The 66,092-nt window shown below is 40.7% G+C and overlaps 1 protein-coding gene across 1 annotated transcript; it reads right to left on the bottom strand.

Moving 5' to 3' along the window:
* Positions 1–5,705: 5,705 nt before the first annotated feature.
* LOC111861858 lies at positions 5,706–52,961 on the bottom strand. The gene is made up of 5 exons (XM_023846783.2): positions 52,880–52,961; positions 18,298–18,432; positions 17,017–17,139; positions 8,715–8,869; positions 5,706–6,736 (listed from the first exon to the last, which is right to left on the bottom strand). The coding sequence occupies exons 1-5, from the start codon at positions 52,937–52,939 to the stop codon at positions 5,728–5,730; spliced, it is 1,482 nt and encodes a 493-aa protein (XP_023702551.2). The 5' UTR covers positions 52,940–52,961; the 3' UTR covers positions 5,706–5,727.
* Positions 52,962–66,092: the final 13,131 nt, after the last annotated feature.

Here is a 66,092-nt window from a genome sequence, read left to right as displayed (position 1 = left end):
TGAAATGTGTAGATTGCCCATTGAAATACATTGGACAAACGGGGCGAACATTTAACGCTAGATATAAAGATCATCTACATGATATTAGAAATAATAATTGCAATTCCGGGTACTCAAATCACATACTAAATACGGGACATGCATACGGAACAATAACAGACGTAATGGAAGTTGTAACAACGGGAAAAAAGGGTAAATATTTGAATACATTAGAGAAATACCGTATATATAAAATAAGTAAGAAAGGCCTACAAATGAATGACACACACATAGAAACATACAATCCCATATTTCAAACTATATACGAAATCTATACAAGCTAACGGTACCTCCCTCCCCCCACTACCCATTCCCCCTCCAACACTCACGAACATAAAACACAGCACACAGTACACCAGACAGCAAACGTATTAAAGATAAGCAGCGACACACACAGAGAGCGCCTACACTGAGTAAGTACAAATAACAGTATAAACATATAAGAATAACATAACATGACATAACATAAGATAGTAACAGGAATATTTGTATATTACAGACAACACATGAACAACGATAAAAACAAGAAGTGGCCGCTGCAGCACCGTAGATATAGGGCATGTACCCTGAAAAAATTTTAACAAAAAATTTGAAAAAGAAAGAACAGAGATCTTATAGACATTTTAACTTGAATTAAAGTTTTAAAAAGTGCTAATTTTAAAAATCAAATCGACGCGTGTAGATTAACAAAGATTTTATACAATTAGAAAGACTGGTGATTTTAAATTTTAACAAGCAGTGTAACAGCTACGTGAGTGATACACACCTGATGATGGCCATTTAGGGCCGAAACATGTAGTGTGGAGGAGGAAAAAGAAGTAAAAACTACAATAAAGTTGTTGCACTTAAGACGGTATTTGTCCATATATATTGTGTGAGTGTAACAGGATGCTGAAATATAATATTATATTGTTTCACTTTAATATCGTTAATGACATTATTCATGAATTAATTAAATTACCAGTTCAATGTTTTTTTGTCTATTAAGTCGCATGTTTATTCGGTTTCTTATTAATTCAATGTAGTCAGTCAGTGTGTTTTTCTTGAAATATTCGAATGGTGATGATTGATGAGAAACTACATAAACAATAGAAATTGCTACATAACCAAATGAACATTTATTAAACTACTTACATTACTGGTTTGTACTTGAGAACTGGCATCTTTTCCGGGATACAAGAGAGTTAATGTCAGCTACTTGACTCTATGAAGATGCTATTTTTAGGATGGAAAACAAATGTTCTGCTGTTAGTCTTCATCTGTGCGTGGTTTCGTTTGCCTTCACGAGCGAAAATAACTGTTCACAGAGGTAGGTGGAACCAAACATGGCCAGTATTCTCGCAGCAAACTGGCGCATTTTAGAGCACTGGCTTGGCAAATAAAAAAAAATTGAGGGATACAAATTTCATTATATTTGTCTTTCAGTATTGAATCACACTGCATTTCAATTAGTTCCATTTGAATGTTACTATCTGCCTTCTGAACATCGAATGAGAATGGAGCAGTAAACAAAGATAAATCGTTCTCCCACGATTTGAAACCTTTAAAACTGTTTTCAGAGTCATTAATTAAGTCCTTTATTTGGGAAACATAACTGGTAAAATCAGAATTACTGTGGGACTTTTTGAAATCCTGGCAGGTAGGAAAATGAATTAAGTTGCCATTCTTCATCTGTCCTTTCCAAAGTTTGAGCTTTAATTTAAAAGCCTTAATACTGTCATACAATGAAACTACAAGTTCTCTTTTCCCTTGTAGCTTTACATTTAAGTAATTTAAATGACAGATAATGTCCACCATAAAGGCCAAATCCTGAACCCAATTATCGTCACAAAGTTTGTCGGGTGATTCGCCTTTAATTTCCAAAAAAAATCTTAATTTCTTCTCGAAGAAGCCAAAAGCCCTTTAAAACACTATAACATGAAAGCCAGCGAACTTCTGCATAGTACGGTAGACTCTCAAATTCACATCCAGTGCCTCTAAGTAAAGAAGAAAACTGACGTTGATTCAGTCCCCGAGATCGAATAAAATTTACTACTTTCTTCACAAATTGCAACACATGATTCAGTTTTATGATTTCTGAGCACAGACCTTCTTGGTGAATGATGCAGTGAATATGGTGAAACTTACAACTAGGCTAGACTTCTTTCTGCTTGGCCATTAACTTAGCAACAAATCTGTTCTGTTTTCCCCTTCATAGAAGGAGCCCCATCCGTTGCTACACACACAAGTTTCGATAACAGAAGATTGTACTCTTCTAAGAGCCCATACACTTCGTTAAAAATATCCTCACCAGTTGTTGTGTTTTTAAGAGAAATTATGTCTAGTAATTCCTCAGTTATAATTAAGTCAGTATCACAGGCCCGGATAAACACAGCTAATTGTGCCACGCCACTAACATCTGCACTTTCATCAACTGCAATAAGAAAATGCCGTGAAACTTTTAACTTTTGCCAACAACTATTCACTTAAATTAGTCGCAATATCAACTCTTTCGGCAACAGTGTTTCGTGACAAGGAAATGTTTTTGAAAATTTGAACCTTATCGGACATAAATTTCTGCGGTTTTTACAAGACACTCTTTTACAAACTCACTTTCGCTAAAACATTTAGAATTCTTTGCTATACGTTCTGCAATTACATAGCTTGCTTTAACAACGGCTTCATTGTCTCGTTTCACGTTCGTAAACAAACACTGTTGCTTGACGAGTGCAGCCTTAAAATCCCGTAATTTATCTTCCCTCGACTTTTCTTTACACTGGTCGTATTTTTCACGATGGGTTTCTTAATTCCGTCTTATATTGTACTCTTTTAGAACACATATTTTGCCCACAAATCAAACATGTCATTTTACCTTCTATTTCACAACAAAAATAAGCGATATCCAATTTTTCTTGAAAAACACTGCGCTCACTTGCAATAGTTCTTTTTTTGCTACTTGAATTTTTTGAAAGCGACTTTGTTACTGTTTAATTATAACCTTTATACACGTTCATCACAATGTAACATCAGCACCTGTCACTGTGTGAAAATGAACTGAATGACAAAGTTTGCTAGCAGCCCATTAGACAATGGCTGGGGTTTGCTAGCTAGTTTTGAAGGTAGAAATCCCTTGCACTTGTCTGTCAGTTGCCACCCTCTTTGTATTCTTAGTATGCCTCCAAAAGGGATTCTTGGAAATACTTGGGGTGGTGAGGCTGTGCGGATTTTAGTTCATTAACCTTCTGGAATACAGTAGTTTGTCCTTCACGAACTTTACAAACCGTTAGTTGGACAAACCCTTCTGCAATCCTCAGAATCACTTTTCCTGCAGCCTGCTAATTTATGTCTGCGTGAGACTTCTTGTCTTCTGGTCTGTTGGAAAATTGTCTTTACAAAAAATATTTCTACTAACATTTTAATATTGATTTTAATATCAATTAGCTCTAAAAGTTGAAGGGCCGCACTTTGTGGCTATGGGGGCCGCATGTTTGACATGGCTGGTGTAGATGGTGTCAGTGATTCAGAGTAACGTACTAGCACCATCTCCAGAGTAGAATCTAGACTACACCGTGTCATAAGCCAGAAGAGTTGACTGCATTCTGAAGATTACTGACAGGAAGGACATTACCGGAAAATATACCTTTCAGGGATAGCACAAACAAGGTATTCTCAAATAGACCGAATACAACGTATGGTCAGAACGAGTTCCTGTGACCCTAGGGTAAATGTCTTACAAACCCTAGGTCGGGGAGAAAACTACATATTAATTAGAAAATAAATGTCAATATTGTCACGTATTTTGGGGTTTGCGTGACTTATAGACGGGTGTTGGATGGATGACTGGCTTTACTGCACACGTATACAATCTCTTACTACGCTTCACAAACCACTATTTGAAACACTATGTCTTCTATTTTCCACCATCTTTAACTGCTGTCTCATAGTCAAATTCGCATTGCGACTGACAGTCAGTCTTGGTGTCGAGCCCAATCTGGGGCTTATGCCAGGATATTTATTACTGTTTGACAGCTTTAGTCTTGTTTCTGTGGGGCGCCTTCTCTGACGAGTGGAGTCAGAGTCATTGTCTGCAGCAGTAAGTCATTTGTCATAATGTAAAGGTTATTTACATTTTACACGTTAATAAATGTAAGTGTATAAGTATATAAAATGTATACAGGGTCTCTGTCAGTCCGGGATCAGTACAGCAGATTGTTCCTTATTTTTAGTAACTTCCACTACAACGGCAGTCTAGTCACTTGAACTGTCGTATGCTTGACTGCCGCCAAGTTTAACCCTCTTATCCTTTCTATGCCGGGCTAAGAAACTCTCTTATTTTTATCTCGTCATATAGCCTCTGGGAGGCCCCAAGAGAAAACACTCTTTCCTAATAATTGCTCTATGGTTATTGAGGTGTTGCATAGAAACGGTAGTTTTTCTATTTTTTAGTGCGTGTTCATTTCCTCAGGAAACTATTTACCTAGTCGTTGCCAAGCAATGACCGTCCACTCTGGCTCCGCTATTCCAAATTTCAGGCATCATGTTACAACATTATCAATATTCGTTCTGTGTGTTTTTTTCTCAAGGTAGGTATGCTGTCTCTCTGTCGGCTCCCATTTTCTTCTCCAGTTCTTTTTGGTGTACTACAGTCGCTACTTTACATGAAATAAGATCTACAGTAATTCGATGGCTATTATGGGCATCTTTATGGCAAGTTCTTAAAGAAATACAGGGGAGTCTTCAGAACCGCTATGTGGCAACCGCTGTGTGGAAGCATTTCCTTCAATGAACCCTGATATCAAAATAATACAGCAATAACTAGGTCTACAACTTCTATCTTAATAAAATTTAAGAATAAAACAATATTTTACTCGCCGATCTAATATGATAAAGCTTATTTAAAATTAATTGCAATCCTTGGGATTTATGTTTCACAAGTTTTGTCACGTATTTTACATATATTTATAATTAAACTATAACAGAAAAGAAATATCCAATAATACTAAAAGTAACGTAGGTTGCCGTAGCCATTTAGAGCTTGCTAGGTGAGCCTCCCAGGCAAACAAAATTAACTATCCTACGGCTTTCGTGAATATAGAAAACTTAAGTACACTACGAACTAGAAATGAGGTTTAATTTAATATGGTAACTGAAACATTTTTATATTGGAATATATCATAATACCGTTTCGGAATGTTCCCGGATTGACTGTTACTGACCACGAAAGAGCCTCCGAATATTCCGTTATCTGGTCATGAATTTTGCCGCATGCATAGATGTACCAGAGAAAACAGCTCTAACATATCTTCCTTTACGTCATCCCTTTTCCTCATTTCTCTTCTGTCCCTTTACACCCCTTTGATTTCTCCGGCTTGTTGACATTCTCACCCCCTTCATGCACCCATTTTTATGTCAGATGATAAGTGCTGTTCGCGAAAAAGCCAATGAAACATTCATTTCAATTTGACAGCCGTGCTACTTACTTGGTTATTTCAACATTTTCCCAAGGTCGGGGTTCTCTATGAGCGCAAGCAAATCAACAGTGCTAGAAGAAATATATAAGAGATTGGCTTCTTTTGTCTGATCCTGTGCTGAGATGAGAAACCAAAATCATAACTTGCTGCAATTATAAACAATACTACAATACTAAAAGAGAATTCACAAAGGTTCCTCGATGTGAACACAATCGCTTTTTCAAATGAGGCATAAGTTTCAACTTACCCCTCCCCAATCGACAACAGGCTCCACGATACCAAAACTGGCATTTTGGTGCGGAGTCAACGGATTTCGTTCTGTAGCCTCCAAGGAGATACTTCTCTTTAACCTTATAGTTACTGTTTCCTCAGCCAGAAGGACATCGTCTTCATTAAAATTACTGGTCCTGCTTGTTGAAAAAAGCGGAGTCATTTCAGATGTTGTTGAGTCCATGACAATGGAGGCTATACTCTGGTGATCTCCTGTTTCATATACTTCTCCTTCTGTGTAACTATGAGCGTCCTGCATTAATTCAACGTTATTGTGAACAGAAGAAGCAGAGTTCGGTTGCAGATGTGAATTACTGGCGTTCTGTGAAGATTCTGTCAGTGCGAACTGCTTGTGGTCTGGGGCCAAAGTAGTTACTGAAGTTTCTTTTTGTTCAAAATCATTTGCACCTATTGTGAATGTTTGAATACTTTCAGAATCAGTCACAGTAAGTTTGGAGTCAAGCCGTACATTTGCGTTTCTATCATATTCTCTGACTGTTTCTTGTGTACTCTTACTCACAATTTGACCGTACGGGAAATTGTCTTCGAAATCTGCGGCTTCACTTGGTGTCACTGCGATGTGCTGGGTACTTAGCGTGTCAGTGTGAGTGGTATGGTCCTCCAGAACATCTCCAAAAAATATATCCGTGTCTGTAGTGGAGCCATCAATCAAAATTCCGGGAGGACTTGTCTCCTTGAGTGCATTCAGGTTTGACAGTAATGTCGGCTGCGTTGTGTCAACAGGCACCTGCCGCAACCTCTCGATGCTGATAAGCGACGATGGAACAAGAAGGGGAGGCTGTGACGTCATGTGATGAGTTGCTATTGGCGGTGTGTCTGTCGCATTAAGAGTAGTGATACTAATGACGGTAAGAAACAGCAACTGTTGAACTATATTAAATGGAACGGTGAGGTAGGGTAAGGGAAACCGACATAGGGATCCTAGAATGTTGCCCAAGGCCGATTCCACGTAAACACTGAAAGAAAAGATAAATTGTGTCAGAAAAACTTAGAAATACATTCCATATAATTAAGATATTAAAAGTGCCAGTCCTGCGATTGCTTAGTCATATCGAAATTAATCGGTATCACCGTTCTTTCAATGTAAACTACAGGACATCACAGGGTGCTCTGAACAAGGTAGAGGGAGTGGTCCACATCACAAGAAGGAGAGACCAGAATCTGTCTGGATGTCCTGGCGAACAGCAAGACCCCCTGGAAACTGAAGTCAGCAGCCAGTTGCTTCATTGACTGAATTATGCAGGCGTATATTCATCATCCTAACTGTGGCTACTACTGTGCCCTTGCTTGGCTTGGACGAAGCACGTTTCACCAAAATATCAGTGAAATTATGTCAGACTTCATGACGCACATCACAGAAGAGAGGACTCTCTGTAGTCATCATTATGAGAACCTCACATGCAGCTTGGTTTCGCTTGGAACACTGTCAACCCAATCTGTATCTGTTTCCGTCTTCAGGTGAGGAAGGAAGACACTTACTCAGTTGGACCCCTTAGAAAGAGCTAATCTCAATCACTGGACTGGATTAGCTCTTTCTAAGGGTCCAACTGAGTAGGTGTCTTCCTTTCTCACCTGAAGAAGGAAACGCATCCAGTTTCCGAAACGTCGTGTTTTCTATTTCCTAGAATCCCGGACGATGGAAGAAGTGCAAAACCCCAGTAATTCTGTGTGTTTTCCACCATCGTTAGAACCCTTTAGAATCTCTAATATAAGTTGTTTGTATCTTAGATGACATACTGAGCATTTCTCATCTCTTGCCCAGTATACGTCACATATTTTCAGAGTTCGTTACTTCCAAGCAAAACTAATAGAGGTACTTAAAAATGAATCTTAAGTCTGCGCAACGAAAGAGTTTTCAACGGTAAATTTTTTCTTTTATGTGTCAAATAAATTGTGAGAGGATCAGGAACTGCAGAATGTACGGTAATAAATAAACCCTCAAATCACCAACTTTATACTGAAAAATAACTGCTTTAATTGTAGTAACACCTAACTAAAGTTTACTTCAACAAAAGCGGTAAAAAGTAATTCCCTATTCATGAATTGTTTCATTTCAAGCCAATTAGGATAATCTTAGATAGACATGTATTGTAGGCTTGAATGTAGCTCCAATATCTTAACATATCTGCATACAGTGACAATTTTCCTGAAAAAAATACTGTTTTTAATAGGCCTAATAAATTCCTGTTCTGATCAGGTTTAATTACCACACACGTTTCACTTTCTGCCTCTTTCCTAAAAGCGCATAATGCACTTGAGCCTGTCCTGAGCAGTTCACTGCATGATCTCTTCATGTAGTCCTCCCTGTAGTCCCTGTAGGCCTTCAGGTTTACCACCTAAATTTCTTATATCACCATTCCTGCTATATTTGCACTCTTCCCATTTTCTCTGGTCTGTTTATCTCAATATACCAATTGTGTGGTTAAAAGTAGGCTCCCCATTATGCGGGTTTCTTCGACATCCTCTATTTCTCTTCATTACGTCAAAATGATCCCAACATTTGTTTTCAGACACCTTAATTTCCTTCTATGAGTGCGTATGTAAGCACATATGTAAGAAAGTGAAGGTAAGCTTGTAACAGACCGTGGAGGCCCATAGGGTTGTGAGATGTTGAGGTTCCCACATTTTATAGACAATCGGCTCAAAGATGGCGGCAAGACTGCCAGCCCTACTCGCCGGCCGTCCTTTACCCCAAAGAATATTCCAAGAATATTCCTGGTACTCATTTCTGTTAGAGACTGAGTCCATCCCAGGACCATAGTGCGGCTGGAAAAATTAGGTTAATTGAAAAAATCCAATTACCTCATCGGGATTTCAGCCGACGACCTTCCGGCTTGTAGCATAGTGCCTCAATCAACTACGCTACCGCGTGCCCCCCAAGCATTTATGCAGGTATGTATGTTATATAGTTTCAGTTGCAGCACCATTAGTTACCTCGTGGTGGCTGCGATGATCATGGAGAACCAGTGCCAGGTCTCGAGGGTTAGACCGTAGTGTGTCGGCAGTGTCCCTGTCGTTATCAGTCCAATAAGTAAGGAATTGAACACGGTGACACCTTGGCTGAGTATCTCCGGTGGCTGAGGGAGTATCTGGGAACAAAGGATCTCATTAGTGATTAGTAAAAATACTTATGCCTTCTGGACCCGTTGCTACGACTATACGTAAACTCCACGGGTACCGAAATCATGATATGTTACCTGTGTAAATTAGTTAAAGAAACTGCTGTTCGCTTCATTGCGGTCAGTGAACAAATACAAAACTCATACAAAGTGATGAGAAAAACCTGAAAGGTGAAATCAAGTATGTATTTTTCTACTGCATACGGCCCATTGTAAGTTTATGTATGATTTGAGTATGATTGTGGTCTTCTTGTTTGTGGTGCTGTGCAGTCTTGAATGTGAACATCAACGTTTCGGAGGAATATTCTGCCTCTATTTTTAGTCTTGAAGAACCACGTATAAAACTTATATAAATTCAATTTCATCGGTGTTCTCAAACAAGGCTACACTCCTACGTGGTTTCACAAAGATTTTCATTCATCACCGGTTGAACTTAAGGACAAAATGGTGACTACTAAGCTCGACCGAGATACAACAGTGTTTCTCGAGCACGAATTGATGACTAATAAGTCAATTACGTGATTTTTCAAGCAACAGAAGTTCCAGAAAGACTTGGAAAATCTGAGTTCAAATCATGAAAGAGTTAAGAATAAATTAAAGCACCTGGAACCAGGAGCGTATTTAGTCATAACTTCGTAGTTCCTAATAATGTATTGCATAGTTCTATATAGACTGAAAGAAAGAGCTTGGACGAGGGGAGTTAATTATTGTTTTGACCATAAGGATCACTTCTTTAACAAAGAAAACGCCATCATTGTTACTACACTTTGCCTATCTTACAGACCCTGGTTCTTATATTACCGAAAGCTAACATAATATTAGATCTAATAGACATAGTATTACCCACGCCAGCAACCGATGCTAGTTGTTGACCCAACTAACGAAACCATTATCACGACTAAAGTGCTGTCGTTTTAATACTTTGTGGTCAAATGTCGTGGTTACAGTATTATGATTCTTATTTCAAAAGTATAGTATGCGCCAAAAAATTTGGACTGAAATGAAAGACGTCCTGTTGATACCACTGCCTATTCATGTGAAGGCCACTTGCACTACAGAACCTTCTCAAATGCTGAAGAAACAGTCCAATCACCATGTCCCTGTAGAGTTCTTGGGTGGCGGTAAGAGCATTGCCTTCCTCATCCTCAGTGAAATAGGGGCCTAATATACCGTGTGCTGAGACGGCACACCATATCGTCACACGTGTACTATGTGGCTGTTTCTGGACGGTAACATCTGTCCGCTCAAAACCAAGGAAGCGAGTTGTCTGGCGACTACTTCCATATGAGCGGAAATAATACTCAAATATGAATACTTTTCCTCCGTCGAAAGACCCATTTCCAACAACACTGCACAACATAACTTCCTTTTCACTACTGGGAACACGTGCGGCTGGAGCTATGCCCCGTCGACAAAGGCACATGCGGGTTTGAGATGCGCGAATATCAGTACTGTATTTGGCGCATACTGTATTTTCAGAGTTTAAATAAGTCTTGGTTTAAATCGATTCTTTAGAAAAATGTGTTTACTTATAATTCATATAGGCCTATAGTGTATGTAGTAAGAAGTCAAAATTTCGAAGTGTAATGAAGAGTTATCATACGTTCCATTTACTAGCTACGAATACAATGACACCAAAGAAGCGATATGTGTATTCAAAACTTATCACATAAGCTATGTAATTGGCCGCGCCATAGCTCAAGCGGTTAGTCGCTGGCTTCCCATGCGGCGGCCCGGGTTCGATCCCGGGTCTGGTCAAGTGGGATTCGTGGTGGACAACGTGGAGCTGGGGCAGGTTTACTCCGAGTACTTCTGTTTCCCCTGCCAATCTTCATTCCACCAATTTCTCCACAGTCACCCTCACCTATCATTTGGGGCTGGTACAATAGGCCAGAAGTGGCCGCAGTTCAAGGGACTTAGTCCCAACCCACTAGCAATAAAAGAAACCTATGTAATTCGAGGAAGTAACTTGCCAATCACACTGGCCGGCCCCACGGTCTAAGCCATGAACTGTCTTCGCTCGTTCGAACGCTGGAACGTTCGATTCTCACTCGAGGCAAGGATATCTGTGTGCATTTATTCTCTCTTTGTGTTGTCCTGTGTATAGGTAGCAGCCTTGGACGGGCTGATACCCCGTCCAACGAGTCATACCGACTCTCTATAGGATTAAGAAACTGATAAACTGGCCAAGGTTCAAAGGGCTGTACGGGAGCAGTAACTCTGGGATGGCGAGACTCGAGGGCGCTTCAACTATTTAACTGCGAATGAATAATTCTTGTTTACAATTAGATCCGTAATAACTTATGTTGTCTCGCCTGGGAATTCGCGACAGACACTCATCTAGTGAAATTGCAGCGCCTGCAAAACAAGGTTCTCCGCACCATTGGCGCACATCGATCCGCGATTTGCATATGGCATTTAAAATCCCTTACGTATATGACTATATAACAAAATTATGCAGGAAACAAGCAGAAGTCATATAAAATCATGTCAGTGAGAATGTTCGCAACATTGGTCAAGGCGAAGCCCGCCATAGAAAGTATAAGAGGCTTAAACTTGGCGGCGGTCAGGCATACGATCGATCAAGTGACTAGACTGCCGTGGTAGCGAATAGTACTAGAAATAGGGCATAATCTGCTGTATTGAACATAGAAATAGGAATTAAGGCTGAGATTAAATTGTAAATGTATTGTAACGTGTTTCAATACTGAAGACGCCGTACGGATTGTTAATTGGTTTATTCAACAATCTACAAGAAACGGCTACAATTAATTATAACACAGTTGCGGGTTTCCACACTTTACAAACCCTACAACCAAAGTCTTCACGTACTAATAACGCGGGAGCTATACAAATCTCCCTGAATTACACATTCCAAACATAACTGTACTACAACACTCACTAAGTCTCGAAAGCACACAATAAGTCTTCCGCTCGCTGACTTCTTAGTTATCGCACACTCGCAGGCTACTACCTTGAGAACTGTTGATAACACACAGACTCTCGCTTGCTGCTCAGCCGGCTTTTATTCCGTTCGCTGTTGCTAGGTAGTGACGTGGCGTATAGCCTAGCAACGCTATTACCCCTTGGTGACGTCACCGCTGTTGACTCGCGTTGCATAGCTACAAGGTTGCGGGGACTCAGCTAACTTCGGCTCCGCTCGTGATGTCACCGCGGGGAGAGTGGCGGGGTGATGACTTGCCTATTACGCGAGCGCTACGTTACCGCCACGTGACGCTGGGGAGGTAGGGGTCCTCGGTAGCGCAACATGTCACAGTATGTAAATACTGACATTGGACTTACTAATACAGAGCATGACTGACAAATGACAGACCCGACCTCTCGTTAGAGAGGGCGCCCAAAATGAACAGGACAGTAACTTTTATAGAAGAAGAAAACATCTGATTCGACACCAAGACAGACAGACTGACCGACCGTCAGTCGCACTGTGACTTTGACTTAACTTGTTTACAAAGGCACGTAGACCCGAAAAAAAGGACCGCTTTTAAGACCTTGTGTTAAATTTCTTGTATTCCCTTCAGGCAGATGTCCAGAATGTAGGAAAGCACTTTGTATCGTATAATAAATGAAAAATAATAAATTTCATAGTTACTCTAAGTTCACTTTTCGTTTCTCTAATCAGTTGTTCTTGCATGTGAAATTAAAGGAGTAGGACCAGAATAAAACTGTTTAAAGCACAGTTACTTTTATGTAATTGCTTATTTGTGCCACCGTAATATACTTAACTATACACTCAGTAACTAAATCTATAGGCTAAGGTCGAAATGAAAGGAGGGCCAGCAAATAACAAACCCGAAAGGGTATGGTAGTGGATTAATCTAAGTTACTATCATGAAATTTTGAAGAGACTGAGGAGAAGCAAGAAAATTCACAGTCTTCGGGCGGAAATTTAAATCCTGGTACTCACGATTGGGAAGCAGCGTGCCATCAGCTCGGTCGGAATGTTCGGAAATATTGTCCTATCTTTGTAACTTAACTTCCGAGTCTCTTTTTTGAAGTCGAAATCATTCTTCTTTTACGTACTCGGGATTTCCAATAAACGTGATAAAATCTGCAGCAATCACTCTTTAAATCTGCTTAGCACGGCTCAGAGGTGAGTTAGAAGCTTGTCACGATGGTGCCACCTGACTTTTGCATGTTGCATGCCTTCAGACGAAGTTTATATATTAATTAATTAGTTTAACCCTATTTAAAAATATCACGATACATATTGCATGGACAGACCTTTCATAAGACAGGAGCCACGTATTCTTCAGCCAGTGAAGTAATGTGTTCCTGAATATTGGTTTGAAGGAGGCTCCATGGCCCTGGTACTGCCTCTGTCACTGCATCATCACCATTCGTGCGTAATTCGAAATATTATTGTCCTGCTACACTTTTCTCGCGCCAAAAATTTACCTGGGCGTTGAAAGTACTCGTATATTCCGATGCACTTTAATGACTGATGAAAGAACATCAAGTATTTGATTGGCAGCGTTTATAAGCATCTAAATACGGTTATCTTGACTGCTTCATTGTGGAAGTCATTAACATTTTAAAAATACGTTACCTAATCTAACCTCAAGGAGCTGAAATCTTTCTTGAGAAGCAGCCAGTTGTGCAGCTACTCAAGAACTTATCAGCATTTTGTAGAACTCGCAGTTTCATTGCCATGTTCAAAAGAGCCCTCCACTGGTCCCTATCCTGAGCCAGATCAATCCATTCCATACCACCCCATCTCTCTTCTCTGAGATCCCGTTTAATATTATTCACCCAACTATATCTTGGATTTCCTAGTGGTTTGTTTCCTTCTGGCTTTCCCTCCAATATCCTATATGGACTACTCTCTCATTCGTGCTACATCAACTGTCATCTCTGCCTCCTTGACTTCATAATTCTAATTATACTTGTCAAATACAGTACAAGTCAGGAAGCTCCTCTTTATGCAGTTTCCTTCAACCTCCTGTCACTTCATCTATCTTCAGTCGAAATAGTCTCCTCATCACCCTGTTTTCAAACAATCTATCAATGTTCGTATCTTAATATCAGAGACCAAGCTTCACAACTCTAACCGCTCATTTCGTTGGGCTCTTTACGTTGGTCTCCACTTATCCTGGACCTCTCCTTCCTTGTGTTGCGATTCACCTGCACCTCTTTCTAGACATCCCCACTGGAGTTACTGCCCTCCTCCTTCTTCTCGTGGATGGCTAGGAGTTGGGTGAGAAGGGAGGAGAATTGTGGTTGTTGATGCTGGTAGGCGAGAGTTCTGTTTCGGTACTACCATTAAGTGTCTTCCAAGTAGGTAAAGATGGAAGCATCTGGGTTCTGTTCTGTAATTGGTATAGATGAGTTCTTATCCCGGGGTCTTATACGGGTGTGGCTCGGGCAGGGCAGGAAGAATCTTTCCTTGCAATCACACTCATCACTTCAGACTTTTGCACTTAGTAATTATTTAATTCACTCCAGCTTACTGAATACAAAGGAAACTATTAGTAACACTTATTTAGAAATTTACTTATAATACTTTTATTGAAGGGACGTATTTGTAATTTGTGTCAGACTTTGCCGAAAGTTGTATGAAGAATCCCTGAGGTGGAATGCACTCTCTCTTAATCCTGAGGTCCACGAACCACAGACTCCAAGAGAAATCCACCCCTCCACTTTGCCATTGGTTACGTTTTCAAACTAGGAGTTTCCCTAAATTTGTGAATTTCCAATCATGTTGCTTTGCTATGTGACTCTGGCAGTTGCTGACCTGACGCTAAGGTTGACAGCGACTTGATGCATTACGATCAGGGGATGAGGCTCCGGCCCTCCCACTTCTAAGTTATAGCTGTTCCAAGCTGTCAGCTCTCAAATTCTCAAAGACTTTCCGACTTTGCTGAAACTGCCAGAATTCCAGGAAAGTACCAGATGCTACTTCCTGTCCACATAGCAAACCTTGAACTATGTCCCTTCTGCCTGATCTCTTTGTATTTACTTGATATTAACTTAATATAGATTTAATTAATACAAAATAGTCCACCAAATTCTGATGAACGGTAACACAACCATACAAAACCACAGGCTATATTATAGTTTTGCATTCTAATTTTTACGTTTCTAGTCAGCAGACGAGAGGACAAAAGGTTCTGGACTAAATGGTAGCAAGCATTACCCGAATTCAATTTCCTCTTAATTTCCTCCTGGATCAAATTTTGATTTGTTATAGTCTTTACCATATATTTTAAATGTGCCACATTTTCAAAAATCTGTTACCTCTCTTTCTATTATGATTTTGCCCTGCATTTTGGTGACGAGATAGCAACATATACTTAGTTTTCTTTGTGTTTACTTCTAGACCAACAACCTTACTTGCGTCAATTAAAGTTTGTGTGTTTTTCTTTATGGTATCTTATTATCACCCAGTGGATTCACGTCATAAGCATAGACCAACAGCTGATATGTCCCATTTAATTTCAGTCTCAACTGGTTTTCTTCGACCTTCCTAATGGTATATTCCAAAGCAAAGCTGAAAAGCATCTCCTTGTTTTAGACCATTCTGGATAGGAAAATTATCAAACAAATGTTTACTTAGACGGACTTCACTATATTTCTTTCAAACACATTTTATTTGTCCGAAATACCTGTAGTTCCATGGGCACCTCAATCTCTATGAGGATATTGCAAAATAACTCCCATCTAACTGAATCATATACTTTCGTTAAATCTACGAATAGCTGATGTACTGCCTCATTGTAATTCCATTTTTTCCTCAGTATTTGACGGAAGCAAAACTATGGAACAGTAGAAGAAACCTCGAGAAGCTTCGAGAATGATCGGGAAAGAGAAGGTTCTGGACGTTACGTCACCCCACGGTATTTAAGGATTGATCCGGGATGTCGAAGACAGATAAGAGACACCAGGCTGGGAGATTGACATATATCTTCTACTGTACTGTAACGTTGTGTTATGAATCTTGAAGTAGTGTACAGTGAGTCCAAAAGTGCAACTGTCATTACAAGTGACTGCTGCTTGTAACTGTCCAGTGCTCTTGTTAATAAAGAAGTGTATTATTAATATCGAGTTGTGATCCGAAGACTTCTTCACCAGGAAGACCTCTCGTCGGAGCAAGGCCCGTTAAACCCTGAGGAGGGAATCTCATTGCTCAACCCAGAATATTGTGACATGTTGCGCAAAGCCGAGCCCCCCCCACACCAGCAGTGACGCGGCGGGTGAGTCAGCGCTCCCCTCCCACCCCTCAGCGGTAACGTAACGCTCGCGTAATAGGCGAGTAATCACCCCGCATCCTGGCAGCTATGCGCGGTGACGTCACGAGCGGAGCCGAAGAGAGCCGAGCGGAGCCGAAGATAGCCGAGCCCCGTAACCGGGTAACTATGCAAGGCGAATCAACAGCGGTGACGTAACAGGATGACGTGGCACTCATTACGCAACAAGCAAGCACTGCAGCTATATAAGTGAGCTGCAGTGCTGGTACGAGTTCAGTTCCAGTGTGGCTACCGCCTAGTCGAGTTATACCGTGGCCATCGCCGAAGACATTTCCGAGTTATAAAGTAGCAGTCGAGCGAGTGTGTTATCAACAGTTCTCCAGTCAGCCGACTACAGTTGAAACATAGCAGCCTGCGAGTGTGCGATAACTAAGAAGTCAGCGAGCGGAAGACTTATTGTGTGCTTTCCAGACATAGTGATTGCTGTAGTACAGTTATACTCGGAGTGTGTATTTCAGGGAGACTTGTATAGCTCCCACGTTATTAGTACGTGAAGACAAGTGAAGACAGTGTTAAGAGATTTGTTGTAGGGTTTGTAAAGTGTGGAAACCCGTGATATTGTGATAATTAATTGTAGCCGTTATTTGTAGATTGTTAAATAAACCAATTAACCATCTCTACGGCGTCTTCAGTAACGAAACACGTTACAATATTGTCCTCTTTCTACCCCAAGCACCTCGACGTGGTTCCCAGACCACACAACGGCACCCTATCAACTACGAAGGTGCAAATGGACGGCTAACGTGGTGATTACCCAAAGCCCCCAATAAAGAACAGTTACACTATCCCACAGGAATCTAAGCGAACATCTATCTACAGTTTTCGGGGTCAAATGACGTTTGCACTTACCACGATGGAGCCTAAGAGACCAACAGATGCTGTGAGGAGTCCTGCAGCCGACACTAGAGGGTCTGCCACTGTCAGGGATATGAAGATCAGAACTCCGCTTATTGGGTTGTTCGCAAACACCACCTGCAAGAACGGCATTTAAGGACATGTTTACTTACGTCTCAAATAATAGTGTCTTTGTGGCTCGTCATGAAACTGAATATGAATTGTTAGTTTTAATATTCATTCTGGAAAAAGTAGGAGTTCATTTATTAGAGGTAACTTTCTGTCCTTAACGTTTTTTACTTTATAACCGAGGGCGAATTTTTATATTATCTTCTCTGCAGCTCTTTTAAAAAAGGCGAGAGAAGGATTAAGTTTTTTGCTTTATATACAGAAGCACTGTTTCAAATTATAATTATGCAGTCAATTTACTCTAGCAATGAAGCTCGTGTGGGCCCGTTTTTATATCTTCAAACAAAAGTTCCCTATGTATCGGTAGCTTTTCAGAACACACAGATAACAAATGAGTAACGAATGATGCTGACAAAGAATACGCTTCATACAGCGGAATTGTTCTTCAGAATATGATACTCAGTTGGCCAGAAGATCCTGCAGCGGAGAGAACATTACGAGTATATGGATTAAAATGTGATCGGAAATTAAATAAATAACATAAAATATGCATATCTTGCATGAAACTCGAAGACTCACTGCCATATTCAAAAAGGCAGCCACTGGTACCTACAGGGAGTTACATAAATCAAGTGCACAACTCTACGCCATATTCTTAGGATCATACCAGATACGTCACACACTGCGTGCGTGGCTGTAACAAAACATGGGCCTACTGCGCAGCATCTGCCGTAATTCGAGGAAGAAATCACACAAAGAAATGCCGTATTAATGCACCATTTCTCTTGCGATGACGTTATATGGAGGGTTGAGACCACTACACTGAACATATGGGCCTGATTCTGTGATTCGTGGTATTTAGAGTCGCATATAAAACACAGAGCTGATATGACAATGTATTAAAGAATATGGAAGACTTTAAGAAAATAGATTGCTTGAGCGAATACTGGGTAATTGAATGGACAATATCAAAGTAATTTATGTGGGTGTATTTGGAGAGTTGGAGAATACACAACACGATGCTGTCCAGTGGAGTAAATCTGTGGACACGGTGGTGAAACTTGCTTTCTGTAAGAGCAGGAGATTCCTAGACTAGTTAAATAACTGCCAACTTTTGGAGAGAGGCCCTGTGCAGTGCGTTAACTTACTTGATATCTTACTTCATACCTGACCATAACCTCGGAAGAGAGCGTCCACAAATTTTAATGGCGCCCAGCCGGACCCGTAGCTTCGAGAGGCAAGGTACTTTCTCAGAGGTGCACAGTCCCCAGCGAATGAGAGCCATTGCCTCGGTATAGACACCTGTTTACGAAAACAACATTGAAATAAAATCAGTGTTCGTTCAATTTATTTGCACACGATGTGTTATATGAATTTCTTAGCTCGCGATTCGCTGTTCCTAGCAAATTCCTCCCTCCTCTGAGCGCGTGGGCCTCTTGTTTCCACTTCTTTCAAGCTTACAGGATCGTGTTCTATTGGGACTGTAATACAGAGCGAATTTTCTGTAATAGCCTCGCTTCTCTAACCTGTAGCAATGTGAGCATGAGGTACTTCAGAGTGCCACAATATGTATATTCACCGCCAGCAAAACCTCAAACCACCTATGGGATGCCTAGCCCCACAACACTGTCGATGAAAAACTGCATGCGTTGAGGTACATGTTATACAACAACTGCAAGCACAGCAGTGCCACGTTCCTCTTAACGGCAAGAGACACTAGGTTATTCCCGAATTTATGTGGATTACTCGTTAGGCTGTGAATTGAAAAGAATTAGAAAGGGCGTAGCCTTGTCTAATTGAGGTACCAACCTGGGATTGGACTGAGGCAAATTGTGAATACTGTGATAGTCCAAACCTTTTACAACTCTTCAATGGACGCTATTGTCTTCTTTAGCAATTTCAATAGAGTGACTGATTTATTGGGGAGACCGATCCATTAGCAAGTTATGATTTGCTTTTCTCATCTGGACAGAAATAACTGCCTTATTTTGATACCTGCAGCTTGGGTGACCGGAAAGGGACGAGGCCACCACAGGAGACAAGTCTGTAGTTTGCCGAAGATGTAAATCTTATTTTGCTAATAGGGTAGCTGTTATAAAAGTGTCTTCGGAAGGGTGTAATTGAACCCTAAACTAAGAAATAACCGCTTTCACATGTGGGGTTCCGGGTTCAATAACTTTGGATATCTTTATTCTCAAAGTTCGTTATGTGATTGTCTAGTGCTGATGGTATGATGGATTTGGCAGTTAAAATCAGCCAATAGGAAACTATTCTTGTCTGGGAGAAAGGCCGTCGGTTCAAATACTATACAGGGGATGAAGCGACGCTCCCGCAGGATAGAGTGGGCAGAAGGACTTGGGGTTTTGAATTCATCAGAGGCAGACGTCATTGGGCTGAACTCTCCAAGTTTATCTAAATTTATCAGTTTTTATTTGTTTCGATTAATCTTTGATAATAATAAAAAGGGCACATTACTCCGTACTTGCTAATAAAGCTATAGTGTTTGCTTCTGAAATAAACAATTTGTGGAGAGCAGAAATAGTGTACAATATTATATTTCAGCATCCTGTTACACTCACACAATATATATGGACAAATACCGTCTTAAGTGCAACACGTATTAAAGATAAGCAGCGACACACACAGAGAGCGCCTACACTGAACAACACATGAACGGCGATAAAAACAAGAAGTGGCCGCTGCAGCACCGTAGATATAGGGCATGTACCCTGAAAAACTTTAATTGAAAAATTTGAAAAAGAAAGAGAACAAAGATCTTATAGACATTTTAACTTGAATTGGGGTTTAAAAAGTGCTAATTTAAAGATCAAATTGACGCGTGTAGATTGACAAAGATTTTATACCATTGGAAAGACTGGTGTTTTTAAATTTTTAACAAGCAGTGTAACAGTTGCGTGAGTGATACACACCTGATGATGGCCATTTAGGGCCGAAACATGTAGTGTGGAGGAGGAAAAAGAAGTAAAAACTACAATAAAATTGTTGCACTTAAGACGGTATTTGTCCATATATACAGAAATAGTGTCTTTGATTTCTAGCAGTGGACTGGTTTTAAATGTGCACTTTCGCCGTTGCTTCAGTTATTACCGTGACACGATCATGAGAAGAGTCAAGTGATCTACCGAAGCCGGCAAATAAATACAAAGATAGAAAGGGGACGGTTACAATACCCAAGTCAGGATACTCAGTCTCCGGGCCTAAAATTGATCCGGGATCTCCTGAATAAGAAGCAGGAATGTCAGTCACTCTACCACGATATTTCAAAGATATCAGAAGATACACGTTTACTCTGCTTGCTGCTTGTTTGTTATTTGCTTCTGAGCTGGAATCGTCGGTCAATTTCTACCAGACTAAATGGCCTTATTTCTCAAAGAGAGTATTTTTAAACAATCCGCGGTGAGAATCTCAGATANGGCAGCCATGCGCGGTGACGTCACGAGCGGAGCCGAAGAGAGCCGAGCGGAGCCGAAGATAGCCGAGCCCCGTAACCTGGTAACTATGCAAGGCGAATCAACAGCGGTGACGTAACCGGACAGCGTGGCTACAAGGGTGCCTATTACGTGGCCGTTTTCCCGTATTGTCCGATCGAGGCTACATAGGGAGAAGCGAAGGCTATTCACAGTCAGTTCTAGTGTGGCTACCGCAGAGTTGTACTGAGCAGTCGGCGAGTCGAGACGTAGAGTCAGCCAGTCAGTTGTATTGTGGCATTTGGAGTGTACTAATTGTGATACTGCAGGTAGCAGTGATCGTCAGATTGTAATTTGGGTGATTGTATGAGCGAATGTGAAATAAAACTCGCTACACCGAATACATCGAGAATTTATTTGTCGCGATATACCCCGCGATACGCTACAATATATATACGGATCAATTAGGACCAAAAGGGAAGTGATCCTGGAACTGAGTTATGTACAATGGATCTGTATTCTATTGAAATCTGGGGGGCAGGCAAATTTTCAGTCTCCCTGAAAACCCAGTATATTACTGGGATTATTGTTCATCCCCAGAATTACTCGAGCTGTTAAAGACACTCGATTTTAACTACAACGAAAACCCCCAGTTTGAGGACCTCATAATATTCATCGGCTGTACCCATGCGGATTCAGTTCTGTAATCGAGTCGAGTTTTGGCATAATGTTCCCCTCTTAGTCTGCTGACAGTCAAGTATCTAATCCACCCGCTGTCATTCACCGACAAGTACAACTCAGACCTTTGCCCTGGTCCAACCCGAATCCACAACCGAACTCTGCCAAGCACTTGGTGTCTATAAGGACTCTTGTTCCTTATATACATGCAACAGAAATACTGTAAAACTGTCATCGCAGCCTGTCAAATATTAATTTTATTTATGCCTTTAAGTGAAGTATTTCTTATAATGGAAGAATCTACACCAGTACGGAGGGACAGAAATTTGTGTAGTCTTAGACTCGAACCGAGTTTGAACTAAACCACTTTTCTATCGGTAAGAAGGATGTCAGTAAGTGGTTTCGGAATGTTTTTTCGAAGAACTCTTAAAAATATACTTCCTGAATCAATGATCTACTCACTAGGCTGAAGATGTGCTCGTAATCAAGTTAAGCGGTGTCTTACTCCATTAACTGGAAGGCTTGTAGGCACTAACTTACTGACTGACTGACCTAATGACATGTTCATTGAGTGATGTGTTTACTTAGTGGCCGCCTGGATATTTCACAGATGTTCCTTTCCTGCCTAGCTGTTTGATTTATCGATATATCACTGTCTACCAAATGAACATATTTCGTGCCCAGCAAACTGATTGATGGGTTGATTGAAGAAATATTTTTCCATGAATTTCACAACTCATGGTTTCTCTTTTTTCCATTATAGCAGTAAACGCTTCATAACACCCACCAAGATCACAATAACTTCACTGCATATAGGTTATGTAATTATACACTTTGTCTATAAATATCAGATTAAGATTATAACATCTCAACTAAACCGAGTTTTAATATCCCTTCATCTTATGGTCATTAACTGTAGTTCTGTGGCCCTTCTGTTCCGAATTACACGTAATTTTGCGTGTAACTATTGCAGGACATTTGAAAATGAACTCATTGCTCAGTTCTGCTTCCGAAAGCAAGGTGTTCGTACCACGAAAAGGAAATTCGTTCGCATTAATACAAGTGAGACGCAGGTTCCGCTCCACGTAGAAGTAGCTTATCCTCTTCAAGATCGCTGAATCTGTTCCTGGGTGTACTCATTTAAGCAGTTTTGAAATGTACGAGCGTTTAGTTTCGACTCTACGTCCCAATTTATTTGTGTGAACGCCGGCAATTTTTACAAAGATTCTGTCAAAATTGCAGATTTACTACAGAAATCATAACGTGTTCCTGGAGTTTAATGTAAGGCTAAATGTAGGAGGAGACTGGAATAACCCAGTTGCTCACAGTCTTCTCGCCTAACGTTTCGGGTCACCTAAAACCACGGTCAGCTTCTTCACATCCTAATTGATGCTTACAAGTATTTCGACTTTTTCTTGTGCTGTCTTGTGTTCGCCCTTAGAAAGGACTCATAGCATCTCTCAATGCTGTCCTTGGTTACAGAATTCGGCGTTATGGCATCGATAATTCTTGACAGTGGCAGTGGATTACTTGGTACGTAGCATAACGGAGTCACTGAGGAGAGGGTGAGACTGTTTAAAAGTGAAGACAGAGCACTAATATTGATTAAACTTCTGTTACTACGGTGGCAACAGTTGTTATTATCTGTAACGTCTCATTTAACATTCAAGAAATCAAGACGTGTTTATGGGGTTTGTATGATTCTAAAAATAAACAGCTGTTATTTTCTTACGCAACTTTAACCGGCTGGGTTTTCGAATGGAGATGCAGGGTCTTTACTTGCTAGGTGTGAACTGAGTTTCTAAACGTTATTTAGTTCAAAGAGATAAGTTGCAATAGAAGGTGAACCAACTTTGAATAATCCATCAGTTATATACTGCGAGCTATTTCTTTCAGTGCTCCAGTGTACTCGTATCTTGCAAGAGTTGAGTGCACTTGGTAGAGGTTTTCCATGGAAACACAGTCCGTATCTTGCATTAACCGTTTCCTTCCTTCGCCCTATCTGGTTGCTGCTAGGTGCTCATACAGTGCTTTAGCTGATCCGTATCAATTTCTATTTTGTCATTATGCAACGATGTACGGTAAGGGGTAAGGCCGTGTCATAGCCCAAGCGGTTAGTCGCTGGCTTCCCATCGCGGCGGCCCGGGTTCGATCCCGGGTCTGGTCAAGTGGGATTTGTGGTGGTCAAAGTGGCGCTGGGGCAGGTTTTCTCCGAGTACTTCGGTTTCTTTATTCCACCAATTGCTCCACAATCACCCTCACCTATCATCTGGGGCTGGTACAATAGGGCCGCAGTACAAGGGACTTAGTCACATCCCACTAGCAATAAAGAAAGGGGGTAAAGTTGTACCTGTGTTTAATTAGTTAAATGCCATGAAGGCATATGAGTGAGTGGAGCTATAGTTCCACCTTTCTTGGCCTCGGCACTAGAGTGAGGCGAGTGTTCAGCTTCAACGCCCTGCCGCTTTACCCCCCCCCGGGAAAAGAGCCCACAGTACTATTGCGGGCCCCAGACTCTCCCTTGACGCTGTGGAAAAAAGATAATTTGGCACTGTCAGGAATCGAACCCGAGTCGTCCAGCAGCGATATACGGTTCTTCCATAAAACTATCTATTTTGTATATTAAAGTTTTGACACCACGCTAGGTCACATCTAGATTTTTCTGTGTTAATTAAGAGATTAGGTTATCCTGTTATTTTCACATTGCTTAAGAAATGTATTGAAGATGTATAAGACTGATCACAGACTCACTCACGGAGCTGTGCGCATCTTGAGAAGCCGCCAATTGTGCAGCCAATCAAGCATTTTCCCAGTATATTTTGGAATCCGCAGTTTCATTATAGCGTTTACAAGATCCCTCCAATGGTCCCTATCCTGAGCCAGATCAATCCAATTCACACCACCCCCTCCCGTCTCTCTAAGCTCCATTTTAATATTATTCACCCACCTACGTCTTGGGCATCCTAGTGATCTCTTTTGTTCTGGCTTTCCCACCAATATCTGATATTCATTCTTCTCCCCCATTCGTGCTACATGCTCTGCCCATTTCATCCTCTTTGAGTTCATCATTCTAACTATACTTGGAGAAGAGCACAAGTTACAAAGTTCCTCATTATACAGTTTTTCACTTCAATTCACTTCGGTCCAAATATTCTCCTCAACACCCTGTTCTCAAAAACACTCAGTCTATGTTCCTCCCTTAATGTCACAGACCAAGTTTCACACACACTCAGAACCACATGAAAAATTATAATTTTGTATATTCTAATTTTTATGTTTTGGGACAGCAGACGAGAAGACAGAATGTTCTGGATTGAATGCTAGAAAGCATAACCCGAGTTCAATTTCCTCCTATTTCCTCCTGAATCATATTTTGGTTTCTTTTAGTCTTTCCCAAATACTGGAACTTTGCCACATTTTCAAAACATCTGTTACTTATCTTTATGTCATGATATTGCCTTGTATTCTGGTGACGAGACAGCAACATATACTTAGTTTTCTCTGTGTTTTCTTCTAGACCAACTTCCTTACTAGCAACAATTAAAGTTTGTGTGTTTTTCTTTGTGGTATTTATATTACCACCCAATAGATTCTTTTCATTAGCATAGACCAAGAGCTGATGTGTACCATTTAGTATCATTCCCACCTGGTTTTCCTGGACCTTCCTAGTGGCATATTCTAAAGCAAAGTTGAAAAACAATGGCGTTACAGCATCTCCTTGTCTTAGACCGTTTTGGATAGGAAGATTGACAGACTAAGTTTACTTACATGGATTTCAATATATATGTTTCGTTTAAACACATTTTAATCAGCCTAAACTGTTTCAAGGGCACCCCATGTCGTGAAACAAGACCTCGAGTAGTGTATTCTTGAGACGTCACTTTTTACTCAACGCCGTAACTATAATTCAACGTAACTACAAGACAAAATATTATACAAGTCGTTTCACAGTAGCTCCTTTCGTATTAACAACTCTCACTATACTGTAGAACTGTCCGTCTCTCCGTGTTGGCTAACCACTGGGTTATCTCAACATACACTGCCTTCTGTCGGTGCACACTGCACACTCAACACAACTGCCACGCTCTGTCCTCAGCTGGCTTCTTATACTGCTGCCTGTTGCTCTAGTAGCAGAGGCGTCCGCTGTTACGTCACAGCGGGGAACTGCTGCCTAACAGAGCTCCTCTGCGGTTGCGTCACCGCAGGGCAAAGTTACTGGCAACGCGTGCGTTATCGTGTCGCGCCCAGTTCACGATTCCCAACATTCCAAAACCCTAAGAGAATATTCTACAATATATCCCTACTAACTGAAACATGGTTTTACCGCCCTTCCTTCGCCTCTTGCCGTTGTCGCCGCCGCCGTCGTTGGTCGTTGGGCTCGCTTATGGGTCGGTCTTTACTTGGCTCCATCGCTTCTCCGACTCCACCACTTCTCTTCACTATGGGAATGGGTATCAGGTCCGGGACTTGACTTGGCTTGTCTATGGGCGCCAGTAACTGTGGATACAGATGCGAAGTGAAGGGAAAAGGTGGACGGGTTGGGGAGCTGATGGTGATCGGGTTAGTCGTGGGTAGAGTGAGACTCTGCCTCAGGTCGTTCTCGGGCCTTACTCCGAAGGGAAGAAAAGAACACTCTGGAAACACAAGCACTTGGCACCACTCCCTTTATTGTTGTTGTAAGCTGGGAGTCACTGGGGTACCACTGAGATTGTTACTTTACCACTCTCGGTACGGGAGAGCTCGGATTCAACAATATGAGCGGGTTGTTTGTTACTTGGTTATACGCCCCTGCAAGCCTTGTCACAATGCACCGTTCACACTATTACGTAGCACTTGGGGAATTGTATGGATTACCGCTGCCACGGCGTGTGAGGGGTCTAAGAGGGTCACTAGTTCGCAATCACTCCCGTTTCTTTTTCAATATTAATTTTCCTGATTTAACTTTCGAATACACAGACATTTCTTCACTTAACAGTCGATCGAGAGGGCTAACTCCGCGTCCGGCGAGTTTAACTGTTGTGGCGAGACTCCCGAAAAAAAACTCTCCATTTTGAAGATTCAGGGGTCCTGTGAAATTTGGGAACGCCTCTTTGGCCTCATACAAATTCCCATGTTGGCTGGATTTAGACAACAGGGGGAGGGGTTCGATCGAGTTTATCATTCCTCCAATTGCTAGCTGAATCGAGTTGAAAGTTGGGTTCTCGTGCTTTCACGATCTTTCTGACACGGGGTTTATCGATGGGGTTCAATCTCACGGTCTTATAAGGGTAGATCTGTGACGAATTTGAGGCCTAAATTGTCACATTCGTTAAGCTCTAGAGAAAAAAGTTATTGTATGTTATTTTAGAACTTGAATGAAGGTAATTCGCTAAAGGATATTCAGAATTACAAAGACAAAAGAACTTCGTCCAGTGTGACTATTGAAGTTTTTACTACTTGAAAATTTAACACCCTTACATGTTTCGGTCCCTATAGACCATCATCAGAGGGACATCAATACTTTTTGGAAACTACTATCACAATGGTGTTTTGAGTGTTAAAATACATATACATACAATGTTTGTAATGCACAATATTGTGACGTGGATGGCGCAACGGGAAGTGGGGGTCACCTGAACTCTGCGTTTCCTCGAGTGACGTCACATACCCCCACTCCTTCCACCAGTGCGCAACGCTCGGTAAATACCCCCTCCCCCGCGGTGACGTAACAGAGTCGCAGCTGTGCCAGGCAACCATTGCCGCGGTGTTGTCACCAAGGGATACCGTGGTTACTACCTAGCCGTAAACAACTCCCGACAGCATTGCTAGCAACACCTGTAAATATGGCGTCAGGCAACAGCGGTACTTATCAAGTAACTGTTTTCTGTGTTGTCCGTGCCGAGGCTAAATAAGGAGCAGCGAACACTATTCAGTAGTGAGTGATTAGTTAGTGAGTAGTGAGGATTGAGCCAGTTACGAGTTTGTGAGTTACAAGAGAGAGAGTAACCAGTCAGTTACAATCTAGCACTCTTCGGAGTGAATGGAAACAAGAGAAGTATTTGTGATAGTGCCGATGGCAGTAATTGTGAGATTGTAAATTGTGTGACTGTAAGAGCGAATGTGCAATAATTCGCTATGTCAAATACGGCGTGAAGTTACTTGTCGCGTGCAATATACAAAGCACGTGACAATATATAAAAAATCCAACTTTTCTACAACTACAGCAGCTTTCTTGGTATATTAAAAGTTTTATAACTTTGTTATTTAAGTTAAAATTTATAAACCAAATAGGTTCGTGTCCCTTCTCCTGTCCTCTTTCTTGATGGGTGCTGAACTTGTGCCGCCCATTTTTCTTGAGAAGGAGATTCTTGGTATCGTCCTGTGCTGTGTTGTTATTACTGTAAAAAGTACTCAGAAGGTCTTACATTTCTTTCTCCACTACAAGATAGCGGGTAATATTTGGATTCCTAAAACATTTGACTTCCGGGTCTAATCGGGCGTTGAAAAGTGGTCCTGTTCCTCGACTATTGAAACAGTTCGCAGCTCCATTTTAAAAGAAATTTGTAACAGTTCGAGAGTTATGACCGGTCAGAGGGCCATCTCTGTAAGTGACAATAGGTTCTCTCCAGCGTATTTTTGGACAGATTTCTCTTTTATTAGAGCTGAGGACTCGTAAAAGTAAGAAGAGCGTCTGGCTGGTTTTGTTTAAGTCCTGGGATTGTGACCCGTCATGAACTTTACCTTCTCGGAATTGCGTAAACAAATTTTCAAGCTGTTGCTTCTTTAGAAATTTGTAGCTCATCCCAAAATACCTTCCTCTTTTTGTGTCAACTGTGCTTCTCTCTTTCTATTTCGAAATTACAGAGAACGCTCGGGTAGGGGGGAGGCCTGACGTCCCTTTGTGCCAATTGGGTTCGGGTCCCTCTGGTTTGAGTGGGGTGTGAGGTATTACATCTGCTTGTATGTAGTGACAAGTACTGACACAAGCAAACAAAACAGTGTGATCTTTTGCATTGTACGGTTACAATAGACTTTCTTGAAGTCCACGAATAGTTGATGTACTGTCTCCTTGTACTCCCATTTCTTCTCCAGTATCTGACGGATGCAAAAGATCTAATCAGTAGTTGCTCTGTTACGTCGAAACCCACACTGACGATCCAAATTTCATCTCTATATGCAGTTAAATTTGAGAGAATATTATGGGATAACATTTTGTATGAAGTTGATAGCAGTGATATCCCCCGATAATTACTACAGTCAGCTTTATCACCCTTCTTGTGAACTGGTACAATAATAGACTCCTTCCACTGATCAGGCAATTTTTCCTTATGAGTCATTCCAAGTGAAGTCATCCAGAGAGGTCACTCACCATTTTTTAAAAAATTCAAATTTTGTACACTTATTTCTACATATTTTCACACATCAAAAATATTTAAAAAAAAATTGTAGTCCGATCGGTTCTCCCGGTACAGCAGTTTTTATAATGCGAAAAAACAAGTTTTCGTCTCAAATGGAGGTTTGTGTTATCCTCTGTATCTCGATAATTATTGCAGCTAGAGATTATAATGAAAACTCGGTTTGTTCCTCATGATATGGACAACAATCATATCATTACAAGGTTTCACTCAACTCACTTTCTCTAGGTGTAATTAAGTTTGAAACTTACCTATTGATTTTGGGAAAAACGCTATTTTTTACCTTCAGAAACCAATGGGAGGGGGAAAGTATCAGATCTGTGGTCTCTACCTTTTGTTTTTTCTTACATGAAGAACATAATCACATAGTTTTGAACATCGTATCTATTTTTAAAAAATTTCCAGGAGCTTCCAAACTTTGCTCTGGGCCCAAAATCGTCCATTTTTAACGTCTCATATCTCCGGTGGGGAAGCTCCGAGAAATTTTAAACTCATAGCAAATAATGCTCAATTCCAGAGTAACATGGAGTTAAAGTGAAAACTTTGATATTTAACTAATAGCGAAGTTCTTATAATGCAAAAAAGCGTTTTCGCCTGAAATGGAGGTTTGCGTTATCTCCAATATCTCGATAGCTATTGAAGCTAGAGACTCCAATAAGAAACCACTTTGTTCCTCGTGATATGGTCTATAAATCATATTATTATAAGGTTTCACTCAACTCAATTTCTCTAGGTCTAACTAAGCTCGAAACTTACCTATCGATTTTGGGAAAAACGCTAATTTTCACTTTCAAAAACCAATGGGAGGGGGAAAGTATCAGATCTGTGGTTTGCACCCTTTATTTTTTGTCCTATATGGAGAATATAACACGTAGTTTTGAACACCGTATCTATTTTCCAAAATTTTCCAGGACCTTCCGAACTTTGCTCTGGGCCCAAAATCGGCCTTTTTAACATCTCATATCTCCAGTGGAGAAACTCCGAAAAATTTGAAATTCATAGTAAATAATGCACTATTCTAGAGTAATTTGAAGTTAAAATTACAACTTTTATATTCAAATAATAGCGAAGTTGTGGGCACTTTGAATTTACCAAAAAAAAAATCAATACCTCAATAACTGGCTTACCTGCATCCAATGGTATTAGTTCTTTGTGTACTCCGATGAATATTTTCCAGTTTGTAATGAACATTACAACGCTCGCAGCCAAAAAGGAAGGACACATCACAGACACAGTACACACAGAAACGACTCCCATAGTGGACGAACCATTCTATACGCGAGCTTGAATTGAGACATGTAGATGAATATCTTAACAAGTTTTAGTATATACACATTTTATTATAGTTGACGGATAATGTACTTTCTAAATAATTTTGTGAAAAACACAAGATGGCAAACAATGTAATAGCTTAGTGTATATAACAAACCTGAAGATGGCACTATGTTGCCGAAACATGTAGTAAGAAGAGACTTATGAAATTGAGTGCACTACAAGACGGCCATTACATATGTATCATGGATGAAAATCAGTGCAACAGGACGCTAAAATACAACACAAAGAAGACACTACTGCATCAACATCTGCTTTTATTATGTTTATTAGAAACGCAACATGTTTCGACCCTTTAACGGGTCATCATCAGGCGTACAATACACGAGTCTAAGCTGTTAAGTTGCAATCAATTGTCATTTTATTCATCGAATACGGATCCTTATTGTATCTTGAAACTAAATTCAAATGTAAATGTGTAACAAATTCTGGGCGAAATTTAAAGCTAAAACCCTTAGATAAATATTGTATTTAAAATTACAGAAGTAAAGATAAGAAATTAAAACATTGAAACAAGAGAACAAAGTTTAAGGCATGAAAATTAAAAGAGTGTTTTGTTGGTTACACGCTGCGACCGATATGTGTAGGTCTGGATTTAGCCAGAAGAAGCGATTACAGTGTGGGGGACCCACGAAACGGAATCTTCTCAGTAGGATGGGTCGAGAGCTTATGCTCAATATACGGTAAGTGATCTGTGACAATTTAATTATTATCAGCTGGAGAACTTGTAAGTGTAATGTTATTAACCATGCTGTTATGGTAATGTTATATGGTAATGTACTTACATATATTAGATTGTACTTATGAAAGTACCTTGGGGTGCCCTTGCCTTGAAGCTGTCGCTATAATGTAGAGATACGGTCTGAAGCACTTGCTTGTGTAGGCTTGTTTGCGAAGAGTCGATTGGAAAAGGGTGGTGGAAGAGGATACTGTGAGTGTTGGAGAGAAGGGGAAGGGGTGGGGTGATTTGAAGAGTGTGTTTTTACTAGAATATCAAATATGGGAATATAGTGTAAAACGTGGATGTGGCAAAAGTAATATCCTCCGTCTTGAACTGAAGAGCTGACCCCAAGGCCAACTAAGAGTAGCATGCTATACACATATTCGTGTTTCCTTCAAAAGTTTGCGAGGGCTGTCGATATTACTTCTTCTTCTTGGTCGTAAGCGGGGAAAGAGTTTTGGTCATTTCTATTCTAAAATCCCATTTATACGAATTTTCCGCTCTTCTCCTTGTTCATTTAGTCTGTTCTTTATTGAGGATACATGAGAAGCTTCTACAATAATATCGTTCTTCATACAACCTGAAATTGTATTACAGCAGGTTACATTTTGATTTCGCGTTACATCAACACTAAATACGTTTCCTTTTCTTGCTTTACTCTTCATTATCCTGTTAACTCTTCCGCAGAATATGTCGTCACAATAGGTGTAAATCTCATTGTTTGAATCGTATTTAACCAAGTTTCCTAATTGGATGTAATTTGTTCATAATTTATGCTTATGTTTGCTTAGGAGTGGAGGCATGACATTCGTTTGTTTATTTTTATTTTAAATCATACTCTTGATTTTAGCCGTACAATTTGATTATTATTTACGTAGAGCGGTCGTTTTCATTCTGAGCTTCTAGTCTCATCTAGTTCCTAGTTCTCTTTGTTTGATGCTTAGCGGGCAGCAAGGGCAATGCGAGTTTGGTAACACGACGCAGTCACCAGAGAACGAGATAGAAGACAGACATGGAGCCTGTTTTCACTGCTTCATCAAGGTCCTCCTTATTGTCATTTTAATATCAGGCAAGATGGTTTAAACCCCTTTGGAACTGTATTAGTTTTGTCTTAAAAACAAATTGAAGGCAGAGATCTCTGCTTTCTGGTTGCTGTCACGGATTATTCTTCGATCCTGAAGATGCAGACAAGATGTCTCTCCGAAAAGTCGGTAAAGTTCTACCAGACCACACGTCATAACAGTCCATGAAATGATGGTCTTCATAGTTCCCACTGTTAGAACCTATAGCAACTATGCTTAAGGATTTGAGGTTATCTCGGCAGTGGTTAAGAAGAGTTCTATCATTTCGGATATAACAACACGTAGTTTGTTAAAAACCAACCGACGTTTCGGAGCAGGCCTGCTTACGACCTCTTTCTTGCTTACTTCTTACTTTGGTTAATCTTCGATACTGAACATGGAGGCGATAGGTACATCCGAAACATCGGATGACTTAAAACGGGCTACACGGCGTTCTATCCCAGAAGTTAGAACTCTTCAGAGCCCTGCTGTGTTTTATGTGGATTATTTCCCTTTATATCTTCTGTCATTGTTCCTTTCTTTCTCATTTCTTCCGCTTCCCCTTTTCAGAATCTTCTTTCTCCCTACTTCTTACATCTTTCATTCTTTTATTTTCTCTACGAACACCATATAGCTCTACTGTTATGGCAACAACAAAAGGACTTCAGCGGCTTAACGAATGGGTTCAGGCTGGATTGAATTCTCTGCAATTTTTGTAATAGACCTCTTATAGACATTTAAATATTTTTGACTTCTGTTATGCTTCTGCTGCAGAATAGTAGTGCATTTAATCACTTGAACTGCAAGGTTAAATTTCAATCTGTAAATGTCCTGCGTTGTAATGATTTCTTGTGTTCGATCTCCCCACCCCCAGTTCAATTAAATTTCAAGAGAACTTTAATCTGGACACCGAAAACGTGCCCGTACGGAAAGTGAATAAGAGTGATTGAACAGCGGCGCATAATTCACATCCACAAGTCCATACGGAGCGCTGACTGGTGGCATTATTGAGAGTAGCATACTGTTTGTAAGTTGATCCAGGGAGCTGCCATGTAGCCCGGTATAATTTCACCGGCTCTTTTGCTTCCATCTTCGGTGTCAGAAAATGGTGACCATGTAACAAGCAATCATCAATCTGAGCGTAGTTTCTACCCTGAAGTTTGAGCCAGTACGTTCCTGGAAAAGCCGGTAAACTTTTACCAGACTAGGAGGCATCACGTGACCGCCTCTGTGGTTTGGTGGTCAGACTTCCTGCCTACAGTTCCAAAGGTCCCGGGTTCGATTTCCAGCGCTACCAGATTTTCTGAGAAGTAGTGTGTCTGAAACGGGGTCCACTCATCCTAGTGTGTATAACTGAGGAGCTATTTCACGTAAATAGCGGCTCCGGTCTAGAAAACCAATATTAATGGCCGTGGGTATCCGTTACGCTGACCACGTGACATCTTTTATCCACAAAAGTTGGCAATAACTTCGCCGATAAGCGGCGGTCGCTCGGTCGGTATAGTTCGCTTGCGGACTACAGGCCACGGAGGTCTGTTTTGTGTTTGTTTAGGAGACTTCACGTTTTAGAAGATATTGCACTTCAAAGTAGATAATGTTTCGGGAAATAACAAATTAATTTCAGAATATACTGACTTACCATTGCAGTTCAGCTAAGTAAGAATGCCAGGATACTTTGATGGAATGACCTGCTAACATACACTCTTCTTCATTCGGAATTACCTGACTCTGTTTTCAAGTATTAAAGTTTAACTAATGTACACAAACAAAAAATCTGCAGGTTAAGAAGTAGACAATAACACGTTCCACGCTTGCCTTACAGAATTTCCATAGAGTAAAAACTGAATATTGTGAAACCTTGAAAACAAAACGATCGTGTGATTTGCTGCTGCTCTTATATTGTGTCGCTGGAATTGCTCTGCTCTTAGCGAACGTTCACTTTCTGCGGGGGCGGGGGGAGTCTCGTTCTGTATTAACACAGAGACAACGGGAGAAGGCGGGCTAACAGATAAGCAGCAGTATATACACGGCCGTAAGCGGGGTAACGTTCCCACCTCGTGACTCAAGGTACGCGGGTTCAAACAGGGCGGAGGTCGTGGAAATTTTAAGGGCGGAAAAATTCAGGGAACAAGTCCTCTGGGAGGGACTTTAAGTCGTGGGTCCCGTGTCGTAGCTTCACCGCACGTAAAAGAACCTCATGTCTGCAAAGGAGGCCACTGAGCAAAATTCAGAACATTTCCCGCCCAACAGTAGTCTCTAACGCCTCTGGTAGATGGGGGAAGCATTAAAGATACCGCTAAGCCAGTAGAGGCTGAACTCGCTGGCTCGGTCGGAACTGATGGTACGCACCAGTATCGGTAGGGTATAGAGACTGGTAGAATATCATAGAGGGATCACAATGGACCAAACTGGTCTAAGTTCATGGGGAAACGCACCCTCTCCAATAACTAACTAACTAACTACACGGCCGTACGACAAACCATTTATGAATATTACTAGTAATTACATAAATTTGGCCGCCTCTGTGGACTAGTGTTCAGAGTTCCTTGCTACAGATCCAGAGGTTCCTGGTTCGATTCCCGGCGCTAGCAGATTTTCTGAGAAGTAGTGAGACTGGAACGGTGTCCACTCAGCCTCGCGAGGATAATTGAGAAGCTACTTGAATGGAAAAGTAGCGGTTCCGGTCTAGAAAACCGAGATTAACGGCCGTGGGAAATCGTGGCGCTGACCACACGACACACTCTATCTACAAAAATTTGACATTACATCGTAACTTCGTCGACAAGCAGCGGTCGCTCGGTCGGTATAGTTCGCTTGCGGACTAAAAGCCACCTAGTTTGTTTTTATTATATAAACTTAAATATATCGATACCCAAAGATTTAACATAATACGTGGTTCTATAAAAAAATTCCCGAAATTTGAATTTTTCGCGCGAATGGTTATGAGTACATCAAAATACCGCTAAGTGTCTCCACACATCCTTCTTGAATCAGTGTGGCAAACGGCGTCGAGTTGAGTGGTTGGGCTTATTGTTGATGAACATATTTCCATTGTTGTGTTTCCGTGAGTTTGCGGTTTTGCGATGGCTACTGAGAGAACATCGTGTCTGCATAAAATTTTGTTTTAAACTTGGGAAAACCGCAGAAACGTACCAAATATGGAAGCAGGCTTTTGGTGACAACAGTTTAGGCCAGACACAAATTTACGACTGGTAATGAAACCTAGATTCGATAGTTTCGGACATGAATACATACCTTAGGACATGAAAAGAGAACCCATATTACAAATTAGGTCTGACAAAATAATACTGAGACATGTATATGACAAACACTTCACAGTCAGAATTCCTGACAGAAGTGAATAGGAAGACGGGTTCTATATGTAATAATACAAATGCCGTTGTGAATGCAACAATATATTTGGTTGTAGATCTTTGTCCTTTCTTCCTCTACACTACATGTTTCCGCAGTAATTGGCCATCATCAGGTGTATGTTGCAACTTCCATTATGTCTGTTATTGTTCCGTATTTAGTATGTGATTTGAGTATCCGCAATTGCTATTATTATTTCTAATAACACGTATATGTTCCTTATATCTGGTGTTAAATATTCGGCCCGTTTGTCCAATCTACTTCAATTGGCAATCCGCACATTTCATTTGGTATATGCCACTTTTATTGTACACTGATATGTTGGGATTTTGGACTTTATCCATCGTCCTGGTTTTTAAGATAACAAATAAAAACACGACGTTTCGGAAGGAAAACACCTATTCAGTTGGGTCCCTTAGAAAGAGCTAGCCTCAATCACTGGACAAACCAATGTCACAAAACATGAAGATTATAAACACCTGAGACCAGGCTAAGTCCATGAGAGCTAATAAGAAAAATATTCATAACAAATTGTAGCAAACACTTACAAGCGTGGAACCAGGATAGATAGATCTGTAGAAATTTATGCCACGAAACTAAACTCATAACCAGGTCCATGACCCCACGGCATGGAATAGAAAGAAGAACTAGTAACAAAAAACTAATAGTGTTTAACCAGCGTCAGCAATGGAGTAAATCACGTCTATCTAATTAAGAACTTAATAAAAATAAATAAAAGCATATATCACATCATACAGATCTTCTATGTGAATTGGTGACTTCATTGCTGATAATGGGGATCCAAATGGGAGAAAAGTCCAAACTGGGTTGGCTAATTNTTTAAAAACATCATAACTAAAGATTTTTAAAGTGCTACTACAAGAATATCAAATTTGACGTGTGCAACATAATCTACATACCAGACACATATCAACGATGTAGATGTTGATAATACGAAGAATGTGACATTGTGTTTTTAAATGTTAAATTTTAGACCGGGTTCAGTGTGGCAGCAACGTTAAGAGTATACACCTGATGATGGCCGATAGAGGCCGAAACATGTAGTGTAGAAAGAACAAGATCAAAGACATATAATATATATTGTTTGCACTTGGGACGGAATTTGTGTCATTTATCGTATTAAAAACAATATCTGAACAAAATTATTTCCAAATTAACCAGGAATACTACAAACAAACAGAAGGACTAGCAATGGGAGCCCCAATATCAGCAATAATAGCAGAAACATATATATAATATATGGGACATACACAAATATATCCCATTCTAGTAAAACAACAAATAGTGGCTTACTTTAGATATGTCGATGACATAATAATATATGATGAAAAGATAACGAACACAGAACATACTCTCAATGAAATTAGCGAATTGCAACCAACTATAAACTTCATCATTGGGAAAGAACAACAAAAATCTATTAATTTTCTAGGTATAACAATACATCGTAAGGAAGATAGGTTGCAATTTGAAATATATAGAAAACCCACACAAACAGACATCATAATACCTAACAGTTCGTGTCATCCATTCGAGCACAAATTGTCAGGTATTAATTATCTAATAAATAGATTCTACACATACCCAATAACAGAAAATGAAAATCAGATAGAGAAGAACACCATTAAAAACATACTACATAACAACGGATAAGACACAAACATAATTAACAGATCAAATCAGACAAGACGAAAACAGAACCCAAACACACGTGACGACAAACAACACCAAAAACAAAACTGACCATATTTACTTATAGTACAAAAGAAGTACGAAAAAATCACGAAACTTTTCAAAGACACACGGATAAAAGTAGCATTTCGCACACGGACCACAATTGAAAATATGCTCAAACATAAACCACAATTGGATAAATACAATAAAATTGGCATGTACCAAATGAAATGTGCGGATTGCCGATTGAAGTAGATTGGACAAACGGGCCGAATATTTAACACCAGATATAAGGAACATATACGTGTTATTAGAAATAATAATAGCAATTGCGGATACTCAAATCACATACTAAATACGGAACAATAACAGACATAATGGAAGTTGTAACAACGGGAAAGAAGGGTAGACATTTGAATACACTAGAGAAATACCATATATACAAAGTAAGTAAGACCTACACATGAAAGACACACACACATAGAAACACACAATCCCATATTTCAGACAATATGCGAGATCTATACAGACTAACGGTATCCCACCCTCTCCACTACCCCTTTCTCTCCTACACTCAGTAACATAAAAACACAGCACACAAAACACCAGACGGCAAAAGTATTAAAGATGAGCAGCGACACACACACAAGGAGCCTGCACAGAGTAAGTACACACAACAGTATGAAACATATAAGAATATCGTAGGAACAGAGGATAGTAATACGAAGATAATATATGAACGGTGCTGAGAACTAGAAATAGCCGCTGCAGCACATGTAGACAAGAGCAGGTGTCCCTGGTATTTAAAACTTTAAAATTTAGAAATTTTAAATTTTAAACTGGAATTCTAAAATCAAATTGACGAGCGTGTGTTAGCGAGATTTTAAACAAAACTGACAGGCTGAGGTTTTAGATTTTGGACTGTGTGCAGAGTGACAGCTACATAGTGAAAAATACACCTGATGATGGCCAATTACGGCGGAAACACGTAGTGTAGAGGAAGAAAAGACAAAGATCTACAACCAAATATATTGTTGTAGTCACGACGGCATTTGTATTATTACATATAGAAGTGTATAGTGCAACAGGATGCTTAAATATAATATAGGAAGACGGGTTTCGGGCCGATAGAAAAGGTGGACTGATCTGGTATACAGATGGTTCCAAGATAAATAAGGGCACTGGAGCTGGTGTGTACTGCTATGGCACGAGGCGGAAACTTAATGTCGCGTATCGGGGGTATGACGCGACAAATAAATTCTCGATGTATTCGATGTAGCGAATTTTATTCACATTCGCACTTACAATCATCCAAATTACAGATTTACGGTGACTGCTATCTGCAGTATCACAATTAGTACACTCCAAATGCCAGAATACAACTGACTGGCTGACTGACTCGGCGGTAGCTCCAGGACTCACTGACTGACTCAGTACAACTCAAGTCGCCGACTGCTACAGTAGAACTCGCTGGTAGCCACATTAGAACTAACTGGTACCAGCTGTGCAACTCACTTATATAGCTGCAGTGCTTGCCGGTTGCGTAATGAGTGCCACGTCATCCTGTTACGTCACCGCTGTTGATTCGCCTTGCATAGTTACCCGGTTACGGGGCTCGGCTATCTTCGGCTCCGCTCGGCTCTCTTCGGCTCCGCTCGTGACGTCACCGCGCGTTGCGCATTGCGGGGTGATTACTCGCCTATTACGCGAGCGCTGAGTTACCGCTACGTGCAGCTGGGGAGGTAGGGGTCAACATGTCACATTAATTTCAGCCTTGGGCAGTACATGACAGTATTCCAGGCAGAAGTATATGCCATTAAGGCATGTATTATGGAGAATTTAAATGGGAACAACAGAAATACGAACATCTACATTCCATCTGACAGCCAGGCTGCACTTAAAGCGCTTGACAAACACCAGATCAACTAAAATTTGGTCTGGGATTGCCACCAAACCCTCATGGAACTTGCCAAACATAACAGGGTACAACTGATATGGGTTCCGGTGCATGAGGGTATTGCTGGAAATGAAACAGCAGACCAATTGACTAAGATTGGAGCTGAATATCCGTTCATAGGACCTGAACAAGCCTGTGCCATCTCTATAGGAGGTGCCAGACAGGCAATCAGGGACTGGACAAATATGAAACACAAGAAATACTGGGGATCCTTGACTGGACTCAGCCAAGCAAAGGGACTCATACGAGGACCCTCTACTAAAATAGTGAAGGAACTGTTGAAGTTACGCAGGAACCAGCTACAATGGGTGGTAGGACACTGTCACCTCAAGAGACACTTCTTCAAATTGGTACTAAGTAAGAGTCCAACTTGTGAGAGGTGTCAAGAAGAAAATGAAACAGCCACACATCCTGTGCGAATGTGAGGCCTTAGCTGATTTAAGATTACGTCACTTGGGACAATACTTTATGGAACAAAGTTACTATTTCGACGCCCCCACATACAAAATTCTCCCCTTCATTCGAAGCGCAGAATTGCTGAGGGGATAATCAAAAGGAGAAGCACAATAGACCACTGTAGGTCGCGGTGCAAGGGCCGAGGAGGCCCACCCTTTACACATTAATTCATTATTATAAGCGTTTCAAAAATGGCCGAACATAGACTGATGATGACGATCGTTCGCGAAGGCGGTCACCTGGCACCACACCAGAAAATATCGCGAAAGTTAGGGATTTGATTCTGCACGATCGTAGACTGACAATCCAAGACCTCTGTAACACCTTGGGACTAAGTTATGGTACTTGTCAACTAATTTTGCCAGAGGAACTGAACATGAGGAGGATTGCGGCGAAATTTGTGCCACAACTGCTGCAAAATGAACAGAAACAGCATCGCTTGGAAGTCTGCAGGGAATTTCAACAACAGCTTCAAGAGTATCCAAACTTTCTTTCGGAGGTTGTCACTGGCGACGAAAGTTGGGTTTATGGCTGCGAACCTGAAAGTAAGCAGCACTCGTCACAATGGGAGAGCCCTTCTTCACCTCGGCCAAAAAACTCGACAAGTCAAGAGCAACATTAAGTCCATGTTGATCTGGTTTATTGATATTGACGGGATTGTTCATAAGGAGTTCGTCCGTCCTGGTCAGACAGTCAATAAAAAGTTCTATCGCGATGTTCTAAGGCGTTTGAGGGAGGACATGGGGAGAAAACGTCCAGAGAAGTGGCGCACGAACGACTGGGTACTCCACCATGACAACGCACGACCGCATACGGCTTACATTGTGCAGGAATCTTTGGCTAAAAACAAGATGGCAGTTGTTCCCTACTCACCGTATTCGCCGGACTTAGCTCCATGCGACTTCTTTCTCTTCCCCAAGATGAAAATCAAGTTGAAGGGGCGAAGATTTGATACAATTGAGGAACTTCAAGAGGAAACGCAGACGGTACTAAACACCCTAACAAACAAACACTTCCAGGATGAATTTGAAAAGTGGGAGAAACGCTGGGATCGGTGTATGCGCTTCCAAGGGGACTACTTTGAAGGTGACGGTGCAGAATAAGATCTAGGTAAGATGTCATAGTTTTTATTAATATATTTCGGGAACTTTTGATAGCACCGTGCATTTATATTAAGAGTGACACATGACCAGTTCTTGCTATAACGGCTCTCAGATTTTTTAACGGGGAACCTTTAGGTAAGAATCATGTAACCCGAGACCATCCCATGATAACTTGTGCGGTGTATGTGGCAGTTACCGAGCCAGGCTTAAGGAAGCAATAATCTGTTAGGAGGTTCTGGAAGTATCTTAATTAAATATGCGAGTTCTGTTGGTTGTGCAAACTAACTTTGTGGGTAGCCAATCAAAGACGAATTACGAGAGGAGTTTACGACATTTGAAATAGGCCCCTGTTAATATAGACAGTCGTCAAGTAACCTTCACGCTCTAGAAGAAAAAAAAATCCGCACATTCCGCTAACCAATTAAGGACACTTACCCTTATCGTCGAAGATGCGAATCTATTAGTGAACTTAAGAGTAATATGTGTGTAATACATGTGGGCTTAAGTGTGGACAATTAAAGTCTAAAAAGAAGTTCCATTGTTGCTTAGTATTCCCGTTAAGCCCTGAGACATTTCTCATTTACTTCTGTTAACATCGATGAAGTAACCTCGTAAATCCTCGTAACCCACATGTAACGTATAGCTACATGACGTCCAGTTGTTCCGTCGCCACCTTGAACCTTCCCTTTATACAGGAATGCGGGGGGGACAATGCAGAGGCGAGGGGAACTGAAGTGCAGCATGCACAGCCTTGAAAGGGTTGAATCGATTCGCATTAGAGCAGTATTTCTTAAGTTTCTCCATTAGGCTAAGGTTAAAAGTAACAAGAAGCCACTGTTAATATTGTCAGAATGGTCTTGTAGTGCAGGATGAAATGCGATGGACCGAGAATGGGAGATGTGAAAAACTATACAAAATTATAGTCGTAAATCTTAAACAAATTATCAGAACCAGGAATCTAACCAAGGTCACCCAGACCGTAGCCACCTCAGTGGCTGTGTTTCCACGTTGCATGGTGTTTGAAAAGGAAATACACCACGAACCCGCCAAACTTATTCATTATATAATTTTAAATAACATAGCCAAATTCATATTGCACGGGTAGTCCAACAATAGAAACAAAACACCACGACCCTGAACAATATTTTCAGCCAGCTCAGTCGAAACATTTATCTCCAATTTAATATAATTTTGTTATGTTTATAATTGTCTTTCATGTTGTCTCCGTTCATGAAGTTTCCTTCCAAAATCCTGTAAGTGTTCTTTCCAACTACAGCTACATGCTCAACCCATCCTAATGCCTTTCATATAACTATCTCAAAGACACTACTTCATTTTCTACAATTCTCACGCGTTAACAGTTTAAAACACAGCGGTTACGAGATGTGCGATACGCTTCAACATTAACAAACCCTGTATTCTACCCATAGAGTTTCGTATATTTCCCAAAATAAACGGCGATTATGTTGATAAACGGGATTAATCGTCTACTCTTAGTGTTTGCGGCCGACTGTGCCTTCTGTTAGGTTTGAACTGAGTTTTTGAATGTTACTTATCTTGTGTAATACGTTAAGAGTTAAATTGGAGTTTTAAACTCAGTATTATTGCAGTCTCCATAAGACTCATCGCACTTATTGATTGAAGGCTCCATGTAGGTATATCTGAGGTGGCGTTGGTTATGCGTGTACCAGGTGTCTCACAATCGATTCCACGCACGGGCAGTAGAATGATAATTACAACAGCAACCAAAACTGAATTCCAAGCATGCAACTATTGCAGTTCCTGAACCATGCCGATATTGTAAGCCAGGAGCCGACTCCCACTTGAGCCATTAATACATGCGTTGCTCTGTGAAAGCAAACGTTATGTGAAGTGCTGATCCGCCATCCAGGAGTCCTAAACTGTGAAACGCGCCCCTGGAGGGTATGGAGGGGCAGAGTACGCTGCAGCACAATCAGTTTTGTCTCAAATACTGCTCTTATTTTAAGCGATGTCAGTTCGTTATAAATTTGGTCTATGCTCACGATTGTGTGTTGTCTGTTGAAAATCAAAATAAAATAATAACAATAAATAAAATTGTCACTGTTCTTAATTAATAAACCCCACATCGTAAAGGGTATGGGGGAATGGAGGTACAGCTCCACCATTCTTTGCTAGGCACTAGGTGAGAGTTACCAGGTTGATGCCCTGACCGCCTTACCATCGGGAGATAGCCCCGGTACACAGAGGTTAGGAGGCTGGGCGGGCCTCAGAGCCAATCTGGACTATATGAAGAAGAGAAAATCTCTTGGCCTTTCCAGTAATCGAAATCCGACCCTCCAGCCCATAACCCGTCGTTATATCACCTGAGGTATACTGGCTCTAAAAATCAATGTAACAGAGATTATACCTCACTGAACAAATTCACACAGTCGAACTCAGCTCCTGCCCACGGGTATTAAAAGCGACTTTTACCATGCCTTGTTTCAAATAGTTCCGTTGACTTTTACAGCACGACACCCGGCCTGCAGATTACATCCCAACATTCCACGTGTGCTGCTTGCCTCCTAAGCATTATCTCAATGGCGTAGGTTAACGAGGCTACGAAACCACGACTATAGCGAGGATAATCAAATTCAGTGTATTCACATTCAAATTAACCTTGTTAGGCGAACGAACGTCGTCATGGGGAACAGAAGTCCCTGATGTGTTGGCCCAAAGTTTACAAAGCGGTACTTCTAGTACGTGACACCAGGAAATCTGATGGACATTCACTGACGTACTGCGTCCATCTCGGCTTAATCTTCGAAACATCGATATACTTCCATCCGACTACACCGCGCCATATCCCAGAAGGTAATACTTTTCAAACAACTGGGCACTTCTATGTTTTAGCCGTTTCAGCAGTTCTTTCAAAGGCCCAAAATGATAACAAATGTAACTTTACTTTCTTTATTCAGGAGAACTATGTGGAAAACACATTCAGTGTTCCAAACACAAAGTCTCGGCAACTTCATTTCTGATGCCACTGCCTTCAGTTTCCTGGGCCAATGTGTGCATCTCAGTTCCCTACTACAATATCGGAACCATCTGTCATCGGATATTGCGTTATGGCAATCCCACATTAGAAAATTTACTTTCACAAGTAATCTGATCACCCATATCTTAATGGAGATTATACGACAGCAAAATGGCTCCCGAACGTCTGCTTTCGCGAATAAAGTGATGAACATGTCTCGTGGGAGACAGCACTACTGAATTCTGTACTGGAATATGTGCTTCCGCGAACAGTGTGAGGGACCCAAATATATCCGTTACCTAGCAATGGGTATATATGAACCCACACAGAAACATCCCTTGCGACACCGGTTTTGTTGCGTGCATGTATTGATGGCGCGGTCTAGAAATTGGTCTACTCTATTGTTGATTACATATTTTTTGCGGGCTTGTTTATAGAGTCGTTCCCTAGCAATGGGTCTACATGACACACTGCTCCCTCCTTAAGGCTGCTCGTCCCTAATAGCCTACAGGTTTACCGTCATTTACCCTTTTATGAGAGCTGCGCTTTCAACGTCTGTATTCGGTCCCACCGTCCTCATGGCTCTAGTTTCTTCTCTAAACTCTCCCGCTGCTCCTGCCCGTCCAGGTGTATCATCATCATCCAAAGTTTTCTTCTTTTTCCAACCGGTGAGGAAAACCTGCCCACAGTGGCCGGTGTTCTTCGGGATCTCCAGCTCGATGGCTTACCCGAAGATTCTCCCAAGAGTCCTGCCGCTTCATAGATATCGTTGCTTCTTCAGGCATTTGAACCTTATTCCCTTGATTCTTTCCGGTTTCAGCCGACATTTCTTCCCGAAAGTCCGTCCTTTAGAGGTTCCTCTTCTTACATTGTCCTGGCCTTGTCCCAGACGACAGCGTCCACTGCAACGTGCCACTACTGCATTGAGACACCATTGGCTCCTATTTTAGCCTTCCTTTCCCTTCGACTGGAGCCTAGCTTGGTGTCCATCTTGGCCAACAGGCGTTCCATCATTTGTTCCACTTTTACAGGCTGTCAGGCTGACTCTGGAGCCACCTGCTAACGCCAGTTTCTCGTTCGCGGATTTTTCTACTCTGAAGATGAAGGCGATATGTTCTTCCGAAACGTCGGTTCACATAAGACGTACAAGGAGACGCATCATAGAAAACGGCATTGTTCATAGTCACGGCCTTGAAAACCTCAAATCTTACATAAGTTAGGATTTATTTAACAAGGGATGTCGTGGCACGAGGTCACGCACTCTTGACGTATAAATTGATTTGAGACCCTCACAGCGGCGAATATCAAGGTTGCTATACTTTGCGTATATGACGCTGTGTAATTTGGTATAAATGTACCAACGCTTAGGAAAAATGAGTACCTTCTACCACGAAGATGGAAACTGGAGGTTCATCCAAATTGTTTGTACCTTTCTATCAGATTATACAGCATGACATCGCAGAAGACAGCAAAGTTCTAATGTACTGCTTATGAATAACATTACGAGCATATTCCCTGTTATTTGTACGTTTCTTCACACACACACAAATTGCTATTTTGGACGTTGTCCGACTGTTGGAGTAGTGTGGAGAAGGAAAGAATTGCTGCAGCACACCTGCTGTGTGGCCATTATCATAGTTAGCATCAAGGCTGCTTGTGTTAGCGACGAGTCTTCAACAGAATGAAGTACCGCACGTGGTTTATTCGTGTTTCATTGCTAACAAGGAAGCACTGAATAAAAACACATGTCTGCAAAAAATATTTTTTTTTTCAGCTGCACGGAATATTTTTGGTAAACTTTATGTTTTCTAGGATGCTGAATCCAAACATGACCTCAATTTCTCCCTATCAAGTACGGTTTTTTGGAAAATAATTTGGGTTTACAATAAAAAATCACAACAGCGATGAAAAAATCGCTAATTTTATTACATTGAACTAAACATATTATTTCTCATAATTAAACAAACAATTCCTTCATGATATATTTAACATTATGTGTTCAGTCTTTTTGCCGGTCAAACCTTTTCTTCTTCTCTTTGATGCTTCTCCGAACGCGCTTTCGCTTTCCATTTTCCGTTTCCCGCTTGATCACCCAGCAGCAGTCAGCTAGCATATTCGCATTCCATCTTCCTTGGTAGCGTCTTTCGATATCACGGACATCCTGGTGAAATCGTTCACCCTGCTCTTCACTACAGGCTCCCAAGTTTTCGGGAAAAGAGTCGACATGGGAGTGTAAGAAATGAACTTTTAAGGTCATCTTGCAGCCTGGAGCTTTATATGCAGCCAACATGCGTTGTACATTGGTTTTTTTAGAGAGGGTCTTTACTGTTCCCCCGAAACTTGTGCACTACATCTTTGAAGGAGTCCTATGCTTCTTTTTTTTCTCCTATCGTTTCTGAAAAGAGGGGATCGGTTAACAGTTTTCGTATGTCGGGACCAGTAAAACCTCCTTCTTTCAACTTGGCTTCAGACAGTTTTGGGAACTTGGAACACAAATATGTGAAACATTCTCCATCTTTTGGCAGTGATTCTACAAACTGCTTCATGAGCCCTAATTTAATATGAAGAGGTGGTAATAAAACCTTTTCAGTTGGAACCAAGGTCGTATTAACTACTTTTTTTTCACCGGGGATTAAGGCATCTCGAAATGTCCAGTCAGATTTTGTCCAATGGAGTTCTCTGGCTCGACAGTCCCACAGGCATAAGAAGCAGGGATGTTTTTTATAACCTGCCTGCTGGACCAACAACATGGTTAATATTTTGAAGTCTCCACAAACCATTCATTGATGTTCTTGATAGTTGACTTTCTCAAGAATCACAGCCAAATCCTTATAGTTTTCTTCCAAATGCACCGAGTGTCCCATAGGACTTGATGCAAATGTTTCTCCATTAAGCAGCAAGCCTACTTTGAGGCTTATTTTAGACGAATCAATGAAATTACGCCACTCAGATGGATCATATTCTATTTCAAAGCATTTCATGAGCTCTTGATCGTCATTTCCCTCTTTGGAGAAAAACTGAGTGAATTCCTTGTCTCGGTGCCTGTACCACGAGAATGATGTTCCAGGTGACAGCAAGTTTTTATTTTTTAGTCTTGTCCCTAGCAATTCGGCTGCATCTTTGGAAAGGCATAAATCTCTAACTAAGTCATTGAGCTCACTCTGAGAAAAAGGTTGGGGTCCCTCATCAACAGAAATATCTGAGCTGGATTCATCCTGGGGTGGTAATATAGTTCTGTCCTCCGAATCACTCTGTATATCAGCCAAACTGGAAGGTTGGAGGGGAACTGATATTTCAGAGCTATGAGGCACTGGGCGAATAGCTGAATTAAGTTTTGGGTAAGATATTTTCTTTTTATTTTTTGTATTAAAGCCTTTCACATCTACCGAACAAAAATAACAATCCACCGTGTGATTTTTCTGTTCATGCCACATCATAGGAATGCCAAAACGAAATGAGTTTTTCTTACCCTTAAACCACAAACGAAGATCTTCCTCGCACCTTCTGCACACCTTGTGAGGAGCCCAAGGCTTGTCTGGATCCCCAAGTTTCAATTTGAAATAAGCAAACTACACTTTCTTCACAAAATCACTTATGTTCCTTTGTTGACTTTTAACTATGTATTCACCACAAATAAAACAAAAGTTGTCCCGAGAAATAACACAACCTCTTTGAGCCATAACACAGAGCTAAAACACAAGCACAGTCACGTTTGAATGCAGGATGTAAACTGAGTGGCTTATACATCAACCAAGATCCTGAACTTATTTAGCATGTTGAGACATGCTCAAATATGACAGCAGGCTTGTTTATACTCATTCCTATTGTCCCAAAGAACATGTCTAAATATGCTCAACCTCACCTTTCTCTACAAACAAAGTAAACGTGTTGGGACATGATCGCCTGAGCTCCTCACACCGCCAAACCCACCCTACCAACCCCTTCCACTGCCTCCCCCCAATCCCTCCCATTTTCTATTTGTATTATTTTTTAGATTCACTCTTATAAATATTATTTTAAAGTAAGAAATAATTATTGGATATGCTTTTTAGAATCAACAATAGGATACCAGATTTCATATTGAAGAGAAATTTCACGCAAAATAAAATTAAAAATATGAGTTTTGCAAAAAAAATTGACGTNAAAAAAAATATGTATTTAATAAAACTCAGTGGCCTGTAGTTCGCAAGCGAACTATACCGACCGCCTCTGTAGTCTAGTGGGCAGAGTCCCTGGCGACAGATCTAGAGGTCACGGGTTGCATTCCCGGCACTATCAGATTGAGAAATAGTGGGTGTGGAACGGGGTCCACTCAGCCTTGTGAGGATAATTGAGGATCTATTTCAAGGAAATAGCCGCTCCGGTCTAGAAAGCCGACCTTAACGGCCTAGGGGTTCCGTTGAGCAAACCACACGACACCCTCTATCCGCAAAAGTTGGCACTGACATCACCGACAAGCGGCTGTTGCTCGGTCGGTATTGTGTCAACTTAATATGTACTGTCAATTTAACTTTCCTCGGAAATTCAACAGTGTCCTGACAAAGAGCGTTTACGCCAATGAACAAGCAGCGGAAACAGTAATGAATGAGGTACCAACATTGGGTAAGAAAAAATCTCTGATATTTCTAGAGGAAACAAGTAAACCAACAGTTCCCAAAAGATAGGAACCAAGCTTTGACTAGCATCTAAGCAGCGGATTCTAGTACACAAATATGAAACTACAGGTCATCTAAGCCACTAGCACTGTTAGATTGAAGATAGTGTAAAAACAGTTGTAACAAAGTGCTACAAATTTGTATTGAATTCATTCAGCTTTGTCCATGTCTGTTAGATTATTTACTGGAATTCCTTACAACAGAGATATATTCAGTTTTATACCTAACTCTACTGAAATATGATATCAAAAGATTCTTTAAAGCGAAGGAAAATTTAACGGTGAGAACTAAATGCAACAACTTAATGGTCTGAGAAATATGTTGAAAATAAAGTTCGAATTAGCTGACTGATTGAAGGACTGACTGCCCAGCTATGTAGTTCTCAGCATTTTATGGAACACGAAGCCTCGTTACCATATTCACAACAGCATGCCACTTGCCCCTACTCTGAACTAGATTAATCCAGTCCATAGCCTCCTTCTGCAGCACTTTATGATCCACATTAATATTGTCACGTGTATGATGAAATGACGAGTTCTAATTGGGATGATTGGATTTATTAGCAGCTTAGTCATAACCTCTTTAGTTGTACTTAGATACAGGTAATACAGCGCTGTCCCTGAACTACATACTTTCCAACTCACCGTTGCACACGCACTAGGATTCTCAGTCTTCCTCTAGTCGTCTCCTAGCAACGGATCTCTATAGAGAAACTGTAACTTCAAATCACAGGAACTAGAACTTCAGATCACTCCAAGAATCACATATAATTAAAGTCTTCCAATCGCACGCCAAGTTTTCATATGACGAAATTCCAATGGCTGTCACTGTCCCTTAAACACTTATGCACTCTCAAGCACCCCCCAAATACTGAAATCTGTTCTGTATGTTACTGTCGTTATATAGCTTCCGCACTGACCACGCAGAGCACAGCCTATATTGTTAGAACGTGTTTACCGAGCAATTGCATAGCAACGGTAGCAGCACTCCATAGAATGCCATCTACTTGATAGCTACCACTGTTGCGGTGTGACGTCATTGCGCCTGCGGGGAAGGCTGTTTACTGAACCACTGCCTAGAAGTGTGTTGCATAAGCTCATTGTTTCACTGTTGTCAGCCTGTTTCGCGTATGCTTACCGTTCCCTTACCCAGCTACGCTCTGGCCATCCACGTTACAATATTATCCTTCCTTCGCTGCCAAAACATACACATTTCTCTTTTGTCCCATGTGCGCTACACGTCCCACCCATCTCATTCTTCTTGATTTGACCATACTACTGAGTAAAGCGCGGCCGGCTCGTAAGGCTGACAATCTTACCGCTGTCTTTGAGCCGATTTTCTAGATAATTTGGGACCCTCAACATCTCACAATCCTATGGGCCTTCACGGCCTGTTATAGGAATAGCTTTTCTTTACTTACCGATACCTGACTACTAGTGAAGCTCCTCGTTATGCAGGTTTCTCCAGCCTCCTGTTGCTTAATCCCTTTGCGATCTAAATATTGTCCTCAACGGGCTGTTCTCACACATCTTTAGATTATGTTTTTCCCCTCATGTGACAGACCGAGTCTCAAATCCATTAAGAACAGATGAAAATACACTTTTGTATGTTACACAGGAGATGGGAAGACAAGAAATGGTCAGAGGCGTTCCCCGAATACAATCTGCCCCTCACATCCTCATGTAGCGTCAGTCCTAAATATTGGCACTTTGCCACACTTTTCAATAAATGTGTTGGCTATATACAGTGTGTCCAGATTCTGTTAGGACTGTGTTCGTTAAAAATACAAGACTTAAATTATTTTCAAAATTTCAATCTTTTTATTCAAAATAGTCTCCTTCTGAATCAATACATAGCTGGAATCGATTGAAAAGTTTTCGAAAACAGTCACTGTACTCCATTTGCGGAATAGCATTTAAAACTACGGTAGATTCCCTTTGGGTGTCCTGGATAGTGTCGTGACGGTCTCCTTTCATCGCCAACTTAACTTTTGGGAACAACCAGAAATCTGCTGGAGCCAAATCTGGCGAATACGGAGGATGATCAAGGACTTTTATCCCTTTTCTGGCCAAATAATCACGCACGATCTTCGATTTGTGGGGTGGCGCATTGTCGTGGAGGAGCGTCCAGGAACCTTGCTCTGGATATTCAGGTCGAATTCGAAAAATTCTCGCCAACAAAAGATTGAGGACTCCGAGATAATACTCAGTATTCACTGTCTGAGCTTCTGGCAGACATTCCTTGTGAATGATTCCTTTGGAATCGAAGAAAACGGTCAGCAGTGTCCTCAGTTACAATTTGATGCACAGTACTTTTTGCTATTCCCAAAAGCTCCTCGATGAGTCTTGCAGAAACACATCTGTCTGATGCAAGGATTTCGGTCACTTCTTTCACATTTTCTTCAGTGCGACTTGTTCTCGGCTGTGATGCACGTGGAGCGTCTTCAATGTCCTCCCTGCCGTCACGAAATACAGCATACCACCGAAAAATGTTCGAGCGACTCAAACAATGACTACCGTACACACTTTTCATCATTTCGTACGTCTCTCCGTCTGTTTTGCATAACTTCAAACAAAATTTAATGTTGGCTCTCTGTTCAACCGCCATTTTCCGAAGAGCGTCAGAACAGTACTGTTACATTCAAAGTAAGAACACATGATGAAGCCATGCTTGCGCTTGAAAACATAGACAGCTACAGCTGAAACTTGAAAAATCTTAACGCCACAACTCGCCAACAGATGGCATTGCAGGGTAAAATAAAAAAAAATGATTCCTAACGGATCCTGGACACACCGTGTATTTGTGCTACAGGTCTGTTTCACACTCTAGTGACGAGAGTTTACTCAGTCTCATGTTCTTCATTATGTCCTTCATAGTATCCCCAAATAAATTAATATCGACAGCGGAGACCAGCAGTTGATGTGTCCTATTCAGTTTTAGTCTCTCGTGGTTGGAGCTTTCTCCCAGATTGCATATTCTACAGCAAAGACGAAAATATAATGGTCATAAAGCATCTCTTTACTTCTAACCATTTTGAATATGAAACATAACAGTTAAATATTTAGCTTGCATTTCTTATTTTGAAAAAATAAAAGTAGGCTCATTCCATCATTATTCTCTGTGTCTGCGTACCCCCCTTATCAACTTCGGAATGGCTCAACCAATCTGTATTAAACTTTGTATGTATATCATGGCACTTGACTCCATCTCAATGGCGTACTTCATAAATCCCTCCCGACAGTGTGTGTCGGTATGCGTATTCCCCTATCCTTTTTGGGCAAAGGCTCCGTAGGAACGTTACCGCGGCAAAGAATACACATGAAACAATAGAAAAATTGTTGGATATGTCATTTTCTATGGGGTCCGTGTAATATCAAAGGAGATTAGGCTATTAGTACTTCCCAGTACTTACTATTACCTACATGGACTTTATGACTTCATTTAAACATTGAATGTAGCCGAAATATTTTCGTGCCATACTCTAGAGCAGAATTGTGTAATACTTCCCTACTGAATAAATCATACGCTTTCTTGAAGTCTGATGTACCAAGCCATTACACTACCATTCTTTCTCCAATATGAAACGAACACAGAAAATCAGATCAATATTTGAACTGCTATGTCGATATTCATACTGATGGCCCTCAACATACTTCGCCTACTAATGAATTTAAACTTTACATAAGTATGCTGCATAAAGTCCCCTGTGAAGTTGATAAGAGTGAAAGTCATTGTTAATACCTATCAATGGCTTTACAGTCCTTTCTTGGACCTTGGCCGCTTTTTCAGTTTCTTGCTCATTCACACAGTCGGTAGGACTCGTCGGACGAGTGATCAGCCCGTCGCAAGGCCGCTACCTCCACACAGGGCAGAACAAACACAGAATAAATATCCATGCCTCAAGTCGGTTTCGAACCCACGATCCCAATGTTTGAGCGGTAGAAAACATTTCTTGCATTAGACCGCGCTCACTGTGATCGGCACTCTCGTTAATAACTACAGTCAGTTTAGGACCCGTCTTGTCTCCTTACTCTGGTGAGATGACACCTCCTGCTTCCGAGCAGAATTAAAATGTTTCTCGATCTCAGGACGTAATATTTACGCCCTGCTTGGATCAATTCTCCTGGAATTTTAAAAACACCTGGTGTCTAATAACTTTCCAACTTCTGGATAGCAGGCTGAACCTCAAAAGTTTCAGGCAGAGATACCAAAGGTTCAGCCTGTCCCGCATCATTAAGCCGACACGAACCTCCAAGGTCAGCCTTCCCATCACTTGCCGATATAGTTCTAACTTTGTTAATTTCATTTCTACTCCTCTAAAAGTCTCTGCTAGTCTGTTTCAGGTTCATTAATTTTGCATTAAATACATCACCCCCGTTTCCGTTAATGTCCCTTCTCTGTTTCTGGCCGTTCCACAGGAGCCGGCTAGATCCGAAGCACTGTGTAACGTGTAACATGTTGGATTTTTACCGTGATGGGTTATTAGCCCTCATCCAAAATCCAAAGCTGGAGGAACGCCCCTTGCCTGCTGCCACGACTCCTTATTCAGTGAGTAGCCCTAGTGACTAAAGAGACGTGCGAACATATGTATACACACTCTCTTTGCACCGAATAAAGCCCAGCTTATCCGAGAAATCTTCGTTGCTTTGTAATTTACTCTCTTGTTTGCAGATCACGTTAACTGTCCAGGGGAACATAGTTGTAAGACTGGAAGCCGGTTACAATTTGAAACAAACATACCTGAAGGATAAAATAGGAACTGTGGGTGTAAACATCTAAAAATGGACATTTGGCTTGCGTCAACGCAGGAGGTATGCACAATAGAAAGCGTATAAAATAAATAAATAAATATGGATAGATTCTTTGCCAAGCTGAGCCATGTCACAGAATCACACCAACCTTGTCTCCGAACCTCCGATTGTTCGCGCTCGGGTTGGAGCTCGAACCGATGTTACTCATGCTGGTTCACCTTGTTCAAACAACAGGCACTATATCACTGGACGGACATCAGGTTTTGTCTTCATGGTGTAAAGGCTATCCCCTCCACCAACTAACACAAGGGTATCGCAGAATAATAAGCGTGTTACGTCACAGCTGTTACACTGTCCATAGGTTGACCAATGTACAGACAGTTACAGACAAGCACTGAAAGAAGGTAAGGTACAGGAAATACAAGATACAGCAGTGCCATGGAAACGAGGTGAAACCCATGCACACAATGAGGATAGGTCACAGGCCTACATTACGGAACGATATAATCCTGAGGGTGTATTTTGTGGTTTTCCGCAGTCCTTCCAAACAAATTCCGGGAGAGTACTTCCGTCAGTCCCTGATCGCTTCCTTCCAAATCCATTCCAATTCATCATTCTTGAGTTATCCTGTCACTGGCCTCTATATAGGTGTCCCAGGAGCAAAGGATAGTATTCTGGGAGGTCATACTATTGGTCATTGTAAGCAAAACAATGTATGTGTCCTATTCCGAACGGTTTGCGAGATAGAGTTATTTCACTGTACACACGAGCAACACGCCAAGTGCATTGATGCTGACGGTGTAATTATCCAAAATGTATTATACTAGGTAAACTGCACTAACTTTGTCACTTGAACATTAAATACCGGTATCAGAAACTGAACATAATATATCTTTCTTATCAACAGTTTTGGAACTGTACATTGAAATAGATCTTTCTTAGAACCCTTTCGGAATAGCACACGTACACGTTTGCTTAGAACGGCCAATGCTATGACTTCCTGGGACACTCTGTATAGTCTCGATGCTGAAAGAGTAGTTAAATGACACAGTTATAGACCCAAATTACGTGAGTGGTCACTAAGAGAAAGAAAATGTCAGCTAGCGAAACAATTTCTTTTTAATTGTAGCGTTCCTGCAAATTAATTACCAGCTGCTGAACTGCCTGTGCACATTGAAGGTCTCTCATTGTCCTTGTAAGTATCAGTAACCTAAAGGGAACTAGAATGGATGGACAGTTAATTTTGTGTTTTAAAATATTATCGAGAAATTAGCAATCGAATTCTGCAGCAGGAATAAGGCCTTCGGAAATTTATCCTAACTTGCCTTCTTATATTGTAATATGACGCTATAGCATGAGACTCCAAATTATCTTAGGATTTTGATTTCATGCATCCGTCAGTGTAACTGAAGTTCAAGCAAGGAAAACATACTCACGTCTGGACCACACAAAACAGCATGATTGTAGAGATGTCAGATGAAAGCCAGTACCTTTAAACCCTGAGAAATACTGCGATCAGTATGACGATGGAGACAGCTCCTAGGTCTTTAACATTAGTAACAGTAACAGTGCCGGTCACGGTAGCCGAGCGGACTAAGGCATGTACTGTCTTCGCTCGCTTGGAAACCGGGATCGTGGGTTCGAATCCCACTCAGGGCATGGATGTTTAGTTTCTGTGTGTGCGTTTTTCTGTGTTTGTGTACAGGTAAGAAGCCTTGCGACGAGTTGATCACCCGCCCAAGGAGTCCTACCAAATGTGTAAGATCTAGAAAAACCGAAGTGAACGGAGTTCATGGAGGTAGGCCTATGCCAACTGGGGTGTAGTGCCAAGGGAAAAAAAAACATTTATAGTACCAGATTTTCTGAGAAGTAGTGGGTCTTGAACGGGGTTCACTCAGTCTCGTGAGGATAATTGAGGAGCCATTTCAAGGAAATAGCGGCTCCAGTCTAGAAAACCGAAATTAACGCACTTGGGGAATCTTTGCACTGACCACGCGACACCCTATATCCGCTAAAGTTGCCACTAACTTCGCCGACAAGCGGCGGTCGCTCGGTCGGTACAGTTCGCTTGCGGAATAAAACCACGGAGTTTGTTTTAATAGCTCAATTCAATTAATATCCTTATTTATTTACTTGCTTACGCAACAGCCCAAAGGCAAGCGATAAAGTAAGCACGAGCAACGTCATCCAAATACACACACATACGTGCAAACCAAAGAGGGCAACGTCTGTAATATAGACAATAACAATTCAATTAGAGGGATCACGCCAAACACGATGCGGTTGAATACAATTAAAATTCAAAGGTGAACGGTAAAGTTCGTGTAGGTAATTACTTAAGCGCTATGCCATGAAGACACACTGCGGGTTGAGGTATGGGTCATAATAATTTGGTTCATCCTGGTCCGTCACGCTAGCAATATTATAAACGTTAATCAACCCATCCAGTGTGACTGATAAATGTCTTTTCTTTGATTCCTCTTAAATAATATATCCTTGACATGTTTCGGTCTTAAAGACCATCTTCAGAAAGAATACGGACAGAAACTACCATCAGAATGTGTTTGGTCAATATCAATTCGTACATACAATATCATCACAATGCCATGAATAAAATCTGATCTTCTAACAACTACGACGACGTGAATGAACACATTAAATATTTATAAATTATTATAATTAGTGTCTTTACAAGTTTCGTTTAAAATAGGTTTTGCTAGAATTGAGAACCAATTTGGTTCGTGTCCTCTTACTGCCTTCCTTTAAAGGACGTTGTGTGTAGCACGTCGCGGTTCCATTGTTTGATGAATATGCAGATATATTATGGGTATAATGTAGAATTTCATAATCCAGATTTTTTAAATATAAATGCGAGTTTTTGTTATTTTATCCCACCTTGAGTGTTGTCCTGCTGTTCGGGCCACGTTGTGTTGTTACAGTGTTCTGACGTGTGTTGAGTCGCGTATTTATACTCCTTGTGCCTTATGACGTTTGTGTGGGCGTGTACTGATGTTTTATTATGATGTCGAACATACTGTACTGGTTATCACTCTCTCATGTAGGTTTTGTTCTTCTATCAATTTATTAAGTTTATTAAAGTGATACAGTAGAAGTTTTCTTTTATATTAATGAGGTTCCCTTTTTTAGCATTTTCAACCATTTCCATGATTACTTTCATAGGTCCATACTGTGGCGTTTATTTAGTATATGTTAGGCAAAAGCTGATTTTTCTTTGTTAAATCTTGTGTTTCTTATGTGTTCTTTATATTTTGTTGTTAGATTTATACCAGTTTGGCCAATGTATACTTCATGGCAGCTTTGGCAGGTTATTTTGCATATCCCACTTTATTCGTAAGGGTTTGTTTCTAGCTTCTAGTTTACTAATTTACCTATGGCGGAAGTTGTTTTCAAGGCTATCTTCTATGTTGGAATTTTTTTAAATGTTTTGTGATTTTTCGTATATAATTTCCTGTGTAGGCCCGAACAAGAGGACAACACTGAAGGTGGGATAAAATAACAAAAGCTCACATTTAAATAAAGAAATTGGGATTATGGAAATACTTCATTATACCCATAATATATTTGCAGAGTCCTATTCGTCACACAAGGGACCCACGGGGTGGTAGACACTTAACTTCTTTTAAAGAGAGGCAGTATAAAGGGTACGAACCAAATTGGTCCTAAAGTTTTAACAAATTCTATTTAAAACAAAACTTGTAAAGAAACTAATTTTAATAATTTATAAATATTTTGATGTGTTTATGCACGTCGTCGTAGTTGTTAAAAGATCAAATATTATTCATGGCATTGTGATGATATTGCATGTATGTACTGATATTGAGCAAACGTATTGTAATAGTAGTTTCTGCCCGCATTGATTTATCCTTCTGAAGATGGTCTCTAAGACCGAAACATGTCACAGATGAAAGATCAAAAAGGAAATAAAGAAAAACATTTTATCAGTCACACTGGACGCAGTTGATTAGCATTTGTAATTAAAAAATCAAATTACAAAATATGACTAAGAGAAACGTTTTGGTTCAAAATACGTCAACGTCCGTACAAAACAGCATAAGCAACTGAAGCGCATTTTGCAGGAGGACAATTTTTGCTAGAAGAGCAGATATTTAACATACAGGACGATTCTCTCGTTAGGAAACCCGAACTTTCCTCTGTAAGTTCTTAATTTTTGTGTGGTTCCCTACGAAAACTGATATGTACTTACCTTGTATGTTGCAAAATAAGGTCTGCCTAGAGCATATGCTTAAAATTGTCCCCTCCAGCATCCGAACACTTTTGTATGCGAGCCTGCAAATTGACCAAGGCATCCGGCAATGTGACATCGATAACAGCAGCAATGTTCCACCGTATCGCGTCTTTGAAGGCGTCAGTTGTTCGCGGTTTATTGCTGTATATACGGCCCTTCAGCAAAATCCACAAGAAATCAGGTGGCGTCAGGTCTGGTGATCTTGACAGACACAGTCATAAGAGCGCTGTTGCCTTTCTTGAAGATGCGGGCAACATTCGCCTCTTTCCATTTCTCCTTACTTTCAAGAAAATGAGATTAAATGTGTGCCTTAAAACTGGAGAGAAGTTCTTAAAATCAGCCCTTGATGAAAGCAATACGGATTCTGCCGAACCGACGGAATTAAACGACATAAACTGTAGAGTTTCGAGGTCAGATATGGAAGGAACATAAACAGAAGTTGTTAAGTATGGCCCCGAGAAAGCTAGTAGTATTAAATTGATAAAATGGTTATACGTGGTGATGGTGTGACCAGACTGAACTGTGTCTGTGTGTTTCTCTGCTGTATATGCAACTATGCATTGGCGCCTCGCTTAAAAATTGTAGTATTACATCGCAAATGGGGTTTCTTGTGTCTCTATATATTTTTCAGAGGGAATATCTGAAAGACAAAATTGATGAACTTGCAATCAACAGTAAGAACAAGATCATTAGAGGCCTGTATAGAGGAATAAATGACTTTAAGAGGGGTTACCAATCTAGAAGTAACTTAGTGAAGGATGAGAATGATGATCTGCTTGCAGATTCCCACAACATTTTGAATGGGCGGAGGAACTACTTCCCTCAGTTATTGAATGTACATAGGGTCAGTGATGTCAGGCAGATAGAAATGCATACAGATAAGCGGATAATGCCTGATCCTAGCCCTTTTGAGGTTGAAAGTGCTATTGCAAAATTGAAACGGTATAAATCGCCAGGTAGTGATCAAATTCCAGCAGAACTTATTCGGGCAGGAGGCGAAATATTACGTTCTATGATCCATAAGCTAATTACTTATACTTGGCATATGGAAGAATTGCCTGATCAGTGGAAGGAGTATATTATTGTACCAGTGCACAAGAAGGGTGATAAAACTGAATGTAGTAATTATGGGGGGATATCACTGCTATCAACTACGTACAAAATTTTATCCAATATTCTTCTCTCAAGTTTAAGACCATATATAGACGAAATTATTGGGGATTATCAGTGTGGGTTTCAATGTAACAGATCAACTACAGATCAGATCATTAACATTCGCCAGATATTGGAGGAAAAATGGGAGTACAGTGAGACAGTACATCAGCTATTTGTAGACTTCATGAAAGTCACTGATTCAGTTAGGTGGGAAGTATTGTACAATATTCTGATAGAGTTTGGGATACCAATGAAACTAGTTAAGCTGATTAAAATGTGTTTAAACGATACTTGTAGTAAAGTCCGTATAGGTAAACATTTGTCTGACAAATTTCCTATCCAGAATAGTCTAAGACAAGGAGATGCTTTATCGCCGATCCTTTTCAATTTTGCTTTAGAACATGTCATTAGGAAGGTACAGGAAAACCAGGTGAGACTGAAACTAAACGGGACACATCAGCTATTGTTCTACGCCGATGATGTGAATCTGCTGGGTGATAATGTAAATACCATAAAGAAAAACACACAACCTTTATTTGACGCAAGTAAGGAGGTTAGTCTAGAAGTAAACACTAAGTATATGTTACGGTCTCGTCACCAAAATTCATTACAAAACCGTGATATAAAGAGAGGAAACAGATGTTTTGAAAATGTGGTACAGTTCAGATATTTGGGAACAACGATAACAAATCAAAACCCGATTCAGGAGGAAATTAAGAGGAGGTTGAACTCGGATAATGCTTGCTACCATTCGGTTCAGAAACATTTGTTCTCTCGTCTTCTGTCCAAAAACATAAAAATTATAATATACAAAATCATAATTTTGCCGGTGGTTATGTATGCGTGGGAAACTTGGTCTCTGACATTAAGGGAGGAACATTGACTAAGGATGTTTGAAAACAGGATGTTGAGGAGGATATTTGGACCGAGGAGAGATGAAGTGACAGGAGGTTGGAGAAAACTGCATAATGAGGAGCTTCATAACTGGTACTCTTCTCCAAGTATAATTAAAATGATCAAGACAAGGAGGATGAGGTGGGCAGGGCATGTAGCAGGATTGGGGGAGAAAGGGAATGCATATAGGATATTGGTGGGAAAGCCAGAAGGAAAGAGACCACTTGGAATACCAAGGTGTATGTGAGTGGAAAATGTTAAAATGGATCTTGGAGAGATTGGATGGGATGGTATGGATTGGATTCATCTGGCTCGGGATATGGACCAGTGGAGGGCTCTTTTGAACACGGTAATTAACTTTCGGGTACAATAAAATGCTGGAAAATTCTTGAGTAATTGCAGATTTGGCTTCTCCTCGAGAAGGGCTCAGCTCCATATATAAATCAATATATGCTCCTTTCATTTGTATTCCTTGTTTATTAAGACTGTAGGACTATGTATATATATATACAGTAAAACTTGGTTATAGCAACATCGGTTTCTGCGACACCTTGTCTATTGCGTCAAATATTCAATGGTACGAACAAATTCCTCATAAAGCAACTGTTTTTATACCTTGCTTAGTACGACATGCACAAATGCATCAACCTCGTATGTAACGTCATTTTCATTCCTGAATTTCTCTGATATCGTGGGAAAGTTCGATGTGTCTGCCCACCCTCACTTTCTCTACTTGCTGACGTGACTGTCCTGGAAGAATACGACCGCGGGCTGCAAGAGGAGCGTGGGTTTTATGCGAAAACAAGGGTGTGGGGTGGGACTGCGTGAATAGTGCAAGAGGACCCGGCAGGTTGTTAACTGCATTCCTTTCCTAGAATCTCGTCTAACAGGACCTCACATTGTCTACTTACCCTATAGTGTTCCTGCCTAAACCCAGAGAAGTGCAGTAGCGAAAACATGGCAATGAAAAGGAAAGTTTTAAGCATTGAAGAGAAAGTTAAAGTGATTCGTGAAATATTGTGTGTATTGTCAGTGAAAAGCGCTGTAATATGTCTTTGATATTACACATTTGGGCAATTCCACGTTAATGTTACGTTAGTCTGTACTTAACTACGTATTTCACTAAAAAATGCAACATTTTAACTCGGTTTTTGGTAGATTTTTACGTGACTAACATAAGGCTACTGTGGAAGTGCCCATTTCGGTTACAACGACATTCGTTTATAACGACACTATTTTTAGGTCCCTTTGATGACGTTATAACCAAGTTCTACTGTATATATATATATATATATATACGTGTATATGAACTTTTTATAATGTATTCTAGAAATTATACCGGGTGTTCCTAAAAGAATGGTGGGGTTTCATTGCCGTATATCTCCGTCAGTTTTTGGTAATGAAAAGCAAAGCGCATACGGACTCATAACGGGGCTCTCAAATTTTCATTTTGTATATCGCGCTCTTTCCTAGTTCCATTTCCGACAGTTAGAAGGCGTGAAATGTAAGATGGCGTCCCAGCAGGAGAAGGCCTATTGCGTGCTGAGATTTGAGGTGTCTAAATCCATCGTTACAGTGCGCCGTGAATTTCGTGTACGTTTTCAGAAGGAGGCGCCACATGAAAACAACATTCGCAGATGGTACCGGCAGTTTGTGGACAGTGGATGTCTCTGTAAAGGCAAGTGTTCTGGGTGGCCACGTGTGCCACATGCAGACGTGGAAAGAGTGTATCAGAGAGTATCAGAGAATCCATAGAAAATCATTACAACTGGCAGATTATTCCAATGACTACATTTTCCAACAGGACGGTGCTCCCCCACATTTCCATAGCATTGTGAGAAGTTTGCTTAATCTGGTCCTTCCGCAACGATGGATTGGACGTGCTGCAGGTGAAGATGCCCCCCTTCTCCGGTGGCCACCCCGATCCCCGGACATAACTCCATGTGATTTCTTCTTGTGGGGGTACGTGAAGGACATGGTTTATGTACCCCCATTGCCCCGAGCACTCCAGGGTCTCCGAAACAGAAAAAATCGTGCTGTGGAGACCATCACACCTGAAATGCTGCAGCGGGTGTGGCAGGAATTCGACTATCGCATTGATGTGTGCCGGGTAACGAAAGGTGCGTACATAGAGGCACTTTGATGGATGTACATAAAATTTGGACAGTTAAGCTTCCGATTGACACATGCTATGATTGTACACGATAAGAAATACGAAATATATACGTATCTAAAACCCCACAATTCTTTTAGGAACACCCTGTACTTTTTGATACGTGAAGTATCTGTAATTCGTCCTCTTGTACCAAATGCATGACCGGTGTCTAACAGGTATTGAGCGTATTTCGAGTTCTGTTTATTTGTTCTGATATTTCCTATGTGTTCCTCAAATTGGGGTTTTAGGGTTCTCTGGAAGGGCAATCTGCATATGTTAGTTTGTACATTCCGCTTCTACTGAATTTATTGCCGACTGCATTAGTTTCAAGTTGGTTTTATTGCTTGTGTGTTTGTGTTCTTAAGTAGCTAAGTTATGACTCTCGTTTCTTCTCCAACACGTGTGAGTGTATTACTTTGTGTTTCTGGTACTTTCTTGGTGCTTTATTGTGGTTTTAATGTTTCGTGTATTATTTTTGATTGATATAGGTCACAGTATATTATTGTTTTATGATCCAAAATTTATTACTTTATTTGTTTTTGTTTGCCTGGAATGTGTTCATCCTATTGATTAGGCTGTTTATAGTAGCTGTTTTTATGTTCACATTTGTGACATGAATAGTTATACACGATCAGGTCTATTTCTGTGGGTTTCGAAGTCTACCTGGATGTATTGATTTAGAATAGTTATGTGTAAACAATTTAGTACTCTGTGTGCTGATTCTCATGCAGTGAATTTTGCATCTGTGTGTACTAAATTTAAGTCTGATAGGGTATCATTTATATTTATGTTGCAAATTTTGATGTCAACAAAATAGCAATAATCAATAATGCGAAATTTTGTTAGAATATTAACAACATGGATGTATTCAAAATACTAAGGATGGCTGAAGTGGGTGTGCTTATTGCTATTCCATAATTTTTTTGTAATACTGTTCGTTAAATTGGAAATACTTTTGCTCAGGCTTTTTTTGTGTTAACATCATTATTTCTTGTTCGTGTTTTGTGAATATTTGGTTGTTACTGTTAAAGCCGCCTTTTATTATTTCAATACCTTATAATAGGAACGTCACCGCGCATGTTCTCTATATGAAATGGGAACAGTTTCGTTGTCTTCATTGATGGAAATTCTTCTTACTTCACTTATTAGACTAATTGCATTTTTGATGTTTTACGTGTTGGATAGTTTTAGTATGTTTCTGAGGATGCCCGGTAGCACAATCAGAAGAACCAACATGGCTCATAACAAAGCACGATGCGATCCTGAGTCGGTTCCAACAACCTGCAGTCCCTGTACACGAGAGTGTTTCTAAAAATGTCACTATACATTTCTCGCCTGTGTTCTCGCCACACGCCCAGCCTACAGTAGGTTTTCCTGTATTTCACTATTCTAATTATACAAGGGGATCTGTATGAACCATAAAGGCCCTCGATATACCAAATTGCTCACATACGTAACTCTTCTTATGTCAGAATAATTTAGTGAACACTTTCTCCTCAGGCAACTTGCAATTTATGCACTGCTGTAAACAGTAGACATAAAGCGCCAGGAAACAATATAAAAACAAAAACTCCGTGGCCTGTATCCACAAGCGAACTATACCGACCGAGCGACCGCCGTTTATTGGCGAAGTTAGTGCCAACTTTTGCATATAGAGGGTGTCACGTGGTGAGCGCAACGGATCCCCACGGCGGTTTATCTCGTTTTTCTAGTCCGCATTAGCTATTTCCTCGAAATGGCNTTAGACTAATATAAGCTTACATGAGAAACCAGGATGGTTTCATCCGATTTAGGGTAACACGTGGCAGTCTTCACATGGTTGTCACACTCTTGTCTTCCTAAATTTGTGACACGTTCCTAAAATTGATCTCTGTAGTTGTGATCAATTAGGAAATTGTTAAGAGCTTTCATGAATTTTCATAAAAGCAGCTTCCAACAAATAGACTTGAAGGATTCTGACGATGGTGTATACTGTACTTCTTTGGGGGTTTTTTTTGGACTTCATCCATCGTCTGGTATGTAGAAGACAAAATACCACGACGTTTCGGAGACTGGATCTGTCTTCGTCTTCAGGTGAGTAGGGATAAACCTACTCAGTTGGGCCCGTTAGAAAGAGCTAGTCTCAGTCACATACCAGACGATGGATGAAGTCCAAAAAAGCCAAAAGAAGTGCAGCCTCCAACAAGTCTAATGATTTTTTTCTGACTTACTGCCTTCTCGCTCATATTTCAAAAGCGCTCGTGTTCTTGTGTGCAGTGGTCACTATGGCGATGTCGATTTCATCTGTCTTTCTTCGTCGAATGCAGTCTGTGATTTATTTAAACTATTTTGTGTTCTGTGCGGATTTTCTTGCCCCATAATATATATATTATTGGCACCGTGTATATGTATACACGGTGCCAAATCCCAGAAGACTGCTTTCTTCATAGTCACCGCCGTGAAAGCCTCAAATCTTTAGATACTCCTTTCTAAATGTAAAACAGGAGAGGCAAAAGAGCAAGGACGTCCAGGAAGACATTTAATTGAAATCAGTTCAGCACTTCCAAAATTACTACTCTTATATTAGAAACATAAAAGTTTCTTTTGTTTAATTATCTCAAAAACCGTACAGTGTACGATTTATGCAAAAGTGTTTCATGTGTCTGCATACGTAATGAATGTTCGTCGTGACGCAAATTTTCTTCTCTCGATCACAGTCTGTTCCTCTGATCTTCTACAAACTTCGGTCGATATCGGCCATCATCCAGTATTCAGTGACACACTTTAACAGATGGTTTAACTGCAGATGTGAGGTTTTATAGGTTCATTACAGTACTTGTCTTGCAACCGCATTTATTAAAATAAATTATTACTTATACAGACATATATAATTATCTGTCAAAATGATGACATGGGATTAATTAGCTTTCCAACACAAGTGTCATTTATAGCTTCATGATTCCTAGGAACTATTTTGTTTGATGATTCCTTCTTTAATTATGCTTACATGTATTCTATTTTTATAATGAGGAGACAGTATTTACATATTTACGCATGTATAAGCCGCACATTTTTTGCCAAAAATTCAAGAGGAAAACTGGGGTGCGGCTTATATTCGAAATATTCGAAATCACACTTCATTTAAAAAAAATATATTCATAATTAGTAATACAGGGTGTTCAAAGGTCGAGGAAACCGGGGCAGTAGCGTAGAGCGCCGCAAATGAAACTTGAAATGACGGTTTATTGACACGTCAAGTGGTTGTAACATGCCAGTCATCCCCCCTGGTATCACAACCCTATCACTTTTCTCCTGCTTCATCTTCACTTTCACATTTTCAGTTAAATGCCTTCGAAAACTGTCAACCACTAACATTGACCGCTGACGTAAAAGTGCGCCTGGGCGCCGAAACCACACTGATATCAACCAATCCAGATAGAGCTCTTCTGTCATCCATCCTTTTTCTTGAACTCTCACCAAAATTCCCGGTGGAAGCTTTTCTTCCGGCAATGTCTTGCGTTTGAAGATTACAAATGGTGGTAGTTTGTTTCCATCAGCAGTGATACCAAGCATTACGGTACACCGCTGCTTTTCTGCTCCTGCAGTCCGCACATGCACTGTTTTTTCGCCTGCTTTGTTCACTGTACTTTCACCCGGCATTTCAAAGAACACAGGAGTTTCATCAACATTTCCAATAGCTCCCATGGTGTAGTTGTGCGTCTTTCTTAATTTCAGGACATGTTTTTGAAATGCAAGCAGTTTCTCCTGGTATGTGTCGGGAAGGCGCTGCGCTATTGACGTCCGTCGCCGAATTACAAGATCATGTCGGGCCATAAAGCGTCTTGCCTATCCATAAATTCCCTTAAATTCATTACGAGGAATTTTCATTCTGTCCGCTATTTTGAGGCCTTCAAATTGAATCATTTCCACAGACACTGAAAATCCATCCGCCCGTGTATTACGAACGTATCGCAAAAGTTTATTTCCACGTTCTGGAAATTTAGCTTTCCTTCCGCGGAAAGATTGTCGATTTTGTGACTTTTTTCAAGGGCATTTTTCGTTAGTATCCATCTTCGCAAATTTTTTTCGTCAACGTCGAATTTTCTACCTGCTGCTCGATTTCCGTGTTCTTGTGCGTAACGCACCACTTGAAGTTTAAATTTAGACGTGTAACCTGCTCTTACTCGACCCATGTTTCACTCAGAACTAACCAAGCAAGTCAAGTAAAGGCGAAAAGGTTATAACTGTCCCCCGCAATGCCTTTGTTCCGAGCGGTACCGTTATTTTCGCTAGTTGCGAACTTAGGAATGTTAAACGTTGCCAAATTTCGGAATAATTTCTACTCCTGAAATAATATTCCAAGAAAATTATTTTTTCTACAATTTCTGTCTGAAAATTGTGCTGCGGCCTATACACGCACGCGGCCTATACATGCGTAAACACGGTATGTAAGATTTGAGGTTTTCACGGCGGTGACTATGAAGAAAGCGGTCTTCCAGGATGTGACGCCGTATAGATATTATATTGGCTGAAGTTTCGGAGGAACGTATTGCCTCCATCTTCAAGGTAGAAGAAAAAAGAAAATCCTCGAGCAGGAACTAGCGTGAGCAGGTGCTAGCAGTCTGTTAACACCTACTCACGCTCGTTCCCCGCTCGCGAATTGATCTTTTTCTTTCTTCTGCCATGAAGATGGGGGGATACGTTCCTCCGAAACTTCGGTTAACACCATATCTACATGGCGTCAAATCCCAGAAGACTGCTTTCTTCAGTATTTATATCGTTCTCCTTATTTCCTGTGTGTACACTGATTCATTTTATTGGGAAAGGCCCGCATGCCTATATTTTTGGAAAAGAGTTATGCTGTAAACGAACTGTTGTTGTTGGATTGCCTTTATATGCAGATATTTCCAA

This window comes from Cryptotermes secundus, unplaced genomic scaffold, assembly GCF_002891405.2.
Source record: "Cryptotermes secundus unplaced genomic scaffold, Csec_1.0 scaffold1136, whole genome shotgun sequence".
Lineage (NCBI taxonomy): Eukaryota > Metazoa > Arthropoda > Insecta > Blattodea > Kalotermitidae > Cryptotermes > Cryptotermes secundus.
The sequence above is the reverse complement of the archived record's forward strand: the minus strand, read 5'-3'. Positions and strand labels throughout refer to the sequence as shown.

What these genes read in the sequence shown, in the direction of transcription:
- LOC111861858 (XM_023846783.2), bottom strand. Translation starts at nt 52,939, where the DNA reads ATGAGTAACATCGGTTCGAGCTCCAACCCGAGCGCGAACAATCGGAGG. An exon ending in TCTTCCGAGGTTATGGTCAG is followed by an intron (nt 17,140 to 18,297) that starts GTATGAAGTAAG and finishes CCGTTCTTGCAG; the next exon opens with GTGGTGTTTGCGAACAACCC. An exon ending in GTCTCTTAGGCTCCATCGTG is followed by an intron (nt 8,870 to 17,016) that starts GTAAGTGCAAAC and finishes CTTTGTTCCCAG; the next exon opens with ATACTCCCTCAGCCACCGGA.